A 72089-nucleotide genomic window follows, 5' to 3' on the forward strand; every position below is an offset into this window, starting at 1 on the left:
CTTCGTCTATTGAAATGTCCCAATCCTTTAATGGTCAGTTCAGATGCCTCCCTCTCTACTACCAACTCTCAATCAGAATTTCTCCCTTTTCATTTCTATAGTCCTTTTCTTAATAGTATCAAATTTAACTTTAGATTTTTACAAGCATTATTTCTATACAATGAGATTAGGAGTGTGAGAACAAATGCTAGATTATTTAATTTTGAGTCTCCCCACAGCACAAAACACATTTATTTAGGTAGATGAGTAATAAAGATTATTGCAGCTAAAATTTAGAAGTTTTCATACTTAATGAAATTTCACACAGTAAACTTCTAATCAGATAATAGAGCCTATCCTTCTGACTCAAGTGTAAGTGCCCTACAGACTCTTTCTGCCCAGGAGACTTGAGAGGAATAATTTCATTTAACCAGAAAGAGCCCATTCCTGCTTTGGCACCACAATTAGTGAACATGCTGCTGGTAAATTTCACCAGAATTTAGGCCTATTAATAACAACCTGTATCCTGTGCATCTTGAAGTTGGAAATAGATAACCAAGTGGATTCGAGAAAAAAATAAGAAATTTATGTTTAAAATTTAAACTTAAACATACTAAACATTGAAAATGAGCATACCCAACTAATTGCATATGAGTGTGTGTTATTTATTCAGTACATATTATCAAACCTCTATTATAAGTCAACCATTGGAGATACAGAGAGAATTAAACATAATCCTTGCTCTTTGAAAACTTCATAGTGTAGAGACACCAGACAACAAAACGTACACTGAAAAAATGTCTCACAAAAACTGTGTGGAAGTTCTGCAGTTACATAGCCAAGTTGCCTCAGGAAGGTGGTAAAGATTTGACAAAATATCACATTAGAATTCATGATCATGAAAGATGAATACACATGCTAACTGGGTATAAAGAGGACAAGAAAGTTTCATGCAAAGGAAACACTAATGAAGTGTAAAACGGCATGGTATATTTGCAAATCCATCAGTGGCTTCGAACACCTAAAGCACATGGGAAGGGAATGAGGTAAAGGTGGTAAAACAAAAAGTGTACAGATTAAGAAGAGCTTTATGTACCATAACAAGGAGTTGGTTTTTACCCTCCTCCAATTGGTGGGGTTATGGTCAGAGCAGCAACATCATAGTCTTTGTGCTTTTAAAAAATAGTTCTGAGAGCGATACAAAGGGCAGAATGAAAGCAGAGGCCCCAGTTGGGAGGCAGGGTGACAACCAAGGCAGGAAGTCTGAAGATCGTAAACTGTGCCAGGGGAGGCAAGAGTGAAGAGGAGAGTACAGATCGAACAGAGATTTTGGATGAAAAATGGAAGATCTGGTAAACAATAAACTGTAAGGTTAAAGGCAAAAGAGGAATTTAAAATGACCCTGATTTCTAGCTGAAGCTAGGTGCTGATCTAATAAATTATAGAATGAAAAAGAAGTGGGTTTGCAGGACAAAAACAGAGGATTAGTTGGAGACACAAATGTTTTTGAGACATCCAAATGAAAATATCAGTTGAAAAGACAATTGGACATGTAGATGTGGAATAACAGAGGGACCTGGGTATTGGAAGAAGAGATTTGGGAATCTTAGATACAGTCCATTCTCATTATTCGCAGATTCCATATTTGCATATTCACCTACTCACAAAATGTATTTGTAACCCCCAAACCAACACTTGCAGTGCTTTGTGATCAAGCCCAGACACAAAGGAGCAAAATATTTCTGTTGTCCTGTGAGCACATTCCCAGCCGAGCTCAAACAAGGTGACACTCTGCCTTTTCATTTCAGCTTTTAAACTTTAAATAAGTGTCCTTGCACAGGCTATTTAGCACCATGTTTTTCACATGTTTGTGCTTTTTGTTGGTGATTTTGCTGTTTGAGATGGCCCCCAAGGGTAGTGCTGAAGTACTGTCTGGTGTTCCTAAGTACAAGAGGCTGTGATGTGCCTTATGGAGAAAATGCATGTGTTAGATAAACTTCCTTCAAGCAGGAGTTATAGTGTTTGGTGGCTGTGAGTTCAATGTGAGTGGATCAATGATCATATTAAACATGGGGTCTTCAACAGAAATAGACATAAAACAAGGTTATGCATTGATCAGTTGATGAAAATGTAAGAAGTTCACAGGAAACTACTCTATATTTCTCCTAGCAGCAATGATTCAGTATTCAATAACTCAGTGTTCTTGAAGACTTTAAAGAACATAACTACTGTAAACAATGAGAATTGACCGTGTGTAAATAGTAGGTATGAGAGCAGAAGATATTGAATAGCGAAGGCATATACACAGTGAGCAAATAAGAGTGGCAAAGGCAGAGCCCTAAAGAACATCATTATTTAGAGGATGGATAGAAGATAAAATGTTAGGAGAAGCTCGAAAGGAATGGTCAGGTAGGTAAGAAGAGGAATATTAAGAAGTATCATGAGGAAATTTCAGGAAAGGTACAATCACAGGAGTCAGAGGCTGCATAAAGCTCCCAGGAGACACAGAGATGGTATGTTTTAACCAAAAAACAAAACAAAACAAAACAAAAAAAGCATATGCTTTTGAGTGTAATGCACCTGAATTTAGAATTTAGTTCTGCTACTTAATAGCTGAGTGACATAAGGAGATCCATCTTATTTCTCTAGTCCTCAACTACTTCTGTAAGATGGAGACAATACCTATCCCAGAAAGTTGTTGTAGATTACATGAAATAATGTGCAATCCATGAAAACTACCAACTGTAAATATTCTATTTCTAGTTTTAGAATGAGATAAAAATGTTTTAAAGGATGAAACAAGGCCATTATGTATTATAGTGACCTCTGATCTTGGTCTCAGTGATGTCCAGCATATGTAAAATTACACAAATGTGAGTTTCATTCACGTCGTGAAGTCAGAGCTGGATGTGCTTTAGAAGTGCAAGATAAATAGGCCTGCATTTTATACTGTCTGTCCTGTCTGTATCTAATGAAGATATCTATTGATAGATCTTATTTCTTGACTTTCCATGAATGGAAAATAGGCTTTGGAGATAGTCAAATATGGTTTGAGTTACGGATCTGAAGTGGTTTGGATCTGTGCCCCTACCCAAATCTCAGGTTGAAATGTAATCCCCAGTGCTAGAGGTGGGCCCTGGTGGGAGGTGATTGGACAACAGGGGCTGTTTCTAATGGTTGAGCACCATCTCCCCAGTGCTGTTCTTGTGATAGAGTTCTCACAAGATCTGATCGTTTAAAAGTGTATAGCACCTCCCCGCACTTCCTCCTGCTCCAGACATGTAAGATGTACCTACCTGCTTCTCTTCCCCTTTGCCTTCTGCCATGATTATAACTTTCCTGAGGCCTCTAGAAGCCAAGCAGAAGCTGCTCTGCTTCCTCTATAGCCTGCAGAATGATGAGCCAATTAAACCCCTTTTCTTTACAAATTATCCAGTCTCAGGTATTTCTTTAAAGCAGCGCAAGAACGGACCAATACAGGATCCCTACCACTTTCATTCATTCACTTATGCAAATAGCTATTAAAAGTACATATTATGGTTCCAGGTTCTATGTTAAGGCACTAGAGATGAAGTCCTTGCCTACATACTCCATGAACTTAGTCTAATGGAAGGAGAAAATAAGTATAATAAAATGCTTAACATTAAGTCTCCAGTTTAAGCACCCCATAATATATACGATAGGTCAAAACGGGTGTGAGAAAGATGCTCCTGGAGAATGTTTCATAGACGATGAATGTCATGATTTTTGAACCTCGTCACCCACTTTGAGAATAGAAAATAGAGAATCAAGGAGAGTGAGGTATGTGGTCATAGTTTTTTGAAGAAGAATGGGGAAAGATGGCACTTTCATCATAAGCCAAAAGAAAGGAGACTTCAAGGGGACCACTTGAATGTTTGTTGATATTTTTGTTCACATTAACAAGATACACATAAGATGCAAGTGAAACACAAACATCCATAGTAACTCAACGACATGAGCAACTTCTTCCAGAATCAGCTAGCAATTTTCAAATACCAGAGGAAAATTTACATTTTTTTTCTTTTGCTATTCACAGCCTAACAGCTGCAGGCACAGCATACTTTTAAGTCTTATCTGCCTTGTAAACATTTTCTCCAACAGATCCTTAAATCTACAGTGGACAATCAACAAAACAAGAAATTGAACTTTTATTTATAGCACTTACCAATTTCTGAGGTGGGAATACTTACACCATGGTAGACTTCAAGCTACTAACATGTTGTCACTGAATGTGAATTGGAAAGAGGTGTGCAATAGCATCTCCACCATATAAATCCAGTAGATGCAAATCCCCTCAGGAGCATAGATAATAGCAAAATGTATTCAAATAACTAGGAAATGATGAGATTTGAATATTTATTGCATGAGTTTTTAGTATAATTTAGTTGTAAATTTACATTTTTTAATTTTTAATAATCCCTGTTTAACAACTGCCTTGCAAAATTCCTAAAAATTTCACATTAGACTCTCATAAGGCAGTGCACGGCAACTTCTGCACACCATTGACATTAAGTTCATTGAATATGTAGCCTTCACTGTCCTATTTGTCACTCTGAAACTAGTAAAATACGGATTTTCTTCACAAACTATGAAATTGGTGGTAACTTTTGGGACAGCATCTCCTTTTCCTTTAATCCAGTGGATACTTTTCAGTCCTAATCTTTCTTGATTATCTGTAGTAAATGACATCATTGGTCTTCCTGTTGAAACTGCCTCATCACGAGTTTTTCCAGTCTCTTGTGTTCCTCTCACCTCTCTATTACTCAGGGCTACTTTGAAAGCTTTCCTTTTTCCACTGAGTTCTTCGATGTTGGTGTTTCTGAGAGTTCTTAATTCTCGTATTTTCTCACATTTCACGCTGCTCCTGCGAAGCCTTATCTACTCTGCTATCATTTACATACAGTCAACACCCAAATCTGTATCTCCAAACCAAAATTCTTGCCTAATCTTCTAATCTTTAGACCCACATTTGCAATTGCTCCATGGTGCATTTTCACCAGAGTGTTTCACATACATTTTGAACTCAAAATGTCCATAACAAACTTGTTTATTTCCTTTGAAATTTCCTTTCCCCTTTCAACTCAATAATTTACAAGTAGCACCATTTACCAAATCACCTAGCCAAATCCCCAGATGTCATTTTTTATTCCTCTTTTTTTCATGTATTCCACATTGAAGACTCCAGTTCCTGTTGGTTTCGATGTTAATATTTCTACCAAGTATTGCTTCTTTCTATTCTCACTGCCACTGATAAAACTTGAGTCCTAATTACTTCTCATTGTTGTAATAATCCCTAACTTCGACTCATCATACACATTGATGCATCTGTAATCTTTGTAAATCACAAATCCTTTAATGGCTCCCAGTTGCCTTAGAGCAGCGGCTCTCAAACATAGCTGCACAACAGAATCAGCTGAGCAAGAATTTTGTTCAATCAAGTTTATAAATGAATAATTTACATATAATAAAATGCATGCATTTTAAGTGTATACAGTGTGTCTTTAACAAACGTATTAATATATACCTGTGTAACTACCACCACAATCAAGTTATAAAATACTTCTGTCACCTCAAAAAGTTCCTACATGTCCTACAATTGGGGAATTGAATCCTTACCCCAAAAGACAGTCAGCCCCAAGCTACCATCAGCTTTTAGTCATTAAAGGTGTTGCCTGTTCTAAAATTTCATGTAAATTGAATCAGACAATATTTACTCTTTTGCACCTGGCTTTTTTTTTTTACCCAAGATAGTATCTTTGAGATTCATTCAAGACATGTGAATCCATAATTCCTTCCTTTTTACTATTGAGTACTATTCCATCGTATGAATTTTCAAAATTGTATCCATTCATTGGCTGATGGACATTTGGATTGTTTCCCATTTGCAGGCCATTACGGATAAAGCTTCTATGAACATTGGGTAGAAATACTTTATAAATGTATACTTTCATCCTTCTTGGGTCAATATTTAGGAGTAGAATTGCTTGTTCTTATGATAACGGAATACTTAACACTAGAAGAAACTGACAACCTGTTTTCCAAAGTGGCTGTACGATTCTAGGACCCACTAGCAGTGTATGAGAGTTCCATGCAGAAAGCCAGGGCAACAGCTACTCGGCAGGCTGAGGTGGGAGGATTGCTCAAACTAGAGAGGTTGAGGCTGCAGTGAGTTGTGATTGCACCACTGTACTTCAGCCTGGGCAACAGAGAGAAACCCTGCCTCAAAAAATAAATAAATAAAAATAAAGAACCTGGGTAAACAGAATCGCCTTGTTAGTTTTCTCTGTTTCAGATATCAAAGACCTGTACTGCCTGTTGCTCAATGCCTTAAAACTGTTGTTTTTAGTTGTTAAGAGTGTGAGGACAAGTCCAATACCAGGTATACTGTCATTGCCAGCAGCAAAATCCACTTTGTGAACATCTTAAGAAATATGATGCTTCAGTCCCACTCTATACCAATCATTAATAAATCTGAGTACCTAGAGATGGGAGAGAAGAAGTGATCCTAAAGTACAAGAATGTTAGAGAATCACTGGTTCACAGGATTCCATCCCCAACCTAAGGCAAGATCTTTCAGAACCTGTCTCAAGCCTCCAGTCTAGATCTGTCTGCTCCCCACCATTCCATAACCATCTTTTGTCATTTCTAAGTTGCAACCATATAGCAGTTTGCTGATGTGAATATAATATTTCAAATTTCAGTGCCTTTGTAAATATCTTTGCCTTTACCAAGACTCTTTCTGGTCCAATTCTTCTACCGGAAGTACTTTCCTTCAAAACTCAGCTAAAATGTCTTTGGCTCTATGAGGCATTTCTTGCTAAAGAGCCAGAGATTTCTAGGGCAGAATCTGGTGCTAGAAGAGTATTAGGTGCTAAAAGAGTTTGATGCCTGGCACTGCCATTTACTACAGGGTGAAGTTAGTCTTTATCATCTGGTTTCCTCAGGTATAACAAGATAATACAACTACCTAGTAGAGGGATAAATGAAATTACACAGGGAATGCACAGCTGGGGGGAGAAAAATTTCTCCTTTACTCTCTCAGAGTCTCCAGCTGGGTCCAAGAATTAAACGGACACAAAACAGATTAACAGGGAAAAAGCATACAAATTTTATTTAATAAAACTTTACGTATAAGTGGGTGTCCACACAGGAAAATAAAGACCCAAAGAAGTGGCTAGGCCTAAGTGCTTATATACTGGGTTGAACAAAGAGAGGCAATCGTGAAAGAGTATCTAGGAAGATACCGATTAGCTTAACAATATCTGTACAGATGTCTCTCCGCCTCCACTCCCCTTGTCTGGTGATGAGTATCTTTCCTCTTGGTATAGGGAGGGCATCTATCACATGGTAGTTTCTTTTCCTGCTCTCAGGAAGAAAAGGTCACAGTGCTCTTCTTGCACCTGCTGTTTATCAAATGCCTGTTTTGTTTTGTTCTGTTTTGTTTTTTCAAGATGGAGTCTCTCTGCAATACCCAGGTTGAAGTGCAACGGTGCATCTCTGCTCACTGCAACCTCCGCTTCCCGGGTTCAAGCGATTCTCCTGTCTCAGCATCCCAAGTAGCTGGGACTACAGGCACGCACCACCACTCCAGGCTAATTTTTGTATTTTTAGTAAAGACAGGGTTTCACCACGTTGGCCAGGCTGGTCTGGAACTCCTGACTTCAAGTGATCCGTCTGCCTCGGCCTCCCAAAAAGGTAGGATTACAGACGTCAGCCACCGCGCCCAGCCTCAAATGCCTTTATATATCAAAACGATCAGTATGCCAAAGCTCGGGTGGCAAGCTGTCAACTCCAGCACCTAGCATGGTGCACACAGCGGACACCAACCGAGTATACCCCCTCACGTGGCTCACATTTCCTTTGTAACTCTCCCAGCAAAGCTCTACTGCACGCTGCATCTTACCCGTTTACATTTCTCTTTTCCCCCCTTGACTGAGTTTCATAATCACTGAGACTGTTTCTTTCTACTTTTGCAACCCCTGGGCATAAAAATGCCTAGGAGGCGGGACGCGGTGGCTCACGCCCGTAATCCCAGCACTTCGGGAGGCCGAAGTGGGCAGATCATGAGGTCAGGAGATCAAGACCATCCTGGCCAACATGGTGAAATCCGGTCTTTACTAAAAATACAAAAATTAGCCGGGAGTGGCGGCGCGCGCCTGTAGTCCCAGCTACTCGGGCGGCTGAGGCAGGAGAATTGCTTGAACCCGGGAGGTGGAGGCTGCATTGAGCCGAAATCACGCCACTGCACTCCAGTCTGGGCGACAGAGCGAGACTGTCTCAAAAAAAAAAAAAAAAAGAAAGTGCCTAGGATAAGAAGACCGGAGTCTAAATCAATCTCAGTTGAATGACGAGGGCTTAATAGTCCCGAGTTCTGCCTTTTTTTTTTTTTTTTTTTTTTTTTTTTTGAGACGGAGTCTCCCACTGTCGCCAGGATAGAGTGTAGTGGCGCGATCTCCGCTCTCTGCAGCCTCCGACTCCCTGGTTCAAGCGATTCTCCTGCCTCTGCCTCCCAAGTAGCTGGGACTACAGGCATGCGCCGCCACGCCCAGCTAATTTCCGTATATTTTTTTTTTTTTTCAGTAGTGACGGGATTTCACCACGTTGGCCAGGATGGTCTTGATCTCCTGACCTCGTCCGCCTCGGCCTCCCAAAGTACTGGGATTGCAGGCATGAGCCACCGCGCCCGGCAGAGTTCTGCTTTTAACAAATTATTCTAGGCACTTTTTACGGTGTTTTTCACTCTCAATGCCAATTCACGCTGTGGTGACGATGTACCATCCAATCCTTGATAGGAAAGATGAGAGAATCTGACCAAGACTAGAAGGAGAGGTTGCAATTTTTCATCAGATGAAAAATCCAGAGGATGTTTTCATTGTTGAGCTAAATGAACTTGCGAGTCTACGCTGCCCTCTAGGGCGGCCTACAGTGCCTTTAGGCGGGTAGCAGGAGCAACGCAAAACTTAATAGAGGTTTCCCTGCGGAGAAATTCCCCGATCCCACTTACTTTAATGGAAAAAGGGAAACCCGACGGGTGGGTCAGCACCGGAAATGGGGGCGCGGGTTCGGGTAGCGGGGACGCGCACGCACCTTGCACGTCTCCGCCCCTCCTGCGGTTGCCAGGCAACCAGCTCCGGAAGTTGCGGGAGGTGCGTCCGCAGCGGCCGCCGCTAGCCAGCGGAAGATGGCGGAGGGCGGCGGCCCTGACCCCGGTGAGAAGGAAAGGAGGTCTTCCGGACCGCGGCCTCCGAGCGCGCGGGATTTGCAGGTGAGGCAAGCACCTCGTGGAGGGAGCGCTGCGGTGGATGCGGGCTGGTGATGGCGCGGGCGGATGCGAGTCGGAGGCCGCCTCTGGCCTCGGCGGAGCCTTTTCCTGACCCAGTCTGGGGATGGAATCGTGACTCCGGGGCCCGGTCTCCCGAGGTCGGCGCTTAGCACTGTGATGGTAGTGGACGCAAGTGCCCGAGCCTCCAGCGCTGGTGCTTCGTCTCCCTTCCACCCCACGTACGATGTAAAAATAGCTATTCGTTTAGAATGACATTTTGCGGGGTCAGTTGGTTGGTTCACGGGTTGATGCTTCCTTCTTGAGACTTACTCCAGAGGAAAGGTTGCTGTGGCCGCAGGGAAGTGGGCAGTCACCTGAACAGTAATGATACGTGATTTGTTCTTTTTTGTCTTGGATGCTATTTCTGACTTGCTTACTTAAATATAAAAATGGTTCCATTTTATCAGGTGGCTTTTTCTTTTAAAGGGGCTAAGGAAAGCGATGCACGCTATGCCCATACAGCCTAGTTGTCTAAGCTATGGTCTTTAAAACATTGCACACAAGAAACAGGGAAATAAAACTTCGTAATGTCGTGTAGGACACTAGTATTAGTTAGCTAAATACTAGTGCACCAAATCCCGTTTTATCAGATACTAACGCCGCTTTTCTCATTTTCGGCTTTTTTGTGTCTCATTATAAGATTATTGATAAAAATTTAACAAGTAAATATCAGTAAGGAGATACTAAGAATTTTGGTAGAACAGTTTTACTGTATTACTTTACAACCACATTTCATTCTAATGTGAACAAACCACCATCCATTGTAACATACTGCTGAGCTTTGGGCATGTGGAAATAAGGACATCAAATCCTTAGTCGGTGCTGAGCTCTGTTGATGGGTCTGTAAGTGTAAAAGACATTTCTACCTTTTGGAAACCTAGAGTTTTCTTCGGAGAAATAGGATATGAATACATTTAGCATAACATTTTAAGATGGAGTATGATTGGGTGCCAAAATAAGCAGTGCATAAAGCGAAGAATTTGGAGACTGCAGAGATCAGTGTAAGTTTAGGAGGTGAACTCAATGTAGAATAGTTCCAGCTCACATAGTTGGTTCAGTAGTAGTAAACAGTATCAAGAGTTAGGAGGCTATTGTGTACCTCATCTTTCCTATTATAAACCCACATCACTGAGAGGCAGCATAGAGTTAGTAGTCCCACCAATTTTGGTTTGCCTCTTAGTCCTGCTACGTAGTAGTTTTGTGAACTTAGGAGAAAAGTCTTAACCTGTCTGATCCTCATATGTCTTCATTTGTAAACTGAGGAGGGTCGGGGTGCTCGTGGTGGTGTAAGGATTAAATAGTGTTGTAAAGGGCCTATGCAAAATTCCTACATTATCCTGGTCAAGTGGTTGCTGGGCAAATATTTGGTTCCTTTTTCCTCAAAGAAGAAAGATGCTGTAACTTTCCCTGGCTAGTCACTTCTAATATCATTAAAGTTAATGCAGTATGTAACTTAATGTCCTTTCCCTAATTTAAATCCATTTCTTCTTTTTATATGAAAAGTGAGAATAGCTTGGTTAATGACCACCTGATTCTTGGCAAATTATTTGCAGACTTAATCCAAGGATCAAAGTATGATTAATGTTTGGAGATACTCTGGTAGATGTTGCTAATTGTGAGAATGCCTTCATTTCCACCCTAAGTTTTGATGGGGATATTTTTTTTTTTTCATCTCCTGTCTACTTCTGGTAGGTTAGGACAGTAGGAAGATAACTGATTTCTTTATGAATGTGATTTGGTGTATCAAGTACAGTATCTAAGTATTGATAATCTTTCCTTTAGAACTTAATATGAATGTGAAGAACTTGCAAAGAAACTTGAAAACAGCCAAAGGGATGACATATCAAGAAATAAAGTATGTATCAAAAGTTTAAAAGAATTAAATAATGTTCTTCCCAAATGATATCTTGGATATTGATTATTTATAGATTATCTTGTTACGTTTAATCTAGACATGTTTATCTTAAGAGTTACCCAGTTCCTGCAGCTTTCAGTAGATATTTCTTTCTTCTCTAACAGCTTGCTGTAAGAGTCTTTCAGAGCGAGTAAAGGGGCAACATATTACTAATTGGAACAAGCAGAATTACCCCTAAGTAAGTGTATCTTAGCCGCCATGCAGTGTAGGGTTTCTCAGTATCTAAATCAGGAGGGAGTGTTCCAGGTACCACCAGAGAAAAGCTACACAGTTGCTTCCCCAAAGGCTTCCCAGCCTTGGGAGCCCCCAAGTTACAAACTGCAGACTCGGAACTCTTTTTTTGCATATCAGAGTAGATTTTCATAGCTCCCTTCATCCACCTCAAATAAGGAAATGGTCAGTGGGAAAGTTAGGGGTGGGATTGTTAGTGGCAAAACTAAGCCCAAAACCTCATCAGTGTTCAATAGTATTTCTGAATTGCTTTCTCTTCTGGTGTCCCTCAGCCCATCCACACAGAAGTTCATTAAGGTATTTAGTTGTATACTCTGTCCCAGTTTTGCTCCACATATTATGTGTTTCTATATAGGTTGGACGGGTAGGAAGTGAGAACAGGGATAACTTCAGTATTACTAGGGTTAGGATTGGATTTGTTAGGATGGACTCAATAGTGGGCACTATAAAGGAGAAGAATTAAAATGCCTGATAACTGTTGCCACAAGGACCCTAATCCTATTGAATATCATTATTCTGTATTGTTGATTCTCTAGTGTGCATCTATGACCTGGGAAGGCTTGTCAAAGATTGCTGGGCCCTACCCTAGAGTGTGATTCACTGGTTCTAGAGTAGGGTTTAAGTATATGCATTTCCTACAAGGTCCCAGGTGTCTGTATAATAATCATTTATTACAGCTTCTAGAATTGGTTACTCTAAGGCTGAGAATTCCAGTACTTTTAATGCTGTATACTTGATTTTCTTACCCAATTCCTTTGCTTTCAGGTTTCAAGTTCTTCACATTTCAAATTCTGGAGGAAAAATTATCAATACTTTACTTACATAGTTTATCCTCTGCATATTATTGAAACATTTTCTTAATAATGTTTTGAGATTTTATTGTGTTAGTTTTGACCAGTACTTCAATTAATATTTATCAATTTAAATTATCATTTCCTCTTTTGATGTAGTATCATCTGCTATGTTAAATAATATAAATTAAATTTCTTTGTAGTATTTACTAATGAACTTATGCCATATGATGCCATATGGCATCAGCTGCCTCTAAATACCACTCATTTTCTAAGTTTTTAATGATGTACCATTAATAAGTAGGATCTTTCAGCCAGGTAGACTCTTCAATATCATTTTCCTCATATTCCTCTTTTGTTAATGTTATATTCCACATTCCATGGGGTCAGAGGCATTTTTGCTTTTTTAATTTGTGTCACCAAAGAAAATTGTTATTTGATTGAAAGTATTTATTTAAATCTTGTTAAAGCAAAAAACATATAGCAAATATAACCCCAATTTAAAATCAATCTGTCTATATCTATTTCTGATTCGTTTATACTATGTTCTTTATATAATTCAACATGAATTTGTTGCCTTTTAGATACAATATTAGAAACAGTTTGAGAAACTTAAAATCTACTTGGGGAAATAAAACAGCAAAAGTACACAAGTAATGACAACATAATGCTTAATATGAATGTCACTGGGGTTTCACGTGCTATGAGTATTTGAAAAAAGACATTAAGAATATTAGAAAAGATTTTGTGAAGGAGAGCTGAAATGGGCCTTTGAAATACAAATGACATTTTCATTGATGAGAATAGGAGTATCATAAAAGTAATTCATAAAGCTGACATAATCAACTCAGAAGGAAATCCATAAAATAGTATTACTTTAAAGAAATTTCAGGGAGGTAAAATTTCTGAAAAGTTTTGTCCCTAGTCATCAGACTTTGTATGTGCATGTCTGTCTGTGTCTCCTCTGTCGTTTGTTTGTTTTTTGTTTTGTGTTTTTGGAGGGGGTGGGGTAATAAAGGACCATAAGGAGATACAACACTGTGGGAAGAAAAAAAAATCTTGGGGAAAAGGAAATACTGATAAAATCATTGCCAAACACTTAAGAATAATATCTTCTAGTGATGGAACACATGCTTTGTGCTTTCCATACATTATTTAATCCTTCAAATGACTCTGTGGTGATTTTTTTATAGACATTTGAAGATGTGGTAACTAAGGCTGAGAGAAATTAAATAATTTGCCCAAGATCACACAGTAAGTGCCTAAGTTAGGATATAAATTCAGTCCTTTTAGATTACCAAACACTTTTATGATTCAGATTTCTAGCAAATCTGGTACAAATATGAATGTTACTGAATGTGAGAGGGTAGGGGGGAAAAAATTAGAAGTCTTTCATTTTGTTTTATTTGTGTATATTTTAAAAGTTGACTAAGAGAATTTTTAAAGAATTAATGTTGCCCCAATGCCCTGTTCTTCTTGGAGGTAGTTTTAATATCATTTATGTGTCTAAAAGGAGCATTTTAATCTATTTTGTTTTTGTTTGGGTTTTTTTGTTTTTTTTTTTTTTGGTTTTGGTTTTTTCTTCAAAAAAAAAAAAAAAACCAGAGATTATGGTAATGCCAATTATAATTGAATAGCCACAGGATCATTAAGGAAGGTTGTTGAGTTATCCAAAGATGTCAAAAGTCAGAAAAAATTCTATACAATACTGAAATATTGTATTACTTTTTAAAATTCCATTTCAAGAACAAATATAGTTTTATTTCATTTTGAAATAAACTATCCAGCCAATATCTAGAATGTATAATTTGGTAATATTACTTTCTAAATGGTATATAAACCATATAAAATTTATGGTCTTGTGTTGTTCAGAAACTTGTTTTCCTAAACAGGTTGAAATATATATGTTTGGTGGACTTTTAAATAGAATACTTCTGAAGTTGTTTTATGTGCTTGGAGTTTGAAAACTTGAATAGCTGAATGAAACTATTTTATGAGATCTGATGAAAGAAGCTGACATTAGTGTGAACATCTTCAGGAATTCTTAAAAGAATTGCACATGAATTTTAGGTTTAAATTTGAAAATGGTTTGTTACTTAAAACAGATTTTGACACTGTTAAATAGTTAATTGAAAATAATCAAGTAATTATTATAACTTAAAGTTATTCTAATAGATGTGGCGTTTTGGTTAGTTCCATAAAATAAGATGCGGTAAGTTTATCTCAGAAAGGAATCATCTGAAGCAGCAGCTTTTTTCATGAAAAGTCTTTACCACTCAATTTTAAATTAATGTTCTATACATAACTTCTAGTTGTAGTTAAGAGGTTATTCCTAGTGTTATACTTTGTAACAAGCCTGTTATTATGTAGTTGGCCTTGGCAGAATTGTATGAAGATGAAGTGAAGTGCAAATCTTCCAAGTCTAACAGACCTAAAGCTGCAGTCTTCAAGAGCCCACGGACACCACCTCAACGGTAAGTTTTATTTTGTTTTGTCGTAAAAAGAAATTACAATTCTTTCTAAAATTTTACTAACTTCAAATTGTTTTAAATGGCCTTTTTCAAGGTTTCTTCAGTAATTTTTAAAAATTATTCCAAGGGCAAGGCAGATTTGGATAAAAAAGAAAAGATTAATATCATTTAGGTACTATTTTAAGAACTTTTACAATCAGAAAGCTAAAAGAAACTTATGGAAAAATTACCTTAAAATACCTAGTATTTTGGTGTGTATCATATGAAATTATATCCTGAATACTAGTTTTGTTGGGCACAGTGATTCTTTAATATTTTTTGAGTTGTAGGACTCATTAAGGGTCTGATGAAAGCTGTAGAATTCTCCTCTCAAAACAACTTTCATGTGCAAGTTTGTCATTCGTTTTTAAGAGTTTGTGTGTTTCTTGAAGCCACTTCACGGATCCTCTGCAGGTCTTTTGTCCTGCATTTAAGAATCTATGATTTTTGAAGTCTGTCTTTTCCTCCTTTGGGTGATGATTCCTCCAGTGTGTGACATCCTAAATAGTATTTGTTGTTATTAAAATCCCTGAAGTATAAAAACAGCCAACTATGAAGATTTAAGAGATGAGAATCAGGTGTATTTTATTGCTGTGAGTTTTCTTGTTGCCAGGAATATTTTCATTTACATCTTTTTAGTACTGTAAGTATCATCCCTGGGGAAGAAATGTCAGTTTTCCCATTATATCTTATTCTCAGAAAGTCCATTTTATAAGTTTTCAATTCATCAAAAATCAAGACTAGTAAATACTGTGTTTACTTCACCTATATTCATCAAGTTGTTAAAATGTTACATTGAACTTGTGTACACATGTATTCTCTCTCTTTTTTACTCAACTATTTGAAAGGAAATTGTAGCCATCATGACACTTCACCTCTAGATACTTCAGCATGCGGCTCCTAAGAAGAAGCACACACTTAAAAAATTGATAACACAGTACACCTTACAAAATTAATAATAATCGAGATGGGGAGTGTTGACTTATGCCTGTAATCCCAGCACTTTGGGAGGCCAAGGTGAGCAGATCACTTGAGGTCAGGAGTTCAAGACCAGCCTGGCCAACATGGCAAAACCCCATCTCTCCTAAAAATACAGAAATTAGCTGGGCATGGTGATGTGGGCCTGTAATTCCAGCTACTCGGGAGGCTGAGGCATAGGAATCACCTGAACTTGGGAGGCAGAAGTTGCAGAGAGCCGAGATGGTGCCACTGCACTCCAGCCTCAATGATGGAGGAGGACTTTGTCTCAAAAAAAAAAAATGAATAGTAATTCTATGATGCCATTTAATGTATAGTCTGTAGTCAGATATCGCTTATAGCTTTTTCTTTGGATTTAGGATTCAACCAAGGACATTGCATTGCATTTAATTATTCCTGTTTTGAATTTCTGAATACAGAGAATACCCCCCACCTTTTTATTGTTGTTTTTAGCTCAGCTGCATAATCTAAAATTTATTATGTTGACTTTTTTAGAGAGTCTAGGCCAGATGTCTTATAAAATTTCTAACATTCTAGATACTGTTTCCTCATGATTTGATTTTTATTAGAGTTTCTGTCAAGGATGCTAGATAAGTGATATTGTCTGCTATTTATTACATGACAACAGGGGTCATAATTTCAGGATTTTCCACCATTAGTGATATGTTCATTTGGTCAAGGTGCTGACCACCACAGCACTCCATTGTAGAATACTGTTTGTCCTTTGTAATCAGCAGGTTGGTATCTTGACACTGTTTGAACATCCTATTCTTTCATTTAATTCTTTATACATACAAATACTGTGTTTTTAGCTGCTGCTTTAATTTGTATGTTCTCCCAAGTCTTGAAAGTACTTAATATGTATCTGTGTACTTACATTTTACTCACCATTTGGCCACTGTTTCTCCAGTTTGAACATAAATTGAATGAATTAATATTCAAGTTCTTATCATAAGATTGCTGTATTAATATTTTCTTTGCTATTCAAATATAATCACTAAGATATTTCAGTGAAGGGTTTTCTTTTATGCTGTCTGAAACAATGTCATCATTAATAGGTATAATTCAGTAATCCAGTTTTTAAGGATTTTGTGCCTCACATTTGATCTCTAGGATAATTTATCTATCGAAAGAACTGAGCTTCCTTAAAATATATAGGTTGAGACGTAAACTGTGTTGAATCTGTTTATAATACAATGTATAGCAAATTGTTCGCAATCTTTTTTTCTAAGTATGATTTTTTCTAATGCTAAGTGTACACTTCCTTCCAAGTTTCATTGTATTTGTACGGATCTGTTTGGCACAGAAAACAGTGCTTATTTTCATGGTCCACCTCCTTTGGTCTATATTTGAAATCAAAACAGTTATTGTCTCATTGTCACTTTAAGCCAAGATGGTTTCATTATCTGAAACTCTGGACATAAAGTAGTCTGTGTTTTTAATTTACAGGAGGAGTTATGTAATCTACAGAAAGACCCTTAGGATACAGTCTGATGCCTGTTTTGACATATTCATTCATGAAAAGTTACATATCACAATCAGAACTTAGATATGTCCTCTACAAGTCATTATATAGTAGTATTGCTTTGAGAATTAAATGAAATAAAGTGGATAAGATGCCTAGCACAGAGTTGATACTTAGCTGGGCCTTAAGAGGATTTAAGATATTAGGAGTTAGATAAGCACAGAAGACAAGGGACAAAATTCCAGGAACAGAGAGTCACATAGTCAAAATGACCAGAGGAACCAGAAAAGGAACCAGCAGAACTTTAGTAGCTTAGTAGCAAATAAGGTTGGATAGATGGGGGTGCAGCCAGGAAGGCTTTCATAGGCACGTGACCTGTGCTATTGCACAAGGCCCCATGCTTAGAAGGGCCCTGTGCTTGGAGTAATGCTTTGCTGTTACTGTTTTGAAATTCTTAATTGGTTTTGAACAAGGGGACTCCCATTTTCCCCTTGCACTGGGTGCCACAAATTATGTAGCCAGTTCTGGATACAACCTTGAAGACCAAGAAGATAAGTTGCAGCTGTGTAGAAGGCAGTGGAAAGTCAGTTCCTCTTTTAATAAAAATTTAATGACAAAACTATAGTACAGTGTGTTAAAAACTTTGACTCGAGATAGACATATCTCAGTTGTAATTTTTTTGTTTTCATATAAGAAAGTGGTTTTATTCCTAATTTTCAGTTCCCATCCAGTTTACAAGTACACTTTTACTCTGATAATACAGCTTTGCAACTAGCAAAGCAGTTGCTCTAACACCCATAAATACAGGTGGGGAGACAATTAACATCCACTAATGTTTCTCTACATAAAGTATTCTTTTAATGTCATTTTTTAAAAAACAGTTGCAAATAGGCTACATAATATACGTGGGCAAAAAGGCAATTAAGTGAATCTCTTGAAACACTAAATGTATAATAAACAGCATATTATCAACATTTACATGATTCACATCAAAATGATAACATCCTAAAATGTATTCCTTTTAAAGGATAGATTTATCAATAAAATATTACATATCTTTTACTCTGGTACAGTACTTCATATACTGCAGGAAAATTAATTGTAGGTCTAGTCATCAGCTTAATCAGGGATTCCTTTCCCATTAGCTTTTATTAATAAAAGAATCACAATTAGGTCATAAACAGGCAAATTATTAATTACATGATTTGAGGCTTAGGATAAAAACTGTCAAAATTAGTTTGATATACAGCTAAGTTACATGACCCACTAAAACCAACTGTTCAATAGTTTTTGCCTCCTGTGAACTGCCTGTAGTGAAAAAGGAGCAAATTTTTAATGATAAAAGATACAATAAACTATATTTTGGAACTTTTTAAGAGGAAGAAGGAAAAAATATTTCAACAAAATTAAGGGCAAATACAGATCCTAACAAAGGCATTCTGACATCAGGGAGGCCATGTGCTTGCTATATGTAAAACTTGATTCCCCCAACAACATACAGAAAATAAAAACTGCACTGGCTTTGTAGTTATGTCTACAGTCTACGTTTCCCTTATGGATACTAAGCTACAACAAAACACTTCACAGTTGCAAACCTTTCCACATCCCCCTGTACTAAAAATAACTCGAAATTATTAGTTCTTAAAATCCCCAATAAAATAACCTCTAAAAACGGTCTTGACCGTTTTCATGACTGTTTCCCCGAAGCAACTGGGCTCTTTAAAGAGTGCACACACACCAAGAAAGTCCTACACATTTTCTCATCCCCATTTAGCCACATTTGAAAAGACCTTGATTTCAGTGGGAGAGATGACTGTAAGTTTCAGGAGGGCCACACACTAGACATGAAGCGCCTTTTAGTTTTTTCTTTTTTTTTTTAAGTTATTAAGACTGTGAAATGTTTTTTTTTTAAACCCCAATACCTTGTGGCAGATAACTCTTTCACCCCAAAATATAAAATCCTATGCTTATAATTTTAAAATCCTCAGTGAGCTCTGGAATATTGTGGATATTTAATACCTACCAGCTACCTAGAAGTAGACGGCATCCATGTATTTGTCACACCGACTTTCCAAATAACCTGATTCACCCATCACTGACTGCTCTGGCCCTGGGCTCTCTTGACTTCTTCAGAAACCACCTCTTTGGAACTTTAATATCCACAACTTTTTCTTAAACCTGCACCTTGAGCTTTCTCCATCATCCCAGCCTCCCTGCCTGATTCCATCCCATGTAAAGTAACCTCATCTGAGAACTTGCAATCACCTTTTACCAAACACATGATAAGCCTTAGCAACCTAGGGACTGTGATAACTCTGGCCTTGGCCTGAGTTTACATAAGAACATGATAGTTTGCTGACCTCATGGAGGGAAATCGAAATGAAATCAATATAACAAACAAAGCTGGCCAAGATCAGTATTTCCATTATGAGTATAAAAGCAACTGATCTTAAGCAGCAGGCAGAGATGTTAATGCAGGAGATATATTTGTACAATCAAACTCTTGTGTACTGGTGAAGGACTTTACCCACAAAGTCAAGTCAAAACAAAACCAAGCAAAATGGAGAATGAGGTCAGTGTCACAATGCAATGAAAAGAACAGGATTCAAGCTTCTTGCTGCAAGTACTGAACTGGAATCTTTTTCTTTACAAGTTTGACTGGAAGACAGCAGTCATGACATTTCCCTAATAAGGGAATACCTTTAGGCCACACCTGTGTTCTGAAGCAATTCAAAGTTCAGTGAATATTGGGATGCGGGGGTAGGGGCTGATATACATTTTGTCAGTGAGAATAGCAGCCAAACTAATTCAGAGTCTTAAGAGACTGAGAGACCTCAGAAAGGAACTACTACCAAGGCTGGATCTAGGCCTTCCTTTCAGGAGCCAAAGTCAGAAGAATCCAAGGAGACCATAACTTCACGGCAAAGATGCCATAGCATTTCATTACTGTCACAAAAGTCAACCAATGATATTTCCATTGAAATATCCGCACTGAATGATGATTCGACACATGAGGCAAAGAGGGATGTCTTTGGAGAAGGCGCTTAAGGTGGAACATGATCAAATCTTACCGTTTGGGTAAAACAAAAATGAGCTCTTTCAACCTTGCTGGAGGCCTGTTAGGGCTGTTCCTTCTCACTGTGGCCTGACTAAAAACCAGTGGCATCAAGAAAGAGTCACATTTCCCAAATCTGGGGGTGCCCCAGTGGGTGGTGCTGCTCTCAAAAGCCCTGTGTCCCTAAACACATCCATCCTTACAAGATCAGTTTCTACAAGTGCTGGTTCCAAAAATAGGCTCAGGATCGGCAGAAATCATTCAGGAAGCTTCTTGAAGCTTTATTTCTCAGTCTGACTTTTAGCTTGTCTCAGCTACTGTAAGCAGCTTCGGCTTCCCAAGGTCACTAGCAACATCTACTTTTGCTAATATCCTTGGTTTTCCATGGCACTGGTTGTGACTGTCTGTTAGACTAGTGGCCCCCCAATTAACTGCACCTCCATTTCACACCCTTTTTTTGAATCTGGGCTGGGCATGTGACTTGTTTAGTAAGTAGAGGGCATACTCCAGCTCTCTTCTGGTTAGAAAAAATCATCATCATCATTATCATCAATAGAGGGCAGTAGAAGGGAAGCTGCGACAATTCTGGACTTCGGTCTTCAGAAGGCCTGGCCACTTCCGCTTTTGAGCTCTTGGGAGCTCTGAGCTGCATATCAGAGGTCTAGCTACCTGCCAGCCAGGCCACTGAAAGATACTACACGAAGAAGGAGAGACTCAGCACTGCAGGCAGAGAGAGAAGCCCAGCCATCCCAGTCTCTGCGCCAACCTGCTGACCACATGAGTGACAACCTGCAGGCTGGCAGGAGAACAGCCCAGCTGAGCTCAACTCAGATTGAAAACAGTTGGGGGTGCAGTTTTTTTTGTTTTTGACACAGAGTCTCGCACTGTCGCCCAGGCCAGAGTGCAGTGGCGTGATCTCAGCTCGCTGTAAGCTCTGCCTCCTGGGTTCATGCCATTCTCCTGCCTCAGCCTCCTGAGTAGCTGGGACTACAGGCGCCCAGCTAATTTTTTGTACTTTTAGTAGAGGCAGGGTTTCACTGTGTTTACCAGGATGATCTCTATCTCCTGACTTAGTGATCCACCCGCCTGAGCCTCCCAAAGTGCTGGGATTACAGGCGTGAGCCACTGTACCTGGCTGGGAGTTGGTTTTTTTTTTTTTAAGACACTAAAGTTTTAGGGTAAGTTTGTCAGCAACATTTGACAACCAAAAACACTGGTTATTCATAGATACCTTTTTCCTAAGTAGAAGACAGTTACTCAGATGCAAAGAAAATATAGCAAACGTTTTCCCACCACAACTTTCTCAGTCAACAGCCTAACTATAATTGGTCATCGGCTGGGGGAAAAAAAAAAAGCCACACCTCTTAATTCATAAATATCCGTGATTCTTTTTCTATGACTCTTTAATGCCAATGCAAAGGTAGACCAGTCAACTTCTGACAGTCTCAGGCAGTGGCTTAACCAAAAATAGAAGCCATCAAAATGAATTATCCACTATAGGATGTATGATGGTAAATGAAATTGTTCTCACTTTTCTAGGACATTGTTACTTAATTTTCCCAAATCATTTCTTCTTATCCCCCTCAATGAGGGAAAAAAAATTAAACTGGTTAAGGTTATAAAAAGGAAAAAAAAAGCCTATTACTAGAATTTGAATGCCCATAATCTGCAAAAGATAGCACACAATTTAACTGCTTCCTCAATCTAAAACAAAATTCTATAAAATGTTATCTACATTGTAGAGATTCTTCTTGTCTGAGGAAATGAGTAATTGGGAAGCAGGTATCGTTGAGTGAAAATACAGTGATCTTTAAATGGTTTCAAATTTTGCTTATCAAAAGGTAGTCAACCACAATGCAAGCTTTCCAAATCCAAATTCGGTCTTCACATAAACTTTCTTGCGAAAGTTTGATCTTTTTAGGGAGAGGGTGAAAGTCCACATCTATTTCTGTGCTGAAGTTTTGGCAGGTTTTCTCATCTGAAACTCTTCTGCTGTTGCATCAGGCCCACGTTTTCATGGACTGTCTTCTCTTTCATGGACTTTCATGCGCTGTCTTCTCTCGTTTCTCCACAGCGTGGCATTGGAGTACAAGGCGGAAGGGGGCTCTGATCTCCACTAGTCTGGTCCGCTAAAGAATACTTAATATTTGTATATTCGTGCCCTTTCTTCTTGCTTTTCTGCTCTTCTTCAATCCTGCGCTGTAGTGTTTCAGTATAATGCTGGACTGCCATATAGATAAATCGGTACTATGCTTCTGTCTGGACCATCCCTGACCTCTGAGACCGCACCATCTGGATGGTTTTGGGAACGTCAGTGTCGCAGTCAACACCTTTCTCTCTGATGATGTCAATCAGAATATCAATCACAATGTATGTCCCTGTCCAGCCAATTACAGCACTGCAGTACACCACGACCAGCCCTGCATCCATGATGCTCTCCCGCTTATGGTGCACCTTGTCCAGGAAGTCCAGCATGCTGCCGGGGTCAATGGGCACTCCATGGTCTGCCCAGGTCCGAAAGTGGTATTGCCAGACCGTTCTCTCCATATTCCCCTGTCCAACCTTTGAAAGTTTAAGTTCTCTTAGCGTATATTCATGAGCGGCGCTTTCTTTGACGTTCCTAACACGCATGATGCCATATTCTTTTAGAGCATACTCATCAGGCCAGTATTTGACACATTTACTCTTTCCTCTCTCCACTTCTTTCATTATCATGACAATCACTCAGGAGTTTTCTTGGAACACCGTCCACCAAAAGTCGTTCACTGTGTTTTGCAGGCAGCCTTGTGTGGCAATGTAACTCTTTGTGGGCTTTGAATTGTTACACTTGGTTTCGAATTCAGGCATGATGATATTTGCATTGATGTTATCTGAAACAGGCTCATTGGGATCACCATCGTGTAGGACAATCCTGGTATGATCAAAGGGCAGGATGTTTTTATATCTGTTTTTGTTTTTGTCTTCTTGCCTTTGACCCTCTTTCAGCTGTAGAGAAGTTTGCACTCCTGTTGTTGTAGTGTCTCAAATTCTTCTCAAAAGCCTTGTTTGTCTTTATCTGTGGTCTCAGCTAATTTGCTTAGTTCTCAAACTCTGCATTCTATTTCGGCAGCACTTATATGAGTCGTGTTAAGGGGCTACAACATCTGTCAAGGAATCAAACCATTGTCCTCCACCAACGTTGTATTTCAGTTCCTGACAGCAGATCATAACATGGGTCACTTTAGTCTTGCTGTTATTGCTCTCCCCTTTGTCATCACCGGTGCGCACAGAGAGAACAAAATCTCCAAGGTGGCTCTGGCTCTCTCATACAAGAAAACTACCATGTTTTCCTTTTTCAGTTAATAATTTCTCTGCTTCTTAAAGAGGTGTCCATGAAACCACCTTTCAGCAGTAGGATCTGCACAGTTCAGAGGATATTCAAGCTCAATAACATCTCCATTCTTCTCTTTTAATTGCCTGTGATGTTCTATGTAATACTGGACCAACTCAGCCAAAGTGGCAAATTTCTCCCCTCCATACAGGTCATGGAAATCACCAGTGTTCTGAATCTTTTTATTTACTTGTTTATTTATTTATTTATTTTTGAGATGGAGTCTCGCTCTGTCGCCCGGGCTGGAGTGCAGTGACGCAATCTCAGCCCACTGTAAGCTCCGCCTCCTGGGTTCATGCTATTCTCCTGCCTCAGCCTCCTGAGTAGCTGGAACTACAGACGCCTGCCACCACGCCCAGATAATTTTTTGTATTTTTAGTACAGACGGGATTTCACCATGTTAGCCAGGATGGTCTTGATCTCCTGACCTTGTGATCCGCCCGCCTTGGCCTCCCAAAGTGCTGGGATTACAGGCATGAACCAACGCGCCTGACCCAGTGTTCTGAATCTTGATGTGGGTGACAGCTCCATTTCTTCTAACAGGAAGTGTGTAGTCTCCAGGGTTACTTTTACTAGCCCTTGCCAAAAAACTGCCATCAGCTCCTCTTGTCAACAGTAGGTTTTCTGCCTCCACCCCAGTGATATTTGAGTGAAATCATCTTTGCGATATCGTGTTCCTCCTGCCCTCCGGCTCTGTGACGGACCCACTCCTTGCTCAGGCTCCGCTGGGCTGGGTCACATCAGGCTGGCCCGAGGGAGACCTGCTCAGGACCAGACATGGGACAGAGCCAGCCGGCTGTGCACAGACCTCACTCCAAGCCTGGGGATCCTGGAGACTGCAGCCGCCCCCCAGGGCTGACTCGCTCCTCCTCCCTGTAATTTTTTTTTTCTGTGTCTTCTCATAAGGTTTTGCCAATTGGCAAGTTATTTAAACTTCTTCAGTCTTAGTTTTCTTACCTGTAAAACAGGAATAATACCATTGTTAGGAGGGTTAACTAAACACATAGTCATCCCTTGATAAATGTTAACTATTACTATTCATTTAGGAAAATAGGACTGGCAATACTATATAAAGTTAATGATAATGGGGAGAACAGGATAAAGAGGGAAAGAAATCAAGACAGAAACAATTGAGGTAAACTAAGGAATGAGGTAAACAATTTTGGATTCAAGGCCAAGGACGGTGGCTCACGCCTGTCATCTCAGCACTTAGGGAGGCTGAAGCAGTGCACATCACTTGAGCTCACGAGTTCAAGACCAGCCTGGGCAACAGGGCTTAAACCCCGTCTCTACAAAAAATAGCCAGGCATGGTGGTGCACACCTGTAGTCCCAACTACTCGGGAGGCTGAGGTGGCAGGATAGCTTGAGTCCAAGAGGTGGAAGTTGTAGTGAGCCAAGATTACGCCACTGCACTCCAGCCTGGGCAGTAGAGCCATATGTTGTCTCAAAAAACATATAAATAAAATAAATTTTGGATTGAGGTAGTGTCAGTGGAATGGAGAGAAAAGGGTGAAATTAATGCAGGATATTTTCAAGGTGTTTATTGTAGAAATGTAATGACATGGGATATAGGGAGTAAGCCAATGGGAAAGAGAGAAAACTTAAATGTTTTAAATTTGGGATACAGGAAAAAGTGTGATTGTTAATGGGAGGGCTTATGTGTAGAAATAGCTTCAGTTTTGGAGATGAACTTGATTAAAGTAGAACTATCTGGCAGGTGCTTTTAAATTCAACACTGGACCATAAGTGAGTGGTAAAAGCATATATTTGAGAGTCATCTGTATAGAAAAGGTTATCTTTGGCGGTGGATAAATATTTTGATGATCAAATGAGCTTAAATAGAGGGGAATTGAAGTCAAGGATATAGGCATATTTATGTAAGAGGAGGAGGAAGAAATTCAGTAAAATAGAGAAGGAGATGTTGGATCCCATTGGGCAAAGAAACAAGCAATTTTGGTATGATGGAAGTCCAGGAGAGAGTTCAACTATGAAACAATGGAAGGGAGAAGAAGGATAGGCTCAAAAGGATCAAATGTTTCAGAAAGTGGGGTAATAACTGAGGAAAGTCTTTTGTGTTTGGCAATGAGAAGATAACTCAGAACCTTTGAGAATTCAGTAGCAAACCTTGAGATTCAGTAGCAAAATGGGAGCAGAAATCTTACCGCAGGGAGTAAATGCATGGGAAATATGGGCACCAGTCACAGTCAGTATGTTTAAGGTTTGGGTAGTCATCATTAGGAGCTAAAAAGATTGAAACCGCCCAGCTCTTCTGAAGTTGGGAACATTATCAGTGAGTAACCCCTATCACCATTTTCATTCAACTTGTAGTGGAGGTTTTAGTCAGCACAATGACATGAGAAAAACAAAAGTATGCAGATTGGAAATAAATAAAATAAAGCTCATTATGTGCAATGATATAATTGCATACAAAGTAAACTATGAAAGACTCTGGTTCTTTTTCTGATTCCTCTGGTCATTTTGATTTTTTCCTCCTGTGTACCTGTTCTTCTTCATTCCTAGAATTTTGTCCCTTCTGTGCTTATCTAAGTCCTAATGTCCTAAATCCTTTTAAGACCCAGCTAAGTGCCAATTCTGTACTAGGCATCTTTTATTCCTTTTCATTTATATTTAATAAGTTAGTTTGAATGAGTATAGAGAATTACTTCAGCAATCAATAAATATCGTTGCCCCGAATATTCATGAAGAATTAAAGTTGAGGACTTACACTACTGTATGCAAAGACTTATTGTAAAGCTGAAATAGTTAAGAGAGTAAGAACTGACAGTAGACCATGGACCAAAATAAGAGAACTCAGAATCATAGACACACATAAATAGCAACTTGATTTATGACACTGCAAAGCAGTGAGGGACAGAATTTCATTATGTGATACTGGGACAAATGGACATTTATATGGAGGAAAAACAGTTCTTGTCCTCTACCTTATACCACCTACAAATGTCAGTTGCATATGGGTTGTGGATCTAAATACAGAAATTAAAACAATAAAATTTCTGGAAGAAAATAGAATATTTTTATGACCTTAGAGTAGGCAAAGATTTCAAATAATAAAAACCATTAACCATAAAGGAGATAGGAAATCATTTGCTATGACTGATTTTTGCAGTAAGGTCTTTCTCACTAAGACTGAAATAAAAAGGAATGATTATTCACTTTGCCAGATTAGAGATGTGGAAAGCCTTGAAGGTGACTTCCGTTCCTCATTTCCAGGGCACTCCAGAGAGGGGAGGAGTGTTACAGCAGCAAACAGCTGCAGCAGGAAGCGTTGCTTTGCTTTGCTTTTCTGTGTTTGTCGTAGCTACCTAAAATAATCTGCTTCTAACACTAAGGCTTGTCTTAAAAGCCAGCTAGGGCAGTGTTCAACCTTGCTTGCTACCCTGGACCCTTGAGTGTAAGCTTGGGAGGAAGGCTTCCATAGGCTCCTGCTCTAGATAAATTTGGACCCAGTGTACTTCTCCAGAGCACTGGCAGGATGAAGCCCCCCCTCCACCTTCTGCAGTTTGTAGGGTTTAGTAGGGTTCTCCTGGTGTCTTCTTGTTCTCCATCCTGATGGATCTTTTCCTTCCTTTACTGCAAAGTGAGAGCTGGTCTGTTCTTTCCTCTATCTTATTCAGTTTTGCATATACTCTAATTTAGGAGAGAGCCTTGAAGGTGAATTCCGTTCCTAGTCTCCAAGGCAGATATAATTTCCCCCCCTTGTTTTGTTCTGTGTGTCAGTTCAATGTGAATTTAGGACTGAATTGGAGAGTTGTAAGTATTTTAACAAATGATGTTTGATTGTCTTCTTACCCTGGAAGTCTCCATGTTGATACTTCATTGGTTATAGTTTCTGATATTCTTGATAGAAAAAATCTTGAAAGATGAAAGTAGGTTATTAATCTTATGTAAAGGTAATTTTTATGTTTCCTAGGACCATTTATGAAGTTGGAGTCAAAGTAGAAATTGGTCGCCAAAAAATTAGTCTAAATTATTTACTTTTAACAAACACAGGGGGTTATAAGGGAGTAGGTCTCTTTTAAATCCAAAAATCTCTGAAAAATAAATCCTCTATAGATAACCCTTTAGTTTAGAATTAGCTGTTTATACTGTCTAAAGCTAGAGATCTCGTCACTAACTAGGTCTCTACTGAGTGTGGCCTTCTTAGGGAGAAGGGACTATCTTTTGATTGTTGACACTGCTTTCCCTTCTACATCAGAAGTGCTGAATTAGTGAATGAGATGTATGTGATAAGCAGTTACAGAAGGCTGAGGGATCAGCAGGCAAGCCAGTTATCACACTGGAGCCTGAACTTGCCCTTAGAATCAATCTCTGCAAACTCAGTGAGAAAATATGTGATCTATTTCCTATTCTTTTCCTTAATCCCATTTTAAAAATTAAATATTCTCTTAGAAGTCAAAAGAATGCCTCTTTTTAAATAAAATACTTTTATTTTCATAAGACTATGTAGCTTTTTACTTTAGTTTATGTCTGTTATCCTAAGTTTTTATTGATGAACTAAAATGTTTAAAGGTTTTACTCAAGTGAACATGAATACAGTGGATTAAATATAGTTCGACCTTCAACTGGGAAAATTGTGAATGAACTTTTCAGAGAGGCAAGGGAACATGGGGCTGTCCCTCTGAATGAAGCCACAAGAGCTTCAGGTGATGATAAATCTAAGGTCAGTGAAACTAAATACACTGTTTCTGTATTTTACCTCCTCTTTCATTTTTATATTATTTACAAACATTGTTTTTCTAATTGTATATTTGTTTTAAATATTTGTTTCATTTTTATAAAATTATTTCTATTAATGATTGAAAGTTGAGACAATTTCTTACATTTCTGAACAACTTTTTAATTTACCTTTTAATTACGAAATAATTAGTAGAGTCACAGGCATTTGCAAAAAGAATACGGGGAGGTTTCATGTACCTTTCACCTAGTTTCCCCCAACGGTTACATTTTACATGATTATAGTATAATATGAAAGCCAGGAATTTGGCATTTCTTTGTGTCTGTGTCCTTTTATCACATGTGTAATCACCCAACTGAAGCTCTCCTTCATAGCCCACCCATTTGCACTCACACCCCGTCTCTCCTACCATCCCTAACCTCTAGCCAATACCGGTCAATTGGGTTTTCATCTCTATAATTTTATCATGTTAAGAATGTTACACTGGCCAGGTGTGGTGGCTCATGCCTGTAATCCTAGCACTTTGGGAGGCCGAGATGGGCAGATCACAGTTCAAGACCAGCGTGGCCAACATGGTGAAACTCCTATGTCATACAAATGGAGTCATACAGTATGTGACCTTTTGGAATAGCTTTTTTCACTCAGCATAATGCCCTTGAAATCTATCAGAGTTATTGCTTGTATCACAACTTTGTTCCTTTTTCCTGAGTAGCATTTTATGCTCTAGATATACCACAGTTTAACCATTCATTTATTGAGGGATATTTTAGTTTCCAGCTTTTGACTGTTACAAATAAAGCTGCTGTGAGCAATTGGGTACAGGTTTTTTTACTTACATGTGGTTTTATTTCTCTGGGATAAATGCTCAGAAGTGCAATTGGTAGGTCATACATTAAGTGTATGTTTAGTTTAAGAAACAGCCAGACTATTTTCCAGAGTGGTTGTGCCATTTTGTATTCCCACATATATGAGAGAGCAAGCTTCGCTGCATCCTTTTCAGCATTTGGTGGTGTCACTATTTTTAATTTTAGCCATTTTGATGCGTGTGTGGTGATAACACACTGTGGTTTTATTTGTTTTCTCTAATAACTAATGATGTTAATTTGCATTTTCCTAATGGCTAGGGATGAACATCTCTTCATGTGCTTCCTTGCCATTATCTGTATTATTCTTTTCAAGGAAATATCTCTTCATTAATTTCTCCCATTCTCTAATTGGATTATTTTGTTATTGTCAAATTTTGAGAATTCTTTGTATATTTTAATGGATATGGGTTCTTTGTCAGTTAAATGGTGTGCAAATATTTTCTCTCAGAATGTCATTTGTATTTTTATCCTCTTAGGAGGGTTTTTCACTAAGCAAAGGAAATAAACTTGGATAAAGTCCAATTTATTCCTTTTTTTTTTTTCTTTTATGGATCATGCTTTTGCTGTATTGTCTAAGAACTTTTCACTTAACTGTAGGTCCCAAATATTTTCTCCCTTGTTTTCTAGAAAAATGTTACAGCTTTACATTTAAAGCTATGATCTATTTGAATTTTTTATATAAGGTGTGAGATTGACACCAGAGTTTATTGTTTTGCTTATGGATATCCAGTTGCTCCAGCATCAATTCTTGAAAGGCACTCCTTTCTCCATTGAATTGCTTTTGTACCTTTCTAAATTTCTTTTTTTTTTTTTCTTTTTTAGACAGAGTCTCGCTCTGTTGCCCAGGCTGGAGTGCGGTGGCGCGATCTCCGCTCACTGCAAGCTCTGCCTCCCGGGTTCACGCCATTCTCCTGCCTCAGCCTCTGGAGTAGCTGGGATTACAGGCGCCCGCCACCACGCCCGGCTAATTTTTTGTGTTTTTAGTAGAGATGGGGTTTCACCCTGTTAGCCAGGATGGTCTCCATTTCCTGACCTCGGGATCCGCCCACCTCCGCCTCCCAAAGTGCTGGGATTACCGGCATGAGCTTTTATAATTGTTATCATCTGACACAATATTGATATACTAAAGACCAACAGTTATGTGTCTTTTGTGGTATAATTTCATACATTCTTGTAAGTAGCATTTCTCATCCTGGAATTTCTCCTTCAAAATCATTTGGGGAGGTTATCTAAACTATCTGATGGCTTCAGGTATTATGGTTCAATAGATTTGGGATATGCCTAGAAACGTGTCTTTTAAAAAAGCTTCTATGATAATTTTGACATCCATTGTTGAGAACCACTGCTCTAATGAAACTTAAATTTTGGTTTTCATTTCATTATTCGTCAGTGGTTTGAAATTATCTTTTAGTCAAGTCTTATGGCAGTTTTGGTTCTTGAAGGTTCCCCAATATGAGCCACTTTGGCTAATTAGAATTCATGTAGCTTTAAAATATATATCACATAATAACTTTTTGCTGAATAATCCTTTGTGAATTTTAACTCATTTGCTATGTATTTTAGTCATTTACAGGTGGAGGATACAGATTGGGTAATTCCTTTTGTAAGCGGTCTGAATATATCTATGGAGAAAATCAGCTGCAAGATGTAGGTACAATAATCAGAATGAAAAAGTATAAATAGTTGCTTCTAGTTACTAAAACTGTTGGTTTTAAAATTAAGAGTTGATAATAAAAATATAATATTTTTGTTACTTTTTAAAACAGGGGTTAAAAGGACCAATGATGTGTGAGTTTCAGTCTGATTTTTATGTTTTGTATCACAATTATGCCTTGCACTTAGAGATATGTAACTATTTGTTGAAAGAATATGTGATTCATTGTCCAAATGAATTTGCAGCCAGGCGTGGTGACGTGCATCTGGAGTCCCAACTACTCCAGAGGCTGAGGTAGGAGGATCACTTGAGCCCAGAAGTTCAAGGCCAGCCCGGAAAACATAGCCAGACCCTATCTCTTTCAAAAATAAAGAAAAAAAAAGTGTTTAAAAAAATGAACTTGGGCGAGGCACAGTGGCTCACGCCTATAATCCTAGCACTTTGGGAGACTGAGGGGAGCAGATTGCTTGAACCCAGGAGTTCAAGACCACCCTGGGCAACATAGTGAGACCTTGGCTCTTTAAAATAAAAAATCAATTAAAAAAAGAAAAATGAACAAATATATAGTTATTATTATAAATGACATATTTTCATAATCTAAAATGAGGTGAGGTATAAATGTAGAACACCTAAAGTCATTCTTTGTTTCTGTGGCCTTTTGAAATTTTGGAGTTTTAATTTTATTGTAGACATTTACAGTTTCTTGGAAGGTCACTGGAAATTCTGTTCCCCTTGTCATGGATATTTAAGCTCTGTAGTAAAGAAGAGTATGGGTGCAGATGAAGGCAAATGGTGGGAATTGTGGGGTGCAGCTCTTCTCATTGCTTTCATTTTCTAGTGAACCATCCACCCATAGTACTTCAAGACCAGGGTCCAGCTGTGGGACCTTTGGTATTTGCAACCATTGTCAATTTGTTAAACTGAATGCAAACTAGCTAAACAAATGCATGTGGTTTCATTAATGTCTTTCACTATGAATAATGGAAATAACTCCCTATTTTAAATTAAGTAAATACATTTTGCGATATCACATTTGGAACTTAAAATTGTTTGGGGGGAGATGTATTCTTATATATATATGTGAAAATATATATATATATATATATTTTTTTTTTTTTCTATGCCCAAAAGGTTCAGATTTTGCTTAAACTGTGGAGCAATGGTTTCAGTTTAGATGATGGAGAATTGAGACCTTACAATGAACCAACAAATGCTCAATTTCTGGAGTCTGTTAAGAGAGGGTAAGATGTATTATTTGTATTCTATTTGTTATGTAGAGTGGGACTTATTTTCTTAACAGACTACTAATTATTAGTGCACTATAGGTTTTCAAGAAGTAGTTCGTGGAATATATTAAATAAGTGGTTGCTGGGGGTATAGGTATTCTTAAGTTTTATAAAGGATATACTGCTATCTGTAAGTCACTGGTTCTTAACTTTGTGGGCCAGGGGCATTGGACATTGGCCCATTTTAAAATGTGATGAAACTATGAACCCAGCTCTAAGAAGAAACATCTTAATGTGATAATCAGTGAATTAATTAGTATGTAGCTACCCACCCACTAAGCCACTGTCCTGCTTACTGTTGACAGGGTGACTCTCATTGCATGTATGCCTGAAATTCAGCAACTTATGTTAGAAATCTTTTAATGTGGCATTACTGCTGGCAGAAGATTTCAAAAGGTTAGTTTGAAGTTACAATTTGTAAAAGTAAACTCAGATATTCAGTGCTCTGACCCATCCAAAGAATATTGTAACTTACCAACTCTTCTTGCTAAAGGATGAGGAATCAAGTGATTTTGCTATGATAATAAAAGCTTTTCTGTGTTATGATTAAACTAGCTGAAAGTGGGGTTTTTTCTAAGTAGATATACAACTAAAGACATAAAGTTGAGCATAAACTGGGAAATTAAGTCGTAGGAAAGGATCAGAGTTATACTGTATATAACCGGAGTTATATATACAGGGTTATACTCCATAAAGGAATAGCACGTGGAGCATTTCCAAATGTTGAAATATGTCCAGGATGAGTGGCTAACATGGAGTGGAGGTTAAATTCACTGGAGTTGAAGTAGTAGAGGAACTCCAAAGGAAAGGTGTTTTAGAAGACTAATTAGCATGAATTTTGAATTTAAATTTTATACAGATACTGTCAGGATACCAAGCAAAGGCAACAAATGCTGTAAGAAGTATGCTGAAGTCATTGGAAAAGGTGGGAAACTGTCCTAGGAGGCACTATATGGGGGTGGCAAATACAGGATATAATGGTTTAAGTCAGTGCTGTGGACTTGGAAACTTGCAGAATCACTGGGAAGAGCTGCAAGCAACTAAGTGGGGGAAGTTTTCATTGGCTAAGTGAAGACCAGCATAACTATAGAAATTGATACTAATTTCAAGATAGTGGAAACAACATATTGAGAATGAATGTGCTATTAAATAGATAAAAACTAATTTATTGTTAAATGAAAATAAACCATAAACTTTCTAGGCTAATGTTTAAACAAATGTGGTGTATTAAAAGAATTTTAAAATTTGAGCCACACCATATCTGCAAATATAAATTATGATCAAGAAGAGTTTTAGAAAAGACTCCTTAAAGAAAATGAGTAATGTCAGGTAGTGGTTCTCAGCTATGTAAGACCCATTGTCTCCTTTTTATAAGAAATATTTTGTAAAACCATCTACACTATCCTCAAAGAACTCATAGATAATATAATCTATGTACATGATTTTCCAAAAGAAATTAATATTCTACCTTAAATACATTGAAGAAATAATTTATTATAAAATGATACATGTTTTAATATATAAATGCCCTGATATGACCACACAGCACACATAAGAAACAGTTAGTTTGTACCTCTATGCAGTCTAGCACTTCCCATGTAAATGTGACAGGTATAAAAACAGAAAAATGAAGTATATGAGGTTGTCAGCTTAATTACTGCAAGTAGCTTGCATTCAAGGACTCGGTAAAGGTCCAAACAAAACAAAGTACAGTGTTCCCTCACTTTACATGGTTGTACATTCCTGAAGATTTCAAAGTATATTAATACAATAGCCTAAAAAATGTGTTTTGCTTGTATATGAGACAGACTTAGGTTTTAGGATCAGGCAGTATTATCCACGTGACTCCCTGGAGGGCACATAATGATTCTTTGGAACCCAAGACGAGTCTTTCTCACATAAGACAGATCCCCTGTTGCAGTGCATCTGACATCCTCTACCTTGACACTGAATGACAGCAGTGCTCTCAGATAACCCCATGATGTTTAGATGGTTTAGATGTTTTGTCCTCCCCAAACCTCATGTTGAAATGTGACCTCCAATGTTGGGGGTGGGCCTGTGGGAGGTGTTTGGATCATGGGGTGGATCCCTCACAAATGGCTTGGTGCCATCCCCATGGTAATGAATGAGTTCTTGTTCTGGCAGTTCAAGTGAGACCTGATTGTTTAAAAGAGCCTGGAACCTCCCTTTCTCTCTTGCTTCCACTCTTGCTGTGTCATACACCAGATCCCCCTTTGCCTTCTACCATGATTGTAAGTTCCCTGAGGCTTCACCAGCAGCAGAATCTGGTACCATGCTACTTATACAGCCTGCAGAACCATGAGCCAAAATAAACCTTTTTGCTTTATAAATTACCCAGCCTCAAGTATTCCTTCATAGCAGTACAAACAGACTGATACAGAACATTGGTACCAAGGAGTAGAGCATTGCTCTAAAAATACCTGAAGATGTGGAAGCATCTTTGGAACTGGTTAATAGGCAGTAGTTGGAAGAGTTTGGATGTCCTTGAAGAAGACAGGAAGACAAAGGAAAATTTGGTACTTCTTAGAGACCTCTCAAGTGGTTGTGACTAAAGTACTGATAGAAATGCAGATAGTGAAGGCCTGATGAGTTCTCAGATAGAAATGAGGAGGGTATTGGGAACTGGAGTAAAGGTCAGCCTTGTTACACCCTAGCAAAGGATTTGTCTGCATTGTGTCCATACCCTAAGGCTTTGTGGAAGGTTAAACTTAAGAGCGATGATCTAGGGTATCTGGTGGAAGAAATTTCTCTTTTTTCTTTTCTTTTTCTTTTCTTTTTGAGACAAGTCATGCTCTGTCACCCAGGCTGGAGTGCAGTGGCGTGATCACGGCTCACTGCAAGCTCCACCTCCCAGGTTCAAGCAATTCTACTGCCTCAGCCTCCCAAGTAGCTGGAATTACAGGTGCTCACCACCACATCTGGCTAATTTTTGTATTTAGTAGAGATGGGTTTCACCATCTTGGCCAGGCTGATCTTGAACTCCTGACCTTGTGATCCACCTGCCTTGGCCTCCCAAAGTGCTGGGATTACAGGCGTGAGCCACCATGCCCAGCCCTGGTGGAAGAAATTTCTAAGCAGCAGAACATTCAAGAGGCTTTTTGGCAGCTTCTAACAACCTATGGTCAGACATAGGAGCAAATAAATGGCTTAAAGTTGAAACTCGTATTTAAAAGAGAACCAGAGCCAGTTGAAGTTTGGAAAATTCTCACCCTGGCTATGTAGTAGAGAAGGAAAAAGTGTTTTCAGGAGAAGAATATAAGCAGACTGTGGAGCAACCACTTGATAGAGAGATTTGCATAAATAGAAGAGAGCCTAGCTTAGTGCAACTAACCAACATGATGGGAAGAAAGCCTTGAAGGCATTTCAGAGACCTTTAAGGCAACCCCCTCATCCCCCATCACAGGCCCAGGGTCCTAGGAGAAAAGTGGTTTTTGGAGGCCAAACCCAGGGCCCAGCTGCCCTGTGCAGCCTCTGGACGCTGTTCCCGTTATCCCAGCTGCTGCAGCTCAAAAAGCCCCAGGTATAGCTTGGGCCTCCACTCACTCTAAAGGGCACAAGCCACTACTGTAAGCCTTGGTGGCTTCCACATGGGGTTAAGCCTACAGGCACACAGAATGCAGAAGTGAAAGAGGCATGGGAGGCTGCACCTAGATTTCAGAGGTCCATGCCAAAGGGAAATGTGAGGTTTTAGCCCCCAGACAGAGTCCCCACTGGCACACTGCCTAGTGGAACTGTTGGAAAGGAGGTGCCACTCTCCAGACCCAAGAATGGTGGAGCCACCAGCAGCCTGAGCCTGGAAATGCCACAGGTACTCACCTCCAACCCATGAGAGAAGCCACAGGGCCAGAGCTGCCCAAAGCCTTGGAAACCCACCTCTTGCCCCAATATGCCCTGTATGTGGGACATGGAGTCAAGGATTATTTTGGAGCTTTAAGATTTAATGTCTGCCTTGCCAGGTTTCAGACTTGTATGGGGCCTGTTGCCTCTTTCTTTTGGCAGATCTCTCTTTTGGAATGGGAATGTTTAGCCAATGCCTATACCACCATTCTATCTTAGAAGTAAATGGGTTATTTTTTATCTTACAGGATTGTAGGTAGAAAGAACATGGCTTAAATCTCAGATGAGATTTTGGACTTTTGAGTTAATGCTGGAACGAGTTAAGACTTTGGGGGACTATTGAGAAGGGATGATTGTATTTTGTGATGTGAGAGGGACGTGAAATTTGGGGGGCCAGTGGTGTAATTATATGGTTTGGATGTTTTGTCCCCTCCAAATCTCATGTTGAAGTGTGACCTCCACTCTTGAGGTGGGGCTGGTGGGAGATTTTGGGTCATGAAGGCAGATCCCTCATGAATGGCTTGCTGCCATCCCCATGGTAATGAGTTTTCACCCCGGTAGTTCACTCAAGAGCTGGTTAATAGCCGGGAACCTCCGTCTCTCTCTTGCTTCTGCTCTTGCCGCGTGATATGCTGGGTGCCCTTTTGCCTTCCACTGTGATTGTAAGTTTCCCGAGGTCTCACCAGAAGCAGATTCTGGTACCATGTTTCTTTTACAGCCTGCAGAACCATGAGCCAAAGTAAACCTCTTTGCTTTATAAATTACCCAGCCTAGGGTATTTCTTTATAGCAATGCAAATGGACTAATACACCCAACAAGCAAAAACACCCATATCAATTTTCAGAAATTTCTCTAAGGAGTTTATTAATAAATATCCACATTACCTTTTTATCTTCATAGGAATTTTCTGGTGCTGATTTACATGTAAATTGCTGTCTTAAAATTTAACTTTCTGAATGCCAGAAGCTCTCCAAGATAATTGTGACTACCAAAGCATCCCTGTGTTGAGAACCAGTAAGGAGTAATGTGAAGTGACTTTTAAAAAGATCTACAAGGACTAATCAGTCATCATGGAAATTTTTGTGTAATAATTTAAGCAAAAATTTCTGTTTTCCAGATAGCTCATGAAATAATTACAGTAATCTCAACAGTGTAGTTTAATTCTTGAAAAACTTAATGATAACTTTTTTCCCCCTTTTTAAAAGAGAGATTCCTCTGGAGCTTCAGCGCCTTGTTCATGGTGGCCAAGTGAATTTGGATATGGAGGATCATCAAGATCAAGAATACATAAAACCTAGATTGAGGTTCAAGGCTTTTAGTGGAGAAGGGCAAAAACTTGGAAGGTAAAAAATCCTAAAATGAGAAAAACACCTTTGTTGAACATGAATTTTTCTTTGAGAATAAGAAAAGCAAATGACCTATGAAGTAAAAGCAAAAATATGAACATGCACGTTAGATATATAAATCTGTTAATAGTATTATATTATTATACCATTATATCATTATGATATTGTGATATTAATACTATAATTAATATTAATACTTAGATTGCAGTTACCATGTTCCTGGTCCTCTAAGCCCTATACATGTGTTAGTTAATCTTTACAACAGCTCTTTGATGTAGATACTGTTATTACTTCATTTTGTAGATGCAGTAATTTGCCCAAGATTATTGAGCTAAGAAATGACTAGCCTGTGGGATTCAAACCCAGGCACTCTGACTTCAGAGTTTGTGCTTTTTACCACTATATTGTATGCCTCTTTCAGATTACCTGGTTTCAAAGGAAAGAATTGTAAAGGGTTGTTGATGAGATAAAATAATGGATACCTTACATCACAACTTAAGCATGCATGTCTGCCATCAGTAATGACCAAGCTTTTGCAGCAGGAGCAATGTGCTTAGCTTTGTGATTTTCAATAGTTTTTAAACAGCCAAACTCTTTTTTCAAGTCATAGAAGCCGAGTATGTAAAATCTGAGCTCCTCTGATTGTTGGTGAAGGAAGGCATTGTGTCTGAGACATTTCCGAAGAACCTTAGCACTGAAGAGCACAATTTAAAAACCAATGCACATGGCAGAATGTATGAGTGGTTTCCTTTAAGCCATGGCTTAATGTAATCTTAGAAATTGTAAAATATGTTGGTAAAAGTTACCCTCTACTTGTCCACACATTATTGCAGGTGATGTGGAATTGCCGCATTGGTGATGTTTCTGGTGTATGCTTTGGTACATCCTTTGCCTCTCTTCATGTGATTTCCTTCCCTTCCAAGCCCCCTTCAGTTTGCCTGGTACACACTGGTTGTCTATTCTCCCCTCATATTTCAAGATAGGAAAGAATTCAGTATTGCTTCTTTATACTTTGCTATCTCTAGTCTCCCTTTCTGTATTCTCTTCTGATAGAGACTGGTGCTGGGGACATAGAGGAAATACAGGAATTTATGTTGACCTGTTTTTCTTGGGACACAAACTCTTCAATTTTCATTCACAAGTTTACTCGGAAATTTTCTCCCTCATCTCTCTTTCCTACCAACACATGTCAGGCTTCTCTTTCTTTTTTCTTTTTTTTTTTTTTTTTTTGAGATAGGGTCTTGCTCTGTTGCCCAGACTGGAGTACAGTGGTGCAGTCATAGTTCACTGCAGACTTGACCTCCTGGGCTCAAGCAAGCTTCCTACCCCACTCTCCTGACCAGCTGGGACTATAGGCACTGCTGAGCCCAGCTAATTTTTTTTCATTTCTAGATTTTGTAGAGACACGTGTCTTACAATTTGCCCAGGCTGGTCTTGAAGTCCTGGCCTCAAGCTGTTCTTCTGCTTTGGCCTGCCAAAGTGCCTGGGTTACAGGCTTCTGGCCAGGCTTCTCTCGAATTGTATAATACTATGTTTTTACTCCTCTTGTTGTGATCAACATATATATATATATATATACACTTTTTAATTTTCTAGCACTTCCCATTTTTATTTGATATTTATTGAGATTATGATTTTTAATTAGAATGCGGATAAAATGCCTAGACATCTCTTTGCTATATACATATTCCTTCTCTGTTATTTAAATGTATGACCAAGAATTAATGTTAGATTGCACATCCTTGTTGGTAGACCTACAGTAAATCTAGACTTGGAATTGAAGAAGGTAGCATAAAGGGAAGGCAACTGAGAAGAGTCAGTGATTATTAAACTCATGAAAATAAGAATATTATCTGATGATAGTATCTCACAAAGGCCAGTCATTTTCCTTATAAAGCAAATAGAGAAAATAACAGAAAACAAAGGAGAAACTGATGGAAGAAAGTGACAGAGATCAGTGGTAATAATGCCATGTTAATTTACTAGCCATATTGATCAAGATTTTGATTATGGAAAACAGAATCTACTTGCCAGTAGTAATAGGTTTCTTACAGGATCTTGTGTAGTTTATAGAATATCTGGAAGAGACAAGCAAACCAAGCTTTCCTTAGCCAGGAGAAACAAACACCATAGAAGAGTGTTCCAGAGACAACACCTATGTCCCCCAGTCAGGTGCTCAGTGCCCATGGAACTAGGGACTCGATACTAGAACATTCCATCATAGAAGAAAGAAATGCTTCTACCACCTTAGTTACCAGAAGAGCTACAGACTTTCGACTTTGCAGTGCTTACTTCCACCAAACAAGTATATGTTTGTTTGCTTGGTGGAAGGGTAGAATCATGAAATCCTAGCTGCCAGAGAGTCTGAGAGATGTAATCTTTAGAATTTTCAGCTTCTAATAGAAGGAGATAGCATGATGATGTGAGCCTGTGTGTACACAAACCCAAATGTCAAATAAGCAAATGTATTCTAAAGTGAAGAATTACATAGAACATTTTATATTAAAAATTTACATTAAGAAAGATATTAAAAGTTCAATAGTTAACCTTCATTTAGAAAGTAACTTTCTAAAATGGCTTGGTTCTCAAGAGTTCAAGACAATTATTTACCGAGCAGGAAATAAAAAGAAGCAAGTAAAACAGAAATGAAAATAATCTATTGTCTTCCATAGATGGCAGTCTGATTACACACAGAATGTTACATAGATGGAAACTAGATCTTTTTATGTGATATACAATTATGGTGGAAACCAAAATGCTGTAAAAATATTACGTAGTACCCTCACATAATAGAAGAAGGCAAACCATAGGTGTAAAACTGCAAATTTGCAATGGTAGAACAAACTGTGTTATTGAATAAAAATTAGCTTGGTGAGCTAGAGTAGTGCCTAACAAGTAAAAGACCTACAAAATCAAGGAGTCATTTTTAATAGGGAGGACTAGCAAGTAGGCATTCTTGGTAGGCTTTTGAGCTGGCATGTATAATGATAAAAATCATGATTTAAAGCTGATCTTTCTGCACAACAGTCACTGCCTGTTTGTCCTACTGTTCTCTTCAAAAGATTTGGCTTAACACTCTCACTCACCTGAGATTTGTCTTCATCTGGGGCCCTAGACCCTGAGGGCTGTCTTCTCTAAAACTTCAAAGCCTTTCCATATCCCAACTCTTCAACAGCTGTGGCCTGACTGAAGCCTGACTGGGTGGTCAGCCCGTGCGGCTCAGTACTTCTGGGGACGGTCTCAGCTGTGCTGAGCAGGCAGTGCTGTACCTCGCCAGTCTCACAGATCTGAGCTGCTTTCCTAAACCCCCTCCTTGACCCCTGCCGCTCACTCTCTGCAAATCTCTTTGCTTCCAGCTTCATTGAGAAAATAGAACCTGACAGGAATTCACATTCTTATTGTGTTCCCCTCCAGCCTTCAAGCTTATTAATGATCATTTCCATTCTCCTCTCCCACCATAAGTTTAAAGAAGAGGGTGTTTCTCCTCCTGTCTCAGGGAATTACAACCTGCATCCTTTCCTGCCATTTGCCTGGAAACCTTGTTGTACCAATTAATTTCTCTTTTCTTTCTTAAAAAGTTTTCTTTTTAATGTAAAAGTTTTACTATGGCTTGATCAATTGAATGATACAGAGAAAGTTTTAAATAGCAAACAGATGTGATTTTGACAGCTAAATATTAGAATTAACATAACTCGCCTGGGCACAGTGGCTCACACCCGTAATCCTAGCATTTTGGGATGCCGAGGCGGGCAGATGACTTGAGATCAGGAATTCAAGACCAGCCTGGCCAACATGGCAAAACCCTATCTCTACTAAAAATAGAAAAAAAGAAAAAGAAAAAAAAAGCCACATGTGGTGACAGGCACCTGTAATCACTCCCAGCTACTTGGGAGGCTGAGACAGGAGAATCACTTGGAGCTCAGGAGGCAGAGGTTGCAGTGAGCTGAGATCACACAACTGCACTCCAGCCTGGGCAACCTAGCAACACTGCATCTCAGAAAAATAAAAATAAAGTAAAATAAATTAACATTACTTTTTAGGCTGATCTTTTAATACCACACTACCAGCTTGTCCAGCTATCTATCTGTGTGGTTCTGAACATGTCTTTTAGTCTCTCTGTGACTCAGTTTCTCTTGGATGAAATGATATGGTTGGCCTAAATTATGTTGAAAGTCCATCCATTCCAGTTCTCAAATGTTATTATTCCATATACAATAGTTTCATTGTGACACACACATTTTCTTACCTAGCTTCCCCATCCTGTATTTTCTGTTTTGAGAAAAAGCACACCTGGTCAGAATCTGCCTTAAACAGAAAGCAGTAGATTACAAAAACAACAGGGAGGCAACCTGATGTGTGGAAAGAGCCCAAGATAAACCTCAACTCTCTCCCTTACCAATAGGAATATTGGGGGTAACTTTTTTTTCCCCCAGAGTTGTTAGGATAATTATAATGCTAATAGCCAACTTTTAATAGTGCCAACTATATAAAAGCACCATTTGAAGTGCTTATGTGTCCTCATTAACTTCATCTGTACGACACTGCTGCTGTTGTCTGTCAGGCACAATAAGGGTAAGTGACTCGCCTGGTGTCACAGAATAAGTGCAGAGTTGGGACTGAACCCAGGTAATCCAACTCCGGGTACCATGCTGTTAACACTGCTTTCCAGGCTGATGTAAATGAAATAATGTATGTGGCAGATGTGGTAATGGTGGTAGTGACGATGATAATGTGTATACCTGGTTATCAGTAAGGCAGAGGTAAAGAGGTCCTTTGCATTCAGTATCTCGTGTCTTTTCTCTTGTATTTTCATCTCCCTCGTGTAAGGAATACTGGACTGTTGGCCCTCAATTCCAAATTAAAAAGAAATTCCTTAATATCTGATCATTTATTGTAAGTCATAATTTTAACCTTTTGTATATTTTTATGTATCCTCAAATCAGTTCTAAAATTAGCATCAGGAAATAGCTAAAGAAAGTGTCAGCAGTTAGTACCAGATAATTTTACCACTTTACTGTGTACTCTTGAAAGAGAAACTTTTTGAATGGGAGTAAGAGTCATGATGATTTAGATTGGACTAAAGCCCAAATGCTCATAGAACTTTCATACTAGTAATAATTAGATACATGTGTGTCTTTCTTCCAGAAGAAAATAATTTATAGGAAACCATCTAAATCTCAGTGTTCAAGAGAAAAAACTTGAAGGTTATCAAAAATCCCTTAAGATGACTGAGAAAATTGGGCTAAATTTCTTTTAATTATTTAACCAAAAGAGCACTCCTCTATTTTTGACATTCACTTTTGGTATATACTGGCTGATCATCCTGCTCATGTTAGAAGGGCTAAGACAGCAATGCTAGGGTCACTAGTAACCAAGTTCAAATGGTAAGATGTTCTGTCAAGCTTCATTACGAATTTATTGTCATGTAATAACATTTTATTCCTCACTAGTACTTAGAAGTTATTTCTGTTTTGCAAAGCAGTGCTTGAATCAGATGTTTTTAAGTAATATTAGCCAAGTTTAAATTAAGTGAATTTAGTGCTGATAGTATGTACACAATAGCTGGCACCTGTTGAAACACTGTGTTCTAGGCACAATATTAAGGACTTACTGGTATAATATACCTTCATAACATAGTATTATTCCCTCATTTTATAAATGATAGAACTGGATTCAAAATGATTGATGTACTTACTCAACTTCACACAATTGACGTAGCTGGGATGTGAAACCATGTCTGTCTGGTCTTAGTCATTCTTTGACACTAACTCAGAGTTGCTTATGTTTCTAAATAAAACTGGTTTGCTAAATGTGATGAAATTGCAAACAGTTAAATGAGGAAAGGATACAAAGTTAGGCTTTTAAGAGAGATTAGGTAAACCAAATAGGAATCATAGGATCCAAAATAACTTTAACATAATGAAAGAGGTTGAAAGAAGTATAGGAGACTCAAATGAAGCCATGTTCTAAGTGTTTATCTGCTTTCTTCAGTTTGTCATATTTTACATACTCAGATTTGTGTTCTAATTCTTTGATTCTTCTTTTTCAGTCTTACACCTGAAATAGTCAGTACACCTTCCTCTCCAGAAGAGGAAGATAAATCAATACTTAATGCAGTTGTTCTTATTGATGATTCAGTGCCAACAACAAAAATTCAAATCAGGTTAGCAGATGGGAGTCGTTTGATACAAAGATTCAATAGTACACACAGGTAAGCTTCTTTACCACCAGTGTCCTGTTTGCTGTTCTATACACTGGGTTGCTTATCTTAGTAAACTGTATGTGACATGAGTAATGAAGAATATGATATTCTTTAGGTTTACTTTTGAAGTAACTTTTTGACAGAAGAAACATTCTTAAAAGGACAATAGCTGTGTATAAGAAATGAAATATATGGTATTTAAACAGTCTCTATAAACTATCCAAATACTAATGTGATATCAGATATCATACAAAAATAAATTAAGAGCTACAGTTTTACGTTGTTACTAAAACTATATGAAGTAGAGTCAGATTTAATTTAACATAGTAAAACCTTTGGGGACTTTATTCATTTAAAAATTTGTGATAATTTTGATTGGGATTTTCTGTATAGCAAATACATAATATAAATGTATATTGTAAATCAAGTTTAATTGTACTATTTTCAAGAACTTCAGATAGTTTTAAATTTTTCTTTAATATTGATTTGTACATCAACATTTGATTTGTCCATTGAAGTAAGACCCTAAGAGGTATATTTATGATTTCGGTTGAATTACTGTGTTTATGTGAGAGTAATTTTTTAAAATTATTCCTACGACAACACATTTCATAGTTTTAAACTCACCTTGCCACAGGCCAATCATAGTTACCTTTTTCAGGTCCTATGCTGCTAACATATTTTATACTCTGAAAAAAGTAGAACCTGTACTTCTTTTTTTTTGGAGGCAGAGTCTTACTCTGTCTCCCCGGAGTGCAGTGGTGGGATCTCAGTCCACTACAAACTCCGCCTTCCAGATTCAAGCAATTCTCATACCTCAACCTCCTGAGTAGCTGGGATTACAGGCAGCCACCACCATGCCCAGCTAATTTTTTCTAGTTTTAGTAGAGACGGGGTTTTCACCATGTTAGCCAGGCTAGTCTCAAACTCCTGGTCTCAAGTGATCCACCCACCTCGTCCTCCCAAAGTGCTGGAATTACAGGTGTGAGCCATCGTGCCCAGCCGGACCTGCACTTTTAAAATAACATTAGTACACTTACTTTATGCATAACTTACCTGAAGATTGTTTCCATTTTACAGGAAAAGTAAATGTTAAGTACACACTAAAGTTACTTTACATTTTAACTGAAGCCTAAGATAAATCCTTCAATTGAAATACTATACATTAAAGAAAGTTACAACACCTTTATATGAAGATTAAAATTTTGCGATTTTTATTATGATTCAGTTTTAAGTTTACATGAAAATATGGTTTTTTATATTACAAATTTTTTTTATCTCATTTCTTCAGGATCCTGGATGTCCGGAACTTTATTGTACAGTCTCGTCCTGAATTTGCGACTCTTGACTTTATTCTTGTGACTTCATTTCCGAATAAAGAGCTAACAGATGAAAGCCTGACACTGCTAGAAGCAGATATTCTTAACACTGTGTTACTCCAGCAACTAAAATAATATTGTTCCTGTCCATGCAGTAGCATGTGGGAATAGATGATGTGCCATATTAATAAGAACAATACTTCCAGCACTAAAAACAACCAAATTATTTTTATTATTTTTACAGATAGATTTTGGTTTTATTGTTATTCTGTCTTCCAACCTGAATATAGACAAATTTGGATTAGGAATAGACCTTGAGATAAGTATGTTTGAGTTTTTAGTTGAAAGACTGGCTTTATGTTGATAGTTTTTGGATTTCTAGGCAAATCAGTTTGTTACATGCTTAGTGTTAATGTAACATTTGTTTGCAGAAAAGAATGAACAAAACCCCTTTTTGATAAATGCGTTTGGTAAAATTTGCACTAAAGTTTCTTGATGCAGCATTGACCAACAGCCATTAAGAAATCTTTTGATCAAATAACGTTGAAAATTTGTCTGTAATATATATTGAAACGTGTCTATTTTGATTTTGAAATTGTTTGATCATACAATAATTATTTCTCCTATTAAGATTTTACACATCCTTTTTACTTACTGATTTAGATATATTACTAGTATCAGAAACTACAGTTTTGCCTTGTATTTTACAGAATTATGACTGTTGCGAACTTAAACAGAAACACATAAAACGTCAGCAATTCTTTTTTTTGTTTTGTTTTTTGAGATGGAGTTTTGCTCTCGTTGCCCAGGCTGGAGTGCAATGGCATGATCTCCGCTCACCACAACCTCCACCTCCCAGGTTTAAAAGATTCTCCTGCCTCAGCCTCCCAAGTAGCTGGGATTACAGGCATGCGCCACCACGCCTGGCTAATTTTTATAGTTTTAGTAGAGACGGGATTTCTCCATGCTGGCCAGGCTGGTCTCAAACTCCCGACCTCAGGTAATACACACATCTCAGCCTCCCAAAGTGCTGGGATTACAGGCATGAGCCACCACGCCCAGCCTAAATGTCAGCAGTTCTTAAGAAGATATGGTAAACAGCAACAACATTTTAAAATCAAGTAATTACAGTTCCTCCCAGAGCTTGCCTTGATCACATTCATTTGTTCATTCAACACATTTTTCTAGGAAACTCACTATATACACTAAACACTATTCTTATGTGCTCAACCTAGAATGTCTTCTCCAGAACAAGACTAGTGTAGAAATATAGGAATGTAAGTTCTGTCGTATAGACTAGATCTAAAGAATTCCCAGCATAAATGTTTACATTTCTGCTGAAGCCAGAAGCTTCTCCTTCTTCCCAGACACCATTTCATCCTTAGTTATCACTCCTGGTTAGTTTTTCCATTGCCACCATAACAAGTTACAAAATGTGGCTTAAAATAGCACAAATTTATTATCTTAACAATTCTATAGGTTAGGAGTCCAAATGGGTTTCGCGGTGCTAAGATCAATTTGTTGGCAGGGTTGCATTCCTTTAGGAGGCTCTATAGGAGAATCATTTCTTTGTTCCACCTTCTAGAGGACATCCGCATTCCTTGGCTTGTGGCCTCCTTCCATCTTAAAAACCAGCACTGTTTCATCTCTATGACCCTTCTGTTATCACATCTCTCTGACACCAGCCTGGAGAGGTTCTCTGGAGGACTAATGATTAAATTAGGCCCACTGGATAATCTAGGCTTATCTCCTCATCTTGAAATCCATAGTAACCTTAATTACATCTGCAAAATCTCTTTTACCATCTAAGGTTACATATAGGTTTGGAGATTAGGACATTAACATTTTACGTAGAACATTCTTCTTGCCTACTACAGTTCGCCCCCACCCCCAGCTCCACCCCTGTGTTAAAGATTCAGATTCATCACAAATAAATTTACCTCACTCATAATGGTCACAAACCATTATTACAGTATCAACTCTAAATCCAAAATCTTAGATCTGAGTCTCACCAACTCAAAAGTCTCAAATCTCACGTTAAAGCCATCTAAATTAAGTTTGAGAGGATCGGGGTGTGATTTCTGGGGCATAATTCCTCTCCATCTGTGCACTTGTGAACCTAGAAAACAAGTTATCTGCTCCCAAGTATGCTGGCATGACAGGCATACAGTAACAGTTATACACATTCCTGTTCAAAAAGCAGAAATTTGGATGAAAAAAGGAGCCATGAGCAGCAGTCAATTTACAAAACCAGCCAGGCATCCTCCTTTAAGTTTCAAGGTCTGGGAGTAATCTTCAGCTCACTGCTCAGTTCTCTGGGCTTGTGACTGTCTCAGAGTCATCTTTTTCACAAAAGGTAGCACACGTTTGCAACTGTGTATCAGCTTCTCAGTTTCTTTTATATTCTCTACAGCTTTCTGTTAAAAATAGTGGTGCTTCTGCTGCTATAACATTGTCAGGAAACTTGTGGGTCTCTTACATATGTCATGGGGATGCACTCATTTAGATAGGGGGCTCCTCACATATCTTTCCTAGAAAATCCTGTCTCTATTTTTGGCTTTTTGTGAAATAGCTGAGAGGATCTATGATTCACACCCTTAATGTCTTCAAAGAGCCTTTTGTGTGACCTGATACTCAGACCTTTTGATGTTTCTGAAGTATTAGCAAAAGGTTTTACAGCCATACCTTCATCACTTTCTCTAGAGAAGGCTGGCCTGACTAAATCTCTTAGTTTTAGTGGCTTTTGCCATTTGAACGGCCGCGAATTTCCCAAATCATCAAGTCCTGTTTTTTTTATATTTAATATTCTTCCCTTAATTTATCTACCTCCTTCCACATTTTACTATAATCAGCAAGAAGACAGCAGGCTGTACCTTCCACAGCTTGCTTGGAAATATCTTTGGCTAAATATTGAAGTCATCACTTAAAAGTTCTGCTTTACACATAACTGCAGGACACAATTCAGCTTAGCTTTTTGCTGCTATATAATGAGGACCCCTTTCCTCCAGGTTTCCCATAACATATTCCTCATTTTCTACCAACAGTCTATTCATGATGATTTAGATACTGTAGGGCAATCGAGGTATTGTCTATTATACTCCTTTCTTCCTTCAAGGCCGCCCTAGCATTAACATTCCATATTTCTACTAACAGTCTGTTTAAGGCAATTTAGCTTCTTTCTGGCATGCTCCTGAGAATTGTTCCAGCCTCTACCTACTGCCCAATTCCAGAACCACTTTTCCATTTTTAGGTATTTGTTACAGCAGCACCCCAAGTACCTAAAAAAGTCTTTTATGCCTATTTCTCTGCCAGATGACTTGAATATGCTACTAGATTTGGAATTCATCTTTCTCCAGGGTCACTACTTATTTCAAAGAGGTGAATTTACCTGTGCTAGGGTTTTCATACTGGGAGTGCTACCAGAACTACCACAGGATGAAAGTGGTGAGCCCACCACTGCAGAGAACTTTTCTCAGAGCCATAATTGAGAGGAATTCTTCTCAAAATAAGCTCTACTCCTTTTCACTCATTGAAAACAACTTGGATAATGAATAACAGCCAGCCCCATTTTAAAAAGATTACCAGGGGTAAAACAACCTTTTCATCGGTCAAAATCATCTTCCGAAGAAAATGATTTCTTAAAAGAATTGAACATTGTAAATCAAAGGGCATTGTCCTGTTTTGGATTAACAAAACAGGAAAAACAACTAAACCTTGTAAAATTATTTGAAATTTTCTTGTTTTTATCAGTTGAGTGCCTATAGATGCACATACAAAAACAACTGCCATTTTTGTATATAATAGTCTTCCAAAATAGAGATTTACATTAGGAGAGAATTAAACATCCAGGAGGGATGAACAGTATTTCATGTGTGCTATGTAGTGTTTTGCTTCATTGAGAGTCATTTTCATGAATTATTTTTACTACTGCAGTCATCTTAAATTTATAATCATCTCAAAAAAGATGTCACGATGAACAGACAACCATGTGTGAAGTCATTTTGCATGATGTATGTAATCAGAAAGTGTGAAATGTCTGCTTACTAATAAAGAGTGTTTTCACTGAAACTCATTGGAAAGGTTTTTCCAATTTTCTTTGATTTGTAGTTTTGAGTGGCTGAATAGATTGTTTTAACATGAATAACATTTCCTGTGGTTTAATTTCCCTTGGTGCACCTTTTTCAGGGACAGAGAAGGAACTGGTGAATTTCCTGTTACTGTTTCTGTTTTTATTCTACCCAAATAAAAAGGCTCAGCTGCTGCTTTTTTGCCACAATGAATTTCTGAAAACCTTGTCACCACTGTGAAAGGAAGGTACATCTTGGGACTCCAGAATCACTCAGCAAAGGGAAAAGTCAAGCTGGGAACTGCTTAGCGCACACCTGCCTCCTATTCATTCTATTCAGTTATCCCTCTGCTCACTGAGATAAAGGCCTGTCTGATTGCCTCCTTTGGAAAGGGTAATCAGAAACTCAAAAGAATGGAACCGTTTGTCTCTTATCTACCTATGCCCTGGAAGCCCTCTCCCACACTTCGAGTTGTCCTGCCTTTCTGTATTGATCCAGTGTTCACCTTACATGTATTAATTGATGTCTCGTTCTCCCTAAAATGTCTAAAACTAAGCTGTGCCCCGACCACCTTGGGCTCATGTCATCAGGACCTGGTGAGGCTGTGTCACACTTGCACATCGTTAACCTGGGCAAAAGAAACTTCCTAAACTGAGACCTGTCTCAGGTATTTGGGGTTCATGCAACGTAAATTGTTTAAAAGTGCATCACGTTGAAGTGGCCTTGTCTGGGGTGACACCCAATGTTCGTTGTCTCACAGCCACAGAGATCAAAGATGCGGACACACAGAGTGAGGTTAAGAGCTGAAGTTTAATAGGCGAAAGTAAGAAGAGCTCTCTGCTACCAAGAGAGGTCCTGGAAAGATTGGTTGCTGATCCGCAGTGAAATGCAGGGGGTTTTATAGATGAGTTAGTGGGGAGGTAGTGTCTGATGTACATAGGGTGCAAACAACTGATTAGGAACAGGTGTGCCATCTGCATAGCGTGTAAATCTCTAGCAGTCACCACCCCAATCTTTTATTATGCAGATAGGTTCTCTGCCTGAGCTTCTCCATGTTGCCCATTTCTTTCTTACTGTACGCATGCTAACAAAAAAGGGAAGATGGAGTTTCCATGGTGAACCTGTCTGGCCCCCAGGTAACCCTTTTCTATTGGTGCAGCTGCAGGCATCCTCCCATGCAAGCCTCTAGCTTCCTTACCTATGTTTGCAGCTCGATCTTTCAGGCTGCTCTTTGTTAGAAAAGAAATGATTTCGGCCGAGCGGGGTGGCTCACGCCTGTAATCCCAGCACTTTGGGAGGCCGAGGCGGGCAGATCACGGGGTCAGGAGATGGAGACCATTATGGCTAACACGGTGAAACCCCGTTTCTACTGAAAAATACAAAAAACTATCCGGGCGTGGTGGCGGGTGCCTGTAGTCCCAGCTACTCGGGAGGCTGAGGCAGGAGAATGGTGTGAACCTGGGAGGCGGAGCTTGCAATGAGCAGAGATCGCCACTGCACTCCAGCCTGGGCGACAGAGCAAGACTCCGTCTCAAAAAAAAAAAAAAAAAGAAAGAAATGATTTCTAGGGCTGCTTTTTGTTAGAAGGGAAGAAGGGAAGTTCCGTCGAGGACTCTTTTGCCCTCACTATCTGCTTAAATAATTTATTTCTATATCCTCTGTTAGTGTTTGCCCCTTAAGAATGTCCCTGATCAATGATGTGAATGATGTATATGTGGCCAATATTGTCATGAGGGCTAATAATTTCTATAATCCTCTGTAAAGTTTTTAATTTAAGTATCTTTTAACTCAGTTTATAAAAAGAACCCTAGTGCACATGTGTAACCGTGTGTGTGTGTGTGTATGTGTTTTATAGCCCATGAAAATAGCATGTGTGTCCTAGCACTAATAACTAGCTCTAATCCACTTAGCTTAACAGTTTTGCCTCTTTGGAATTTATAGCTATGACCTGGGGATCTGTGCAGGGGAAAATGCTCTTTTAGAAAGTTTGAACTTGGTGATTCATTTTCCTTTAGATAAATGTTTTTATATAAAGCAGAGACATTCAGAATCATCCTTGGCAGTGGCTACCTAAAAATTCCCTTTGAGTCCTATAGTTTGATTTCATGTGGATTCACTGGCACAGTTCCAAGTGCAGCTACTCAAAGGAAAGCTACAGGGAAAGAGAATGCTGGTAAACCACTGTTTTGTTGATTGTATCACAATACTTCTTGCTTTCTTTGAAGGGTGTGACAGTTAACTAACTTCTTAGCATGGACTTAAAGACTTCACACATACTTACCAATACAGTGCTTTCTGATGGCTTACCATTATTATTGAGTTAAGGTGTGTGTGGTAATCAGGCAACATTAAAAGGGGGCTAAGAAATTAAAGGTTTTTCCTCACAAAATTCTCTTTACTGTCCTTTACCACCTTCAGTTTACACTGGCTTGGAAATAGTGTTTAAAACGGCTCACAATTAGTGTCAATATTTAAGCCAGTGCCTTTTCTCACTTTAATCTTGGAGATAGAAGAATATTTAAAATGAGTACATGTCCTTTCTGTTTTATGCCTTTGTATTGATTTTTGGTTTGTGTTTTCCTTACATTATGTATCTTTCAACGTACTTTTTAGAACATTCTTAATTATAAAGGTCTTTCCTCATAGTTTCTCTATTTAACGTCTTCCCTATTTTATTCTTCAGTTTTAACTTTGTGGGAAAGGCTTGTTTAAAAACACATTTTATCATTTTTATCAGGAATGGTAAAAACTATAATGTTTACTTTCCTATAAGCATCTATGTTGATTAAAATGTAGCAACTGTAAATACTACAGATATTCAGATCATCAGTAGACTTGAAAGTGAAAGCATGAACTAGTTGATACAAGTGGAGGTCCTGCTCGCCCTAGCCTGGAATTTGTGACTGTATGTGGGCTTTTGAGAAAGAGGGTAGTAGGATGAAGTGACATCTTGTAGAAAGAAATGCTCATCCTTTCTAGAAACTAACAGGTTCAACATTCCAGGGGATGAGGTGGTCGTTTTTATTAATACAGTTAAATAACATGCAAATACCATGTTTTACACATGTACTTATAAAATACATAATATTGAGGCTAGGAGGGTTTTCTTTTCCCCCTTGAAAGCCTATTATAAGTATTTGTAATGTGAGTAGATGTTAGTATCTAGAATATTGTGTGCATTGGTATTCTATGGCAACCCAAACTAATCTAACTTTATATTATTTAATATTAAGCATGTGTGTGGTACATTTGTGATAAAGAGTACATGATTTTGGGGTTTTGTTTTGCTTTTTTTTTTCGTTTGAGATGGAGTCTTGTTCTGTTGCTCAGGCTGGAGTTCAGTGGCACGATCTCTGCTCACTGCAACCTCGGCCTCCCGGGTTCAAGCGATTCTCCTGCCTCAGCCTCCCAAGTAGCTGGAATTACGAACATGCACCACCATGCCCTTCTAATTTTTTTTGTATTTTAGTAGCGACGGGTTTTCACCATGTTGGCCAGGCTGGTCTTCAACTCCTGACCTCAAGTGATCCGCCCACCTTAGCCTCCCAAAGTGCTGGGATTACAGGTATGAGCCCCTGTGCCCAGCCAGGAGTACATAACTTAGAGATGACTACTTGGACTTATCACTTATTGAGGGCCTACCAAGAACACAGTCCTGTATTTGCATGCAGCATGTTACTTAGGGTAAATGACACTCTGTTACACAGTTTGTCCTTCTGACCTCAGCTTAATAAATGTAATTTATTCAGAAAGGCCTTCCCTGATGCCTCAATCTAAAGTCGTCTCTTTTCTCTCTCAGTTACTTTCTACACTGTTTACCATAGCATTAGCAATACCTGATATTTTCTTGTTAACTTGTTTGACTAACATCCTTTCCCATTCCCTCAGACTCTCCACTGTGTCCCTAGAGCCTAGAATAATATCCTACATATAGGAATCACTCAGTAAATAGTTAATTAGTAATAAATCAGTGAATGAAGAATAGAACCCTCTGGACCTTGAGAAAATACATACATTAATGTTTTTTTTTTTTTTTTTTTTTTTTGAGACAGAGTCTCGCTCTGTCGCCCAGGCTGGAGTGCAGTGGCGCGATCTCGGCTCACTGCAAGCTCCGCCTCCCGGGTTCACGCCATTCTCCTGCCTCAGCCTCCCGAGTAGCTGGGACTACAGGCGCCCACAACCGCGCCCGGCTAATTTTTTGTATTTTTAGTAGAGACGGGGGTTTCACCGTGGTCTCGATCTCCTGACCTTGTGATCCGCCCGCCTCGGCCTCCCAAAGTGCTGGGATTACAGGCGTGAGCCACCGCGCCCGGCCACATTAATGTTTTTTTTAAATGAGAGAGTAGTGCCAACAAAGTTGATGCTGATGATAGAAAACGTATGTTGGTTGGGCGCAGGAGCTCACGCCTGTAATCCCAGCAGTTTGGGAGGCTGAGGCAGGAGGATTGTTTGAGGCCAGGAGTTCAAGACCAGCCTAGGCAACATAGCAAAACCCTGTCTCTACCAAATATTTTTAAAAATTAGCAGGATGCGGTGACACATGCCTCCAGTTCCAGCTATTCAGGAGGCTGAGGTGGGAGGATCGCTTGAACTCAGGAGGTTGAGTCTGCAGTGAGCCAGTTTCATGCCACTGCACTCCCTCCTGGGTGACAGAGCAAGACCCTGTCTTTAAAAACTATATGTATATACACACACATAAAAAATATACTATATATTTTATATATATATGTGTTTTTATTGGGTTTTAAAGGGAGGACAAAGGCATTTTAGAAGGGGTGTTGGTTCATTTCTGGGTGTTGGTAATATCTACATAGCTTTAAGTGAAGTGTCCTTGGCAGTTCCCCATGGTAGAACTGGGAAGAAAAAGCTGAAGGAATGCCCATATAAGAACCCACAGTGTGTGAAATACCTATGATTTTCTTAATTCCAATGGTAGTAACTGCTGTGATTCTAGAAGTCTAGAGATAAGGAAGAACACTGCTATGAAGACATTATAGAAAATCCTCAAGCTGTTCAGTAACTTTTTTTTTTTTTTTTTTTACTATGAAACAACCAAAGTTTCCTGGCCACTTGTCACGCAGTCTAATTGCTTACAGTATGATTATTATAGGTTTTATTTTTATATATAAGCTGTCTCTATATAATGCAGGCTATATAATACAAGTCTGTGTAATATATATTTTTCAATTTATTTTTATTAAGTTTCACATATTCCAACATTTTCAGGCTTTGAATGTAATATCACATCATCATTTATTTGTTACCTGACTACTGACACCCAAAAAATGTGAAAGGGGAGTTAATGAGATTCTAAATCTATGCAATAATTTTTTAAATAAAAAACTGCAGAAAATTAGATGACGCTAGAGACTTTAATTATGTCGCACTCATGCCTCTGAAATCAAACCAGTTCAAGTAGCTGTTGACTTTGGCTACCCACTGAATTTGGCTGAACTTACAAAGAAAACTCTCACTTGTCATTATACATTGTTTTTGTTCTCTAAATTAACTCACTTATGCAATCTTCCACGCAAGCAAAGGCAGTAGAAATGACCTGGAGTTACAGATTTCCAAATAACCTTTATAAACAGATAAGGATATCTGCAAACATGCATGAGTTTCAATGTTCTTTCTGGAATTATTTTTCAGAAAAAAAAGATATAAATTCCTCCCGATAGTTCTTAAAAGCACCCTTTTATGCGTGTTATTCAACCAGTAATTACTTAATTTCCATAGATTTTTATTACTTATTACAAATAAAAATCTTAAGTATATTTCACATTTAAAATGGCACTAAAGTTTACAAGAGATCAGGAGTTCTCTATGTTTAGTTCTTAAAATGAGAAATTACTTTTAACATAGGACTCTACCCACAAGCATCTCAATCCTTTCGTTTTGGATGTAATGAAAATAACAAAAAGAAGCCTTGATGGGTTTCCAGGTCGTGTTCCTGCCACAGTGAGTGCATGGCATATATTATTAATGTGATCCGACCTTCTCAAATGCAAAGGATCACTGGATGACTCACAAACTCTATTTTTTTCTTTCTATAAATTAGTTTTAAATTAGGAGGAGCTACCTTAATCTATTAGTGAAAAAATACAATTATAAAAGATGTTTGCATTTCTAAAAGTTTTTAAATGTATGACAAGTTATTATTTTATACCTGCAAACAGATCCCCTAATTCCACTTTTTACCACATTTGATGGTTCACCAAGATTTTACTTAGATAATTGCATATAAGTATATGCAAAAACATGTTTATTTCCTCATTATTCTTCCTGCTGTAAGCAAGTTGGTGTTTATTTTTACTCATTGTAAATATGCCAAAATATTTAAAAACCTTCATACTATATGTAAATAGAGTGGAGTAGTGGTGGCGGTTTTTTGTTTTATTCATATATTTCTAAATCTCCAACCAATTTCAATAAACTTTCATGAACTTTCCATATAAAGTTCCAAACATTCCATAAACTTTCACTTCCATTCCTCTCAGGTTCTTTTTTCTCATTGTTCTCAATATACTTCTAAATATTACTTCCAAAACTTTCTGACTCACTGGGAACTTTCCTTGGAACATCGAGTTCTCCCTGTAGCAGGACAAACCGCAGACAAAACTCCTCAGACACCGGAGTTAAAGAAGGAAGGGGTTTATTTGGCCAGGGGCATCGGCAAGACTCCTGTCTCAAGAGCCGAGCTCCCCGAGTGAGAAATTCCCGTCTGCTCCCTGAGTGAGCAATTCCTGTCCCTTTTAAGGGCTCACAACTCTAAGGGGGTGCGTGTGAGAGGGTCGTGATTGATTGAGCAAGCAGGGGGCACGTGACGGGGGGCTGCATGCACCAGCGATTAGATCGGAACAAAACAAGATAGGGATTTTTCACAGTGCATTTCTCTACAATGTCTATAATCTATAGATAACAGAACCAATTAGGTCAGGGGTCGATCTTCAACTACGAGGCCCAGGGTGCGGCGCCGGGCTGTCTGCCTGTGGATTTCATTTCTGCTTTTAGTTTTTACTTCTTCTTTCTTTGGAGGCAGAAATTGGGCATAAGACGATATGAGGGGTGGTCTCCTGCCTTATCCTGACAGTAACATGTCAGGAGAAGTACCAAGTGTGAATGGAATCTTGCCAGTAGCAGGGCAGAGGTGGGGCACCGTCAGCTCTAACAAGGCTCACTAGAGGATTAGAAAAGCAAAGCCCTATAACACAGACAGCTTTCATCAGGAATATCTTTACATAAAATAACATTGATATTGGTGCCAATTCAACTGCAAAATAAAATAGTTGTTTATTGATGATTCTCTATCAAGTCCCTTTAAGTGTAGTCTGAATGACTTAACTACAAAAATCAGTTTACATTAAACACTTGGGGTCACCTAATTTGTAAATGGAGATGTATCTATAAACACCAGCAATGTGAAATCCTAAATAAACATAAATCCTGAAATATCTCTACTATGTCAGCACTTAAGTTTATAAAGCTCTTTCCTCTATACAAAATTCATTATTTCAAAAACATGGCTTCCACGAGAACCCGCGGAGATAAGCAGAATAAATCTTATCCCCATTATTTTCATGGGTAAAAGTTAAGTGACGTGAAGAATCATATTGTGAGTAGAGACGAAGTCAGTATCTCCTTCTGGTTGGCATAGTTCAGTTTCCATTGTCCTACAGTTTTGGGTAACAAACATTGTTCTTATCTCTTAATAGTAATTAGCAGTGTAGGTATAGAGATATTGAAATATTCATTTTGTAGATTATTATAAAGGAGTAAGTAGTTTTCTAAAGGATATTCAGCAAATATGGTGAGTATTCAGCATATTAAGTAATTTTCTGAAGGCTATCCAGCAAATATAATTTTTGTCCTCACTGCCAAAAGCATCCTCAGATGAAATGTTAATGTATGAAGATTTGGTAGTTTGGGTTCTATTTAACTTTCTTGTATGGAGTGTTCTAATGTGTTTTAGTGTTTTGATATATTTTCCTTGAATGTTTGCTGTTTTTGTTTTGTTTTTCAAACCTATCGTAGAAACTTTATTACATCAAAAATGATGTGGCAGAAAAAGCACAATATTTGAAAGGCACTGGCCCTAATTCTATAAGAATATTATGTTTTTCTTTAACTGGAGATAGGAATATCAAATTCTTTTTTTTACATTGATCTAGTGCAAGAATCTGGTATTCTTATTCAATTGTAAGCCAGAAAAGAGAAGACTACATCAGATATCACTGGTTGGCAGCAATTAGAAATATCAAGAGTACTATTGTTCATTACATTTTCACTTCTTTGACAAAGTGACTTGGATCTGATGCAACAACCCAAGCTGTAAGACAAGGAGCTGTGTGTTTTCCACCTACTCACAGGTATGTATGGGCGAGGAGCCACATCAGGTAACAATGAGTGACGAACTATGGTTTTTTTTCCCCCCGCCAACATGTCATTATCTGGCAATGAATACTTAAGGTCATAGAGCCTGTTAATCTTTACAAAATCAAGGTGCTACTGTAGTTACCTTTTGACAAGTTAACATCGGGTCATCAGGATATGGGAATTTGGTTACTTGTTCTTGTCTCCACCAGGGGGTGTATAGGCCCTGGGAAAGAATCCATGCCAGTATCTTAGCTGAGTTAATAAAATGAAGGGAGAGGATCAAAGTTACCTGTTCAAATAAGAATTAGAAATTACGCAGACATCAGTATCATGTAGTCACGGTTTCTGTGATCTCCTGCAGTATAGGTGAGGAATACTTGACTGAATATGATTGGCATTTTCAGAAATGTAATATAGCTAGTGTCAAAACATAAAAATATTGAGGGTGTCCGTGTAGTAGGCCAAACTTAGCACCCCTAATGGTAGAACAACCAGGTGTTATCCATCTCCTAATGAATTGCCTATGGTGTATACACATTACTTATGATGCACTTTCAACTAAAACACTTAACTTGAACCTATCAAGACTTTAGATATAACTTTCAGTTTATAGGAAAATTATAGAAGAAGAAACAGTTGCCACAACGAAACAATTAGACAAATCCAGGTGAAACACTTTACAGGACAGATCAGTCTCATTGAAAAAAAAGAGACTCTTCTACATTGGAGAGGTAAATAGTGTGGCTTGGACAGGATCCTAGTTTGTATAGACCAGCTGTAAATGATATTTGGAAGGCGGTTTGTGAAATATGGCCAGGGTATATTAAAAAATTATGATTAATTTTTGTGAAATACAATAATATTTTGGCTATGCAGAAAACGTTTCTTAAAATACATGCTAAAGTTAAAAAGTCTTCAAAAGTTAAATGGTGATGGAGTATAGGCTTTGGAGACAGACCTGGTTTGACACCTGATTTCATTTACCAGCTAGTGACATTTGCTCAAGGCATTTAAACTCCATGCCTTAGTAACTGTCAGGCCTCTGAGCCCAAGCCAAGCCACCATATCCCCTGTGACCCGCACGAATACATCCAGATGGCCTGAAGCAAGTGAAGAATCACAAAAGAAGTGAAAATGGCCTGTTCTGATGACATTCCACCATTGTGATTTGTTCCTGCCCCACCTTAACTGAGCGATTAACCTTGTGAAATTCCTTCTCCTGGCTCAGAAGCTCCACCACTGAGCTCCTTGTGAACTTCGCCCCTGCCTGTAAGAGAAAAACCCCCTTTGACTGTAATTTTCCACTACCCACCCAAATCCTATAAAACGGCCCCACTCCTATCTCCCTTCACCAACTCTCTTTTTGGACTCAGTCTGCCTGCACCAAGGTGAAATAAACAGCCTTGTTGCTCACACAAAGCCTGTTTGGTGGTCTCTTCACATGGACACAGGTGACAGTAACCTCATCTGGCAGTACCTACCCTTGATAGATAATGGAAATTACATGACATTATGCATATGATGTATTCTAACATTGAACTACTGCGCTTCTTTGCCCACTAACATACTGCTGGTTGGCCTATCTACTTTTTTTCTATTCCTTCTTTTCTTTTTGAGACGGAGTCTTGCTCTGTCGCCCAGGCTAGAGTGCAGTGGCACGATGCCTCAGTCTCCTGAGTAGCTGTGATTACAGGCGCCTGCCACTGCACATGGCTAATTTTTGTGTTTTTAGTAGAGACGATCTATTTTCTGTTCCTCTCTGTTTCAAGCTTTCACTGGATTTCGCTCTTGTTTCCACTCTTGATTCTTTTGATCTCTTTGTGCGCTATGAGAACTCAGTGTGAAGTTATCCTTTGTTATTTGTGTTTATGCCACTGAGTACCCCATTACATAATTATTCACTCTCTTAGGTCTTCTTGTCTCTGAAAAGTTCAACAATCTCTGCCTCTTTGTCCTTTATAGCTCTTCATTTAGGACAATACCTTTTCTCTTATTGACTCTTCATAATCTTCTTTAGCCATTCATTCCTAAAATCTCTTCTCTCTCTGTCTCTCTCTCTGTTCTCTTTCTCTCTCCTCCCCTGATGCCCTCCCACCATAGACCTTTCACTCTCAGTACTAAGGGATGTAAGGGAGAAATCCGCTTTTCTCTCTGAATGTTCCTACACTTCTGACATCCTCATATTTCCTTTATCTTGCACCTAAGCCAAAGTTTGAGAGGAGAGTCTAAGCCAAAGTTTGCTTCTGAAGTTCTTTGCATAAACACTTGAATTGCCTCAGAGGTCCCCTCTCCAATGCTCTCTTCTATTTGGGCTCTTGCTTCTGTCACCCTTAGTTGTCACAGTCATAAGAAGATTTTTTTTAACCTCTTCTTTCTTAAATAAATTCAATATTCTCATTGTTAGCTTAAATCTTCAAATGTTTCAGTTACTTGTAATTGTAATTAAAATCCAATCTCCTCTTTATTCATTTCCATTTAACTGGCTTTCTTACTTTCCCAGTAATTTAATTCTACCATTTGACTGCAACCTACTTGACATTCTCTCTCACTCACCCCTCATTTATCAATAATGAATGTTTTCCCATATTTTCAATATATTTAGTTTTTAATTCCTCCAATATCTGTGAAAATTGCAGAAACATTCTGTCTTCTGGAGTAAATTCACCCAAGAAAATAGACTCTGGGGAAGAACTAGTGGTGAAAGATAAAATACAAATGATGATATAGCAAAGGTAATTAATTCCTTTGGAAGCTCCTACTAATTTATTTAGGGATCTGAATATATAGCTCAATAAATAATTAGGGTCAGTAATATATGGCAAACTGAGATTTTTAGATTATATGTCACCAATCATTCTCCCCCTTTCCATAAGCATGCATTTCCTCAGTTCCAGAAGGGTTCATGTCACTTTTGTGAAGCCTGGTGAAATAAATATTGCCCTGGAGTTGGACAGATCTCAGTTAGTTCCTAGCTCTGTTACTCATTCCTGGATGGCTCTGGAAAAGTTATTCAGAGTTCTAGTGTCTCCATTTGTAAAATGAAATAGAAGCTAATAATGTTCTGCAAGGGTAATAACATTAAAAGTTATGTAAAGATATTTACGTATTTGAGGGAGAGAGAGAGGCAGAGAGACAGAGAGAGACAGAGACAGGCAAATAGACAAATTCTACCAGAAGTAGCTGTGCTTTCTCTTCCTTTTAACTTCTAGATAAGGTCCCATCCTACGTCCTGTGGAAGTGAAAAGCCCTTCCAAACATTCCCCCAGACCCCCAGGAGACCTCATTTTCATTAGCATCCTTACCTGAAACTCCTTGTTTCTATTTAATCAGTTTGATTTATGATCATCCCTGTGCCCTCGTATGTGGTTCCTATTCATACTACCTTGACACAGATGCCAAACTTAGAGACCTCTGTGGTTTCTGCACCCATCCTACCCTCCCCAAAAAGAAAAGCATAGAAGAAAAAACACAAAACTCTGTACACAAAACCTTCTTGATTTTGGTAGCCAGTGTTAACAAAAGAAGATTGCAGGAGAAGGAGAAAGAAATATTACAGCATTGCAAACAACTGCAACAGAATACTCAACATTTCTTTTTTTTTTTTTTTTTTTTTTTTTTTTGAGACAGAGACTCACTCTGTCTCCTAGGCTGGAGTGCAGTGGTATGATCTCAGCTCACTGCAAATTCTGCCTCCCTGTTCAAGTGATCTCCCAACTCAGCCTCCCACGTAGCTGGGACTACAGGTGAGCACCACCATGCCCAGCTAATTTTTGTACTTTTAGTAGAGTCAGGGTTTCACCATGTTGGCCAGACTGATCTCGAACTCCTGACCTCAAGTGATCTGCCCACCTTGACCTCCCAAAGTGTTGGGATTACAGGCATGAGCTACCATGCCTGGCCAACATTTCTATTTTCAAGTCCTTCCAACTGTCCATTATTGGGGATTTTTCTTTAGCCACCTTTTTCCATGCCACACTCCCAGACCTATGCTGTCACAGCAACTCCACGTTCTCTGTTTGGAGACAAGATGCTTCCTAAAACTCTGATATGGTTTGGCTGTGTCCCCACCCAAATCTCATCTTGAATTATAGTTCCCATTATCCCCACATGTAGTGAGAGGGACCAGGTAGAGATAATTGAATCATAGAGGCAGGTTCCCCCCTCCCTTTCCACGCCACCTTTGCAGCCTCAGGACATGGTTCCCCGCATCTCAGCCCTTTCAGCTCTATCCATGGCTAAAAGGGGCCAAGGTACAGCTCAGGCCATTACTTCAGAGGGTTCAAGTCCCAGTCCTTGGCAGCTTCCACATGGTGTTGAGCCTGTAGGTGCACAGAAGTCAGGAATTGAGGTTTGGGCCTCTGTCTAGATTTCAGAGGATGCATGGAAACACCTGGATGTCCAGGCAGCAGTTTGCTGCAGGGGCAGAGTGCTCATGGAAAACCTCTGCTAAGGCAATGTGGAAGGGAAATGTGGGATCAGAACCCCCATACGGAGTCCCCACTGGGGCACTGCCTATAGAACTATGAGAAGAAGGCCACTATCCTCCGGGCCCCAGAATGGTAGATCCACTGACAGCTTGCACTGTGTACCTAGAAAAGCTGTAGACACTCAACAACAGCCCATGAAGGCAGCTGGGAGGGAGCTGTATCCTGCAAAGCCACAGAGGCAGAGCTGCCCAAAGCCATAGGAGCCCACCTCTTGCATCAGTGTTCCCTGGATGTGAAACATGGAGTCAAAGAAGATCATTTTTGAGCTTTAAGATTTGACTGCCCCACTGGATTTCAGACCTGCATATGGCCTGTAGCCCCTTTGTTTTCGCCAATTTCTCCCATTTGAAATGGCTATATTTACTCAACGCCTGTACCTGCATTGTATGTGGGAACTAACTAACCTGCTTTTGATTTTACAGGCTCCTAGGCAGAAGGAACTTGCCTTGTCTCAGATGAGACTTTAGACTTGGACTTTTGAGTTAATGCTGGAATGAATTAAGACTTTAGGGGACTGTTGGAAGGGAAGAGCATGATTGTGTTTTGAACTGTGAGAACATGAAATGTGGGAGGGGCCAAGGGCAGAATGATATGGTTGGGCTGTGTTCCCACCCAAATCTCATCTTGAATTGTAATCCCATAATCCCCACACGTTGTGGGAGGGACTCAGTGGGAATCCCTCCCACTGAATCATGGGGGTAATTGCCCTCATCCTGTTCTCATGATAGTGAGTTAGTTCTCACGAGATCTGATGGTTTTGTAAGGGGCTTCCCCCTTGCTGGGCTCTCATTCTCTCTCCTGCCACCCTGTGGAGAGGTGCCTTCTGCCATGACTGTAAGTTTCCTGAGGCCTCCCTAACCCTGCAGAACCATGAGTCAATTTCCTTTATAAATTACCCAGTCTCAAGTAGTTCTTTATAGCAGCATGAGAATGGACTAATACAAACTCCAAATTTTCTCTCTGTATTAATAGAGACAATTATGTCTCTTCTGCCTCTGATCATAAACTTAGCCCATAAGCAAAACCAGTTGAGGTCCTCAGCAGGAAAAGGTGGGGTGGGAAGACTTCATTTAATAGGATTTTCCCCATTCATTACATAATGATTTGGGTCTTGTTCTTAATGAAAGTGTGGCTATAGCATTGAAGTTTTTAAAATGCCACTTAATTAGAGTTTATAAATCTAAGAATATAGAACTACCTTAACATAAATGTAAGAAGTACAATACACACAAGATCAAGGCTACATGCCAGTGCGGTTTGGTGTCAGTGTTCTCAAACAGCCATAGTCCATAGTTTAAATAGTAAAAAAAAAGACCTTGATAAATATTGTTCAAGGTCTACTCTTATCAGTAAACAGCCTTGATCTTTGCTGTTGGGTCCAGAGTTGATCAGGATCTGAATATCACCTGCTGGCATATGTTGACTTTGGAAGCTTTGTAGCTATTTAGTGTCAAAATGCTTGGCATTTCTAAGCTTTCTAATACACATGCATGTACACAGCACTTCTGACACTTCTTTGTTCTAATAGATGCAGTCATGAGTTTAACTTTTTGTATAAGTGAAAAGTGTACCATTTCAAACCAAACAGAACAAAGAGAGGAAAATCATATCCTCAATTCAATGAACATATCTCTATAGAACCAACCTTGGGTCCTCATGCTTTATTAGAGATTTATTTTTCAAGCACTTGTAAAATGTCACGTGTGGCCAGCAAAATATGAACTCAAGATGGAATGAGGGCTGGAGTGTGGAAAAGTTCTTACAATCTTTCCTTGAACTTCATAATGTCCAAAATCAGTTGAACAACTAAGAAAAACAGCATACCCCATGACTTCAGATGCTTGAACAAAATTTTCAGCTAAATTTTAGTAAATTAACATCATAGAAATGACCCGATAAGTTGTTTGAAGTTGTTCATTTCTCAAATGTCTATGTCTTATATGGGTCTCTACAGGAGCAGTGTGGTATACAGATGCAGCATGGTTTAGGGGAAAGAAAATTATTATAACCTGAATCCTAGTCTTTATTCCACCACTTACCATCAGTGAGAACTCAGACAAATCACTTCACCTCTGTAAAATGTTATGCAGCATAATACATGTTTGTGTGTCTGTCATCTATTTATGTAAGTCCTTCTTTACTTTACTTACTAGCTGAAAAATAGAGATCATTCCTTTCAGTTGTTCTAAAATGTGTTTTAATCTTAAGAGATCTAGCCTTTTTAAAATAACTTGGAAAATGATGAAAGATATCCAATTGGTACCGTTGTGACCTTAGAGTTATCTCTCAAAATTCTTCCTAACATTTAGCCATAGTAAAAACAGCGGACCTAGAAGCCTACTTATTTCTCTCAAAACAAGAAATAAATGATGATATGCCTTCCTTTTTTTTTTTTGAGATGGAGTCTCACTCTGTCACCCAGGCTGGAGTGCAGTGGCACAATCTCAACTCACTGCAGCCTCCACCTCCCAGGTTCAAACGATTCTCTGCCTCAGCCTCCCAAGTAGCTGGGATTACAGGTGCCCGCCTCCACGCCCAGCTAATTTTTTTGGTATGTTTAGTAGAGACGGGGTTTCACCATCTTGGTCAGGCTGGTCTTGAACTCCTGACCTTGTGATCCACCCGCCTCAGCCTCCAAAGTGCTGGGATTACAGGCGTGAGATATGCCTTCTTAAGATTCTTTCAACTTTGCAACGCTTTGAGATTTTATGAAGATTTGATCAGGATGGCAAAAGATAAAACAGTATAGAAAACATGTTTTGCTTAGTCCTTTATGTTTGCAATCAAGTGTAACTTGAATTCTGTTCTTTAGACGAATTATCCATCTCATGTTTAGCTTAGATTAGCCCCTTCTTACAATCTTTCCTTGAACTTCATAATGTCCAAAATCAGTTGAACAACTAAGAAAAACAGCATATCCGATGACTTCAGATGCTTGAACAAAATTTTCAGTTAAATTGTAGCAAATTAACTTCTATGTTGTTCTATGCTGTTCTCGCCATCCACCTAGCATTGTGGTAAATATCTGAAATTTGCCCTTTCTGTTTTAGTTCGGAACTCTAGACAGACTCTGAATCTTCAGAAGTATTATCTGGGTATGTGTTAGTTCAGAGGTGGACTTGATCACCTTTACTGAGAAAGCAGGATTTCAAGGAGGGCAAGGCTTCTTCTACACTAAGATTTTATAATGCAACTTTACTTCTGGCCTAACAAGCCACAAGCCAACCCAGACTCAAGGAGAGGGCAAATGGACTCCACTTCTCAATGAGAGGAGCAATACTTTTTATCTGCCACAATGTCATTGTCCAGAAACTACTCTCCAATAAACTTTTATACCTAGAGGGACATTTCTAAAAGCCAAGATGGATTCTAAGTGTGACATAAAGCATTAGATCTAAGACACAGAGTCATTATGATAACTCACTAGGAAGTTGTTTTTTTGTTTTTTGTTTTTTTTTGGTTTTGGAGTTGTATACCAAATGTCAGCACTATGCCATTACCCTATTTTGGGGACCCATTCCTCTTGCTATATAGCTTCAAAAATACTCACTCTAGGTTAAGATAAGCCATTTCATTAGGCATTGTGGACAGTTGGTTAGGGAGAAATGCTTCTTTCTAAAACAGTTAATATTTATGTTTGTATCAAAAAGTATTACTGAATGCTAGAAATAGTCTCCTGGGGTCTGGTAGTTGTGCTTTACCTACTTTAATATATAACTAATGTATATTTTTATTTTAAATCTAGTATCTCTCAACTAACAGCTAATGGAAGCTAATCAACTGCTAGTAAGTACACATTGCCTGTGATGTTCAAGGTTTTACAGATAGTATCAACAGGTCCCACAACAAAAACAACTTGAGCAAAACTGTGTGATCTTTTTAGCTCTACAGCTTACACAAACTCACTTTGTGAGCTTTGGAATCAAGCCATTGACTGAGGCAACTATCATATGAACAGCCCCCGTGGATGGAAGCCTCCCACGTTGTGTGCTGTAAATAGGTGACAGCAGGGCACAGAGAGGCAGCATGTGGCAGGCCAGTTTGGCACTGGAACTCCTAGAGCCCCAAGTCAATGACCAGCTTCAAGCAGGATCTTCTAGTTGCCCCCAAAGACCTAAAATAGAATGTATTCTGTGTCGTGGTTTTCTACCACAATGGAGAAAAAATTAACATGCACTCACCTAGTAACAGCTATCATCATTAAATTTTTAATATCCAGGTCTGAAGGTCTTCTGTGAAGGGGTGGCCTGCCCCTCCACATCTGTGGGCGTTTCTCGTTAGGTGGAACGAGAGAATTGAGAAAAGAAGTGAGACACAGAGACAAAGTATAGAGAAAGAAAAAGTGGGCCCAGGGGACGGGTGCTCAGCATACAGAGGACCCACACCCGCACTGGTCTCTGAGTTCCCTCGGTATTTATTGATCATTATCTTTACCATCTTAGAAAAAGGTAAGTGGCAGGATAATAGGATCATGGTAGGGAGAAGGTCAGCAGTAAGACATGTGAATAAAGATCTCCGCGGGCGCGGTGGCTCAAGCCTGTAATCCCAGCACTTTGGGAGGCCGAGACGGGCGGATCACGAGGTCAGGAGATCGAAACCATCCTGGCTAACACGGTGAAACCCCGTCTCTACTAAAAAAAAATACAAAAAACTAGCCAGGCGAGGTGGCGGGTGCCTGTAGTCCCAGCTACTCTGGAGGCTGAGGCAGGAGAATAGCGGGAACCCGGGAGGCGGAGCTTGCAGTGAGCCGAGATCTCGCCACTGCACTCCAGCCTGGGCAACAACAACAACAACAACAACAACAACAAAAAGATCTCTGTGACATGAATAAGTTTAAGGAAAAGTGCTGTGCCTTGATATGCATATACAGACATCTCCATAAACCTTTTCAGTGCATAAAGAGCAGCATTGCTGCTAGCACGTCCCACCTTCAGCCCTAAGGCGGTTTTCTCCTTTCTCCGTAAACAGAACATACAATCGGGTTTTACACCAAGATGTTCCATTGTCCAGGGACTGGCAGGAGACAGATGCTTTTCTCTATCTCAATTGCCAAGAGGTCTTCTTTGGTCTAGTACTAGTCCTCCTCAGCACAGACCCTTCACGGATGTCAGGCTGGGGGATGATCAGGCCTTTCCCTTCCCAGGAGGCCATATTTCAGGCTATCACATGGGGAGGAACCTTGGACAATACCTAGCTTTCCTAAGCAGAGGTCCCTGCGACTTTCCACAGTGTACGTGTCCCTGGGTACTTGAGATTAAGAGAATGGTGATGACTTTTCACAAGCATACTGCCTTCAGGCACTTGTTTAACAAAGCACACGCTGCACAGCCCAAAATCCTTTAAACCTTGAGTCACCACAGCACATGTCTCTTGCAAGGACAAGGTTGGGGGTAGCGTCACAGATTAACAGCATCTCAGATACAGAACAAAATGGAGTCTCTTGTGTCTATTTCTTGCTAGACACTGTAACAGTCTGATCTCTCTTTCTTTTCCCCACATTCTGACCTAATATCTAGATCAATTTATGAACAAATATATATGTTTTCTAATAACAGCAAGGTTCCAGAACATTGATCTCACCCCCAGTGTTTTATTTTATTGTAGTAAAACACATGTAACAAAAATTTACCATTTAAATCATTTTCAAATAGACATTTCAGTAGTGTTAAGTATATTCATAGTGTTGTGCAACCATCACCACCATCTGCCTCCAGAACATCTTCATTTTGCAAAACTGAAACTCTATACCCATTAAACAACTCTCCATTTCTCCCTCCCTCCACTCACCATTCCACTTTCTGTCTCTATGAATTTGACTCCTGTAAGTGAAATCATACAGAACGTGTCTTTTTGTAACTGGTTTATTTCACTTAAAAAAAGTTTCAGTCTTATTGTAGCATGTGACAGAATTTCTTTCTTTTGTAAGGCTGAATAATATATACCATATTTTGTTTAGACTATCTTTGTTTTTTTTTTTTTTTTTTTGAGACGGAGTCTCGCTGTGTCGCCCAGGCTGGAGTGCAGTGGCCGGATCTCAGCTCACTGCAAGCTCCGCCTCCCGGGTTTTTACGCCATTCTCCTGCCTCAGCCTCCCGAGTAGCCGGGACTACAGGCGCCTGCCACCTCGCCTGACTAGTTTTTCGTATTTTTTAGTAGAGACGGGCTTTCACTGTGTTAGCCAGGATGGTCTCGAACTCCTGACCTCGTGATCCGCCCGTCTCGGCCTCCCAAAGTGCTGGGATTACAGGCTTGAGCCACCGCGCCCGGCCTAGACTATCTTTGTTTTGTACACGTTTTTATTACTGATATAAACTTACTTGACTCCCTGGAGGAAGATCCAGGTACCTAGAAGTCACTGCAGTATGATCCTTTTTTTTTTTTTTAAACTATCCCTCTTAAGTAAACCCATCTGCTCATAAATCAGCTACCATACTTCATTTTTGCCTTGGAAATGTGTAATGGATGTTATATAATGAAAATGGGACAAACATTATTAGAACTGTGAAAAACGGGCTAAAGCGGGAATGTCTGTGACATTGAATGAAATGTCCTTTATGGCTGGGTTCATTAAAGAATTGTATTGATGAAGACTCCTGTTGCTAGTGATTTACTGGTTATCTTACAGAACTTAAAGAGAATCTGAGCAGCAGGAAGGAAAGGATTCATTGGGGATGCAAAACCAAGTGGAAGCAGAAAATTAAATACCATTGAGATCTTCACTTATATTATCTACTTCTATGTGTCTCTGTCTTTCCCTCTATGCGTACTGGCCTTTTCCATGGGGCAGCAAATATAACAGCTTCAGAATCTGACTGAGCCTTAACAGTTGTCAATATGTGGATTTTTAATAGGCTTTGAGAAAGGGGTCCTCCCCAAAACCCACTTCGGATGTGACTGTGAAGATAATGAGTACCTACTGCCCAGAGGGTAGATCCAGAGACCCCAGAGAAGGACAGACAAAGCATTCTCTATTGAGAGTAGGATCAAGGTCTACTTAAGGACACACACACACACTGCCACAGCAGTGCCTGCCCTATGAGATTCTGGTTTTGCTACAGAGCAGTGACGATTGTATTCCTTTTCTGAATGGGAGTTTTTTTTGTCATTTGTTCTCTGTTTTCTGTTTTGTCTTTTATTTATTATTTTTGAATTGACAAATGAAAAATTGCATATATTTGTGGTGTACAATGTGATACATGTTTTAATATATGTATACATTGTGGAATGATTAAATCAAGCTAATTAACATATCCATCACCTTCACATCCTTCCAATTTTTGTAATGATAATGTTTAAAATCTACTCTCTTAGCAATATTCAAGCATACAGCGCATTATTATTAACTATAGTAACTATGCTGTACAATAGATCTCCAAATTGTATTCCTTCCTCCTGTCTAATTAAAACTTTGTCCCCTATAACCAACATTTCCACATCTCTACCCACACCCCCAGCCCCCGGTAACCACTATTCTACTCTGTGCTTGTATGAGTTTGACTTCTTAAGGTTTCACATGTAATTTAGGTCACGCAGTATTTGGCTTTTTGTGCCTGGCTTATTTCCCTAAGCATAATGTTCTCCTGGTATATCCATATTATTTAAATAAAAGGATTAATTCTATCTTAAAGCTGAACAGTATTCCATTGTGTATGCATGTCATATGTTCTTTATCTATTCATCTAAGGTTGCTGGATGTCTTGGCCATTGTGGATAGTGCTGCAATAAACGTAAGAGTGCAGATATATTTTCAACATACAGTCTTCATTTCCTTTGGATATATACTTAGAAGTGGGATTGCTGGATCATACAGTAGTTCTATTTTTAATTTTTTGAGGAATGTTCATACTGTTTTTCTATAATAACAGCATTAATTTACATTGCCACCAACAATGTACAAGGGTTCTCTTCTCTTCATACTCTCACCAACCTTTGCTAGCTTTTGTCTTTTGATAATAGCCATCTTAACAGGTATGAGATGATATCACTCAATATGGTTTTGATTTGCATTTCTCTGATGATTGGTGATGTTGAGCACCCTTTCATATACCTGTTGGCCTTTTGTATGTCTTCTTTTGAGAACTATCTATTTGGGTCCTTTGCTCATTTTTTAATTGTGTTGTTTTCTTGCTATTAAGTTGCTTGAGTTCCTGATACAGTTTGTATATTAACCCCTTATCATATGAATGGTTTGCAAATATTTTCTCCCATTCCATAGATTACCTTTTCCTTTGCTGTGCAGAAGGTTTTTTAATTTAGTGCAATCCCATGTATCTATATTTCGTTTTGTTGTTTTGGGATCACATTCAAAAAAATACTTCCCAAAACCAAAGTCAAGAAGCTTTTTTTCTACTTTTTCTTCTGATAATTTTACAATTTGAGTTCTTACATTTAGTCTTCAATCCATTTTGAGTTGATTTTTGTATATGGGGTGAAAGAAGTGTCCAATTCCATTTTTTCTGCATGTGGATATCCAGTTTTCCAACATCATTTATTGAAGAGACTGTCCTTTCCCCCGTTCTGTGATCGTGGCACCTTTGTCAAAGACCAGTTGACTGTAGATGTGTGGACTTATTTCTGGGCTCTCTATTCTGTTCCATTGCTCTATATGTCTGTGTTTGTGCCAGTTACTACAGATTTATAGTAGATTTTGAAATCAAGTAGTTTGATTCTCCCACTTTTGTTCTTTTGGCTCAAGACTTCTTTGGCTACTTGGGGTCTCCTGTGGTTTCATACTAATTTAAGATTGTTTTTATATTTCTGTGAAAAATGTCATTAGAATTTTAATAGGGACCCTGCTGAATCTGTAGATGGCTTTGAATAGTATGGCCATTTTTACAATATTATTTTTTTCAGTTCATGAACATGAAGCATTTTTCATTTATTTGTATATTCTTCAATTTCTTCCATCAATGTTTTATAATTTTCAGTGTACAGATCTTTCATCTATTTGGTTAAATTTATTTCTAAGTAACTTTTATTCTTGTAAATGGAATTGTATTCTTGATTTCTTCTTTGGATAGTTCACTGTTGGGCAAATGGGAGTTTTTATTACAGTTATCTGAGCCTTGTACACTATGTTTTCAGCTGAAATACGGCACATCAAACCACTTTGTGGCCTCTTCTTCTATAGGGTCTCCAAGCACAGCTGTTTGTATTTGACTCTCTTGTTCTGGTCTCTAGTCCTTCCCTCTTCCCACCTCTGCTCAGAGAGGGCTCAGGAAAGGAAGAAAAGCAATGTTCCTCCCTTTCTCGCCCTAGCCATTTTGTCAGACCTAGCTCGTATACCTCAGATCTTTCTTTCCCCGGAAAGAATTCCGTCACCATCTTCACCAGAGTCAGAGGCTAAAGAGGTGAGATGTAAGCTTTAAATTGCCAACATCATTAACATGTTAGTGTTGATCTTCAGTGGTCTGGCCCCACTGAGACTCTAGATTTTCCAAAATTAATATTAGGTCCTCAATGATGGCTCTGGCTTTGAAAGAAAAATCTTCCCATCCCCAAACCAAATGTTACTAAATAACATCTACCTTTCCCTTCATGTGAACAACAGCAGAAGGTCTTTGGGGCTTCACCTTGGTGCCTACTGGGAAAGGGGTCTGGTGGGGCAATGCTACTCAATTTGTAATCTATCTCCTCCTCACTCAATTATTATTATTATTATTTGAGATGGGGTCTTACTCTGTTGCCCAGGCTGGAGTTCAGTGGTGCAATCTCGGCTCACTGCAGCCTCAACCTCGCAGCCCATCCTCCCACCTCAGCCTCCTGAGTAGCTGGGACTTCAGGCATGCACCACTATCCCTAGCTAATTTTTTGTATTTTTGGTAGAGACAGGGTTTCACGACGTTGGCCAGGCTGGTCTCAATTCATGAGCTCGAGTCATCCACCTGCCTCGGCCTCCCAAAGTGCTAGGATTACAGGTGTGAGCCACCCTGTCCAGCCCACTTTAGTATTTTAAAGACAGCAGCCTGCTCATTGAAAAGAAATATACACACACACACACATCAGTTATTCAGTTTGAGAATTCTAAGTTCTTTATTCTTTAGTCATTAGTTTTGTGGTATAGAGCATGGGCTTTCAGGTCAGATCTCTGGGGTTCAGATGACTGGTCACAAATTATTTAACTTCTATAAGTCTCAGTTTTCTCATATGTAAAAGAGCTAACAACATTATATACTTCCTGTGGTGACTGAGAGGGTCGAATGGACACTCACGAAAGCCCTCAGTATGGTGTCTAACAGATAATAAACATGCAATAAATTTGCTATGATTACTATTATTCTCTACCAATCCAATTGGG

The 72089-nt window shown here is 38.9% G+C and overlaps 1 protein-coding gene, 1 long non-coding RNA gene and 1 pseudogene across 7 annotated transcripts; 1 reads left to right on the top strand and 2 right to left on the bottom strand.

The window, feature by feature from the left end:
* The first annotated feature begins 9064 nt into the window (after positions 1-9064).
* On the top strand, positions 9065-48937 carry UBXN2B (UBX domain protein 2B). 6 transcript variants are annotated; one of them, XR_002523814.2, is made up of 9 exons: positions 9126-9265; positions 14630-14733; positions 28169-28319; positions 30764-30847; positions 31986-32095; positions 32446-32536; positions 37204-37341; positions 43394-43555; positions 44838-48937. XR_002523814.2 is itself a non-coding variant. In XM_003902782.3 (8 exons), exons 1-8 carry the CDS (start codon positions 9182-9184, stop codon positions 44998-45000), a joined length of 996 nt encoding a protein of 331 aa, XP_003902831.1. In that variant the 5' UTR covers positions 9065-9181; the 3' UTR covers positions 45001-48937. The 6 variants fall into 6 exon arrangements, 4 of the variants coding, with proteins under 4 accessions (XP_003902831.1, XP_021798040.1, XP_017817519.1 ...); XM_003902782.3 differs by lacking the exon at positions 32446-32536 and having other exon boundaries at positions 9065-9265; XR_002523815.2 differs by lacking the exons at positions 43394-43555; positions 44838-48937 and adding an exon at positions 33000-33065 and having other exon boundaries at positions 37204-37241.
* LOC103886824 lies at positions 22181-23369 on the bottom strand (annotated as a pseudogene).
* Positions 41523-57470, bottom strand: LOC116276355. Its single transcript, XR_004185821.1, has 3 exons — positions 57448-57470; positions 43040-43149; positions 41523-41645 (listed from the first exon to the last, which is right to left on the bottom strand). It is a non-coding gene; the product is annotated as an uncharacterized LOC116276355 (long non-coding RNA).
* Between the last annotated feature and the right edge of the window lie 14619 nt (positions 57471-72089).

The sequence above is a fragment of the Papio anubis genome, chromosome 8 (genome assembly GCF_008728515.1).
Source record: "Papio anubis isolate 15944 chromosome 8, Panubis1.0, whole genome shotgun sequence".
Taxonomy (NCBI): domain Eukaryota; kingdom Metazoa; phylum Chordata; class Mammalia; order Primates; family Cercopithecidae; genus Papio; species Papio anubis.

Coding starts and splice junctions, on each gene's coding strand:
- UBXN2B (XM_003902782.3), top strand. CDS start 9,182: ATGGCGGAGGGCGGCGGCCCTGACCCCGGTGAGAAGGAAAGGAGGTCT. Junction 14,734..28,168: donor CCACGGACACCACCTCAACG/GTAAGTTTTATT, acceptor AAATGTTTAAAG/GTTTTACTCAAGTGAACATG. Junction 30,848..31,985: donor GAGAAAATCAGCTGCAAGAT/GTAGGTACAATA, acceptor TATGCCCAAAAG/GTTCAGATTTTGCTTAAACT.